Raw genomic sequence first — 68,435 nt, forward strand, 5'->3', positions numbered from 1 at the left:
TGCCTGCCGGGGATTTTCCTCGCTTGATTTCCCCCCTTCTCTCCGCTTCGTTTCCCTTGCCCCCGTTGGCATATACTTTTGCTTGCTCTGATGACTACCTACCTCCCCACTGCCACCGAACCCGAGCGAATCCCGGAACGTTTGGCGAGATGAAAATGAAACGGAAAAACAAATAACGAGTCCGCCTTTTTGCGGTGATGCGGACCGGGTGGGTGGATGGATGGGTGGAAAGGAAAGAAAATTTACCGAAGCGCAGTGGCAGAATGTATTCCCCCCTTCCTATCCCTCTATCCCTCCACCCCTCCGGTGGCTCGTCACTCGATTCGGAGGATTCGCTCGATGTTCGCCCGAACGACGACGGAATATCATCTTTTCCAACCATCAACCCGCGGCACTGGGCTGTATTTTCCATCGCTTTGTGTGTGTATGTGTGTGTTTGTGTGTCCCACTCACACTCATTTGTGTCCATGTTTTTCCTCGGTTCTCGTCAACGTCGTCAACGCGTTGGTAGTCTTCGTTTTTGCGCGTCGCAAGAAATATGAAACCCACGAGAAAAAGCGAGCCGAGCGAACAGTTTTCCCAACCGTTTCGCCTACGCAAACTTTGTGGGGAGAAAAGACGGTTGAGGCATTGGTGGAGGGAAGAACCTCTCCCACCCTAACACTCTCTACCCCGCCATCGAGGAACGTCAACGAAATTTTGACGCAACTTCGTCCCACACCGCGGGTTGGTTCTCGTCAAATTCTCGCTCTGGCTGCCGCGTTTCCACTTGACGACTTTCCACCCCCACTCGTCCTTCGGCTCACGACCACGGTATACCCTTTATGTATCCTTTCTCGAGCTTTCCACCCGATCTTTGCGCCAGTTGATGAAAGTGGAAAAAACACGACGCCGAGTGAAAGATCTCGGTCCGTTTTGCAGTGATGGGGAAAACTGTGGGAAGAAAAATACGGGGAAGGATGAATTAATAGGGCCACCGAGAGAGTGTCCCAGCTGTAAGACAAAACGCAACCGCGCGCGCCATCCGATCGGCTGTCGGCGAAAATGACGATGGCGCATGTTTGTCCCGGGGATCTGCAGGACGCTTTCCTACCACTTGCTTCCTCGGGCCTTGTCGACGGTCTGTTCCCCTGCCTTGCGAGCGTTACAAAATGTCGTTCGTTGCAGTGAAGGGTTTCGTCAAACGACTGTCACCTTTATCTCTTTCTCTTTCTGAGCCAGAGAAAATGTGCACCACAGATCGGTGAGGAGGGATTTTGAACATCACAGTTTGTTGCTAAGTATAAGTACCCCATCATGATATTGATGAATTATGTATGAATTAGCGTTAAAATTAAAATAAACAAAAATGGTTACTTTTGAAGGAATTGCTCTTGATGAGGGAATGCTTGGAAATTGGTTCCCTTTTAAACAATGATATTGAAAAGTTTCCCGGTTGACAAAAATTCAAATTTTTGTCGACCGGGCGGGTTTTATTATCTTTTTTGATGTTATTTATTATAGCCAAGAACACAATATTTCACATATTGATACCAAATATGATCAAAACGCCATTTTTTTAAAATAATGGTGGTATGTTTCCTATAATTTTATAATGGTGGTTATACAGAAAACTTGGAAAAGATTGATTATATTTCAACTTTATTTAGTTTTGATGCATACTTCAAACAGAACGGCAAAATTATTCATTTAACAAAGCCCAGTACATTAGTATCATAGAGACGAATTCGACACAAAAGTGAACGTGGTGAAAGACTTGCAAAAAGGAACGAAAGTATGTTTTGCAATTTTTAAATTCAAATTTAAACTTAGAAGGATAGCGAACTGTACAAAATTGAACAAGCATCAAAGGAGAGGCATATAAACCTGACGGACAAGCTGGCTAACTTGGAGAAATATTTCATACAAAAGATCGAGATAGTGGACTATAAGATCGAGACAAGTGTCCAGGTAATGGAAAACTTTTTGGAGAAGGTGAGAAAACTTGTATTATAGCTAGATACATTCTTGAAAAACAAGTTTATCGAAATGAAAAAGGTGTCCGAACGTACTGAATTTAATGTTTGATGTTTTGCAGAGTGTGAAAACTAATGGTGATTTGGAGACCTAAAATATTAGTTGATGACCAAGATGGAAAATATTTTGCAACAACAGAAAATTCAAGGTAAATGTCTATCTAATGATTATAAAAACTAGTTTAACAATGGCTGATGTCGACCACATTTGTAAAACAAATGTTATATGTTCGATTGTTTAAAGCATTGAATGTTTTAAATGTTTGATCAACACATACTCTTTGGTTTGCTTCATGTCTGCTAAATCATCAATCTTGCACGGTAAACGCTTATCGTTGGAAAAAATCTTCCGATAACATCCTTTGACACGTTTGAGGACGCGCCATCGCCATCTTCCTCCGGAACCGTGCTGTCCATTACCTTGAAATTTCATGTCCGCAGCCCGTTCCCTCATGGTTCGCCAGCTCCTTCACCTCGCTACCCTCTCCCTTCATCGCTGAAAACGCAGGAACTCGTCTCCCGCGTAATTACCGGCTAATGGTCCGAGAGTTGGTGTTAAATCAAATAAATTACATTTAATGATCATGCCGCTGCCAGCAGAACTAATTCTCGCAACCCTCTCGCCGTACCGTCTGTGGAGTCGGTGGAAAGCCTCTCTACAAGGCTCCACTTTTTTCGTTACCAATCCAATCCCCTTCGCACTCCCTCAAAGTCGTCAGAAAATCGGTTTGTCGTCGATGGACGCCGGCAGTTGGCAGGCGCTCGGTGTCGGAAATGACGGGATCGGAATCCGTTTGGGGGTTCGCGCGCCTGACTTTTTCCAACCGAAATGCCCATATTTTATCGGGCGTACCGTACCCCCTCCACCAAAGCACCCACAAGGCCGGCCGGCAACCCGTCCCCGTCCCCGGAAGCTGAGAGTTGGAAAACTTTCCCGTGCTTCGCGCGAAAAGCGTCCGCTCCGTGCGGTGTTCGGTCGTAAATTTTGAAGCCCCGGTGTTATCTTTTAATCAAATAAGAACACGGCCTCTTCCGGCGTTTGGCATTTCGGGGCTTCCTCCACTCTCTCTCTCCCTCCGCTCCGAGGCGTTTAGACCTGCCAATCATGTGGCCCCGTCAGATGTATCGGAAACGGGATCGAAAGTGATGTTTCGGAAGCACGAGAAGATTAATGTTCACGGCGATGGACGAAATTTCATCTTCGATCAGTGTTTTCATAACCGAGACGAGGGGGGCAGGAGGGAACAAAACGATGTTGGCACTTGTAAGGCCTCACTTAGAATTTAACATGCGACAGTTTTGAAACATCAAAATCAATAACAGTTTTTGCACCTCAATACTACGTTTTTGGAAACCAACCATACTTAAGAAATTTCATTCTTATTTTCAAATATTTGATTCACATAACCTAAATAAATGAAGCAAGGTTTGGTTGAATATTCTTATCAAAAATGAAACTGAATTTTTGAATTTATATGTTCGCAAAAATAAGCCACGCTTGTACATTATAAACTTTATCCATTAAGATAAATTTGCATTTTGAAAAAAAATTATAGATTTAGTTGGGTAAGATCATAAAAGTATAGAACATGCGTATCATCAACCAGCAAACTTAAATTTTATGTCCTTTATATTCAACGCAAACCTGAACAATTTAACAATTTTTCCTACAAAATTTTTAACTCGGATTGGTTCAATTAAAATATCTTCTCTTACGAAGTATTTCATTTATTCTATAGTTATTGTACAAATATTATAAAAATAAATTGATCTTGTTTTAAAACATCCCTTCTTTCCAAGTTTGTGAAAACGTTTTCTACCATGGAGATGAAAATTTACCAAACCTTAGTGCAAATTGGTCCCGCGTGAAGATCCTCTCGAGCGAGGCCGCAAGAAGGATGTTCGCAATTTAAGGCCCTCATGTTATTATTCAACAATTATGATCCACCCGTTCACCTCCCCCTTTCCCAACCCACCTGCCAGCGTCTATTCGACCTCGAAGAAAACACCTCGCTCGAGAGGACAGGGGAGATATTTCCCGGCCGATTCCGCCATTCGAAGATGGGCCTCCAAACCTCCAGCTGCTCGAACACTCACTCTTCGACCCTCGTCAATCTCACCGTCTTCCCCATGGCCACACTCTGCGCCCCCGCGATGCCTCCACCTTTCGGAAATCATCGACGCAGCAACAGCAGCCCGAGTTTTCCCTTCGCATTAGACATCATTTCCATCTCAGTCCCTCCGGGTTTATGCTTTTTTCCGTCTAATTTATATTCGAAATTTATGTCCGCTTACAATATCACCAGCAAACGGACTCCACGCTCCACCACCCGCGGCCGCCCCTCGTGCCATCCGACCTCGCGCCGGCCGAGGACGAAGACGAGGACTGTCGTTTTCCCTACTCATAACTTGTGCCCCTTCCCGCACCACCCTTCTGCGCGCAACCGCCTCTCCTGCGCTCCTTTTTGTTGTCCCTTTTGCTGATAAAACCCCGAAACTACGGCTCTTATCACCGCCGGTTTTCCACCGCCACCACCGTTCGGGGGGGGGGAAAACTTTGAGGGAAAAATCCCTCCCCTTTACCCGAGCGGTGCGCACATTTCTCGCTCGCAGCGAGCGAAGCTATCAAAGCAACCTGGTGGAAAGATGGCGTCTGTCGCTGCCTCAAACCCGTCAGGCGTCCATCAGACGTTCGTTTCGTTCGCCCTTTGCCGCTTTTCGCTGTGTTGTATTTTTCTTTTTGTCTTTCTCTCTCTCGTTCCCTCTCGCTTTCCGTTCACTTCACCATTTGTCCTTTACCGTTATTTTGCATTTGTCGTTGGCAAAAGGCGAGGAACAAAAGTAAAAATTACACAAACGGACAACGGCCCGGAGAGATCGTGAAACGAAGCGAATCACCTTTCGCTCGATTTCATCTGTTTGTCTTTCAGGCAGGTTCATTGTTTAACCACCCTCCCTCCCCACTTTGCTTACCGTTTGTTTACCCATTGTTTCTTCCATTTCTCACTGCCATCTTGCCGTTTTTTGACATTTTCTGTGACAGTTTTCCTCCAAAGTGCTGCGTCAAAAACAGCATGTTTCGCGGCTTCCTGTTCCGGGTGACGAAGCGTGCTAACACTGTACTGCAGCAACGTTCCTGGAATGGGGTGGAAAGGGGGGGGGGGGGGGGGAGGTACATTTAGGCAAACAGACGAAAGATCGAACAATTTACGGAGACACTTTGTGAAGCACGGGTCTGGGTAATATTTGTCAATCATTAGAACCCATTTTGCTCAAAATAGCGAGATCGATTTTTGAACACACTTTCTTTTGGTTCTCGTGCTCAAAAAGTTAACTTAAAATACTTTAGCCCTCTTCAATCCAAAAGACCGTCAATTGAATCTTGAATCAAGTATTTCAGAGTTTTGATTATTGAGTGTCATGAGTCGTCAGGATTGAATAAGAAGAAATTCAAATATAATTGAAATTATTTATCATTTCACTTTAAAACTTGTCTAACGTTGTGATGCTGTTTTGTGTTGAATTTGAATAGTTCCCTCGTCAAAGGAAAGCAGGGTGTCATCAAAGTCAAAGTAGGCATCTATCAAGCATCCTTCTTCCAGCCATCATGTCGAGATTTCACCCCCTTTTAGTGCCCATGCAAACAAACACTAAGCAAAACACATACAGCCACACTAACATACGTACACCCTCGGAAACATCCTTTTTATGAGCCATGGTAAATTTATTGCAAATAAGTTTAGCTAACGGCTCATCGGTGTGTCACAATTCACACTGTGCCTCGACCGTTGTAGGCCGATTTTCCGTTGTGGAGTTTTCCCCCTTTTGCTGCCGAAAGCAACTGCGGTTGCCGAAAAGGAGATCGGTTGATCAAGGGGAGAATGATGTGAACGTTTGGCTGGAGAAAAGATGAAGCATAAGGCATCGACTATTTCAGCGTAATAAAGTCAGTTATTGCGGCTAAGTGTAAATACTAAAAAAGCACTTGAAAAAAAGAATCAAACATGTATCTGATCGTAGGTTATTTTTGTTAGCCACATTTCTCTCAAAGGACATAAGATTGTTATCCTACTTGTAGCTTAACACGTTGCGTACCGCGTCACCCAAATATGGGTGACGGCAGTTTTAGTACAAAAAAGTTTTTGACCTATAAATAAATGAAAATGCAACATAAAAATTATTGTAATATTTTATATAAATATTTTGGGAAGCTAAGTTTTTGCTTGGCCTTCGAAAACAATCGGTTTAACAAATATTATAAACAAATTGTAATTAGAAAAATTGTACTAAAAATTGTGCTAAAACGCTTGGTACGCAACGTGTTAATCAATAAACTTATTTAACAATTTAGTACTCGATAACGATTACGTTTTAATAATGGCAGGAACAGGAAGCAGTGGTAGGAACAGGAAGCAGTGGCAGGAACAGGAACTACTAAATGTTGCTATAATCATTTATTCGATTGGTTCATGTCTAGAATACATGCATTGTATGCAATGTAACGCATCTAACGGTAACGATTCTAACACTGGAAACGCCCATGTGGCGAAAATTGAAGGTTTCGTTAAAGTTTCCGGAAATATTTACGGTTAACGAAACAATTTCCGCAGACATTAACGAACGTCACTCGTTCCGGATTATAAAGCTCATTGCTGAAAGATGTAACGCTAGTGCAGAGCTTGTGAGAAAAAGCTTTAATAGTGGTGTGTGCCCTTGATGAGCTTATGAAGGGGAAGTACTTTTGGGGGGCAACACGCGTACCACGTGTGGAATACGTGTGCGAGAGCGGCAAAAAAAAAACAGATGCTTTCTTTCTTTCTGTTCGCTTATCTGTTACGCCACTCTGCTCTTCGTGTGTGATGAGGACGACCCACCTGCCCCGCATGGCTACGCGTACCAATGCATTTAAAACCCCTCGGATCCCTACCAATTTTTTATTTGTATGTTTTGTTAATGTGTTAATTATTATACTGGAAAGATTTTAATTTTTACGTACCTTAAACTTACATGTGTATTTCATCGGCTGGTAGAATCGATGCTCGGTTTGGCATCAGGCAGAATATGTTTGTAATTACCCTCGTCTAATCCACGGTGCCACGAAGCTGGTTAGCCTTACTCCTGCTAGATTGGGTACAAAAGCGAAATTTTGCGATCATAGCCTAATTTCATCCGGACACAATATCCGCATGGTATTAGTGATTATGAATGTGCGGGCGCATCAAATAGGCAGAATCATCTCGAGTATTCAGTTTCGACACATTTGTGCGCTAGTCAACATCTCGGTCGATCAAGAAAAATTGAAGCGAAAAAATGTCAAGTGTAAATAATCAAGATATGGTGAAAAAGTTGATGGCGATTGGAGTTTTGCGCAAAGGTAAGAGAAACAGTGATATTTTGGTTGTACGTTGTTGAAAACGGTTTAATTTTTGTTTATTAATTTGTTTGTTTTTCTTTCGCTTCTAGTAAGCAAATCCAACATCCCTGTACCGGTGCCGAAGGTTCAGGAAAAAGTCCATCGAGGTAAATCCTTTTTTCCATAATGTGTTCGTCATTAAACTTAAACATTCTATATAATTTTGCAGCTGAAGCTGCCCCTGTCCGGGTAGTTTCGATCCAAAAGCCATCCCGTATTCCGACAAGTAAACCCCATCCCACAGCCATTGAAACGCCCACACCAGCGATGATACCCCGTCCAGCACCGTCCAGCCTCCCTGGAGAAGCAGCATCAGCATCAAGACCGGCGGCAGTCTCAAATGGTAACAGTTTCTTGTGCAAAGTACGTTTTATGTAACATTAATGAATAATTATCTTTTCCAATTGCAGAACACAAAAAACGTAAATTGGACCACGATCCTCCTCAACCGCGTGAGGAGCAGCTAACGGTACGCGAGATGCATTCGGAGATGAAGGAAATGTGTCAAAATTTGGAAGATAAGATGAATCTAATTATACGTAAAATGGGAAGGATGCAGGTGGCCATCGAGGAGCTGGCGGAAGCGAGCAAGCCGAGGGATGGGCTAGGTTTAAGGATAGATTTTAAGTTTTCGCCTATTAAGACGTTAGAGGAACTGCACACATTCAATGCACTCCTCAAGTCTGACGAGGCGTATAGAACTAAAGTGATATCGTGGCTGCATGCCAATATCACTCGTGCAGAGGTCAATAATAGACTGCACGATACAATCGATTTATTGTTCGAAAGAAAATTTTTCGCAACAATGAATTGGTCCGGGATATCTAGAGTAAGTGGGAAGGATAGGATAGGTTTAAGTAAGTTTAGCTTAGTTTTAGATATTTTTAAAGAAATAGGTAGTACAGATAAGTTAGTTGTAGGGAATGATTACTTGGTGAAATTTTTACAAACTAAGCTAAGGCACGCGAACGAGCGACTTAATTTAGACGAATTCAAAGTTACATCGTGCCATATACGGCGATCCGATTCTTAATGTTAATTAATGTTCCTTTCCATATTATATTTATTTAATACTAGTTTTATGTATTAGTTTAGTTTTAGTTTAGTAAGTATGAATTGAGTTAGTTTTAAGATTCAAATCTTTTTTTTTTTGAGCCTTATGGAATTGTGCATAGCATGGGGGTGAAATAAAACTATATTTTATAAATTTATCATAATTTACATTTGTTTTATTTAATATCTACATTAAACTTAAAGCGTATGAAGAAGGGGGGAAAAAATCATGGTATCGTCTCTGTCTGTGCTTATTGCTGCTAACTTACATTTTAGGTCAGGCAGCCCAATTTCTATCACGCTGTCTCTGGCACTGAGCCTCCCTTCGAGTACATGTATTACCCCGGAATCCAAAATGTTGGGCTCATTGAAAAAGGATTTGGTGTTCTTCACAACTTTCCCCTTCAGGGTCCACCTGTCGGTTCCGTCGCCCGACAAGAGGGTTGCTTCCTCAAACAAAACGATGTCATTCCCTCGTGTTAGGAAAAACCCGTTCCTTCTATTATTTGCCAGCATAAGGCCCTGGCGAATATATAATTTTGAGCTACCTCCTCTTTTGCTCAGTTTTGGGTAGCTCCGTTTTTCAGCCTTGGATCTGCAATAGCGCGAATTAAAATCGTCCTGCTCCCCAAGACGATTTATTGTCTGCTCTAATACCCTATGCGGGCTCCTCACAGTTCGCTTCAGATGTTGCAGCTTGTTTTCGAAAGGGTATGTCGAGATGGTCGATAGCGGCCCAAATCGACATACATCTTCGAAAACATGCTGCAAACTGTGTATGTTGCTGGTGATGAATCCTGGCCCGTACACGCTATCAAATTGTAGAACGTAACGGTTCAACAGTTCACCAGCATATTCCCACATATTTTTATAGGCGTCAGACGCCAACAATGTTACACCGCAAAATAGTACCCATGTGGCGAAAATTGAAGGTTTCGTTAAAGTTTCCGGAAATATTTACGGTTAACGAAACAATTTCCGCAGACATTAACGAACGTCACTCGTTCCGGATTATAAAGCTCATTGCTGAAAGATGTAACGCTAGTGCAGAGCTTGTGAGAAAAAGCTTTAATAGTGGTGTGTGCCCTTGATGAGCTTATGAAGGGGAAGTACTTTTGGGGGGCAACACGCGTACCACGTGTGGAATACGTGTGCGAGAGCGGCAAAAAAAAAACAGATGCTTTCTTTCTTTCTGTTCGCTTATCTGTTACGCCACTCTGCTCTTCGTGTGTGATGAGGACGACCCACCTGCCCCGCATGGCTACGCGTACCAATGCATTTAAAACCCCTCGGATCCCTACCAATTTTTTATTTGTATGTTTTGTTAATGTGTTAATTATTATACTGGAAAGATTTTAATTTTTACGTACCTTAAACTTACATGTGTATTTCATCGGCTGGTAGAATCGATGCTCGGTTTGGCATCAGGCAGAATATGTTTGTAATTACCCTCGTCTAATCCACGGTGCCACGAAGCTGGTTAGCCTTACTCCTGCTAGATTGGGTACAAAAGCGAAATTTTGCGATCATAGCCTAATTTCATCCGGACACAATATCCGCATGGTATTAGTGATTATGAATGTGCGGGCGCATCAAATAGGCAGAATCATCTCGAGTATTCAGTTTCGACACATTTGTGCGCTAGTCAACATCTCGGTCGATCAAGAAAAATTGAAGCGAAAAAATGTCAAGTGTAAATAATCAAGATATGGTGAAAAAGTTGATGGCGATTGGAGTTTTGCGCAAAGGTAAGAGAAACAGTGATATTTTGGTTGTACGTTGTTGAAAACGGTTTAATTTTTGTTTATTAATTTGTTTGTTTTTCTTTCGCTTCTAGTAAGCAAATCCAACATCCCTGTACCGGTGCCGAAGGTTCAGGAAAAAGTCCATCGAGGTAAATCCTTTTTTCCATAATGTGTTCGTCATTAAACTTAAACATTCTATATAATTTTGCAGCTGAAGCTGCCCCTGTCCGGGTAGTTTCGATCCAAAAGCCATCCCGTATTCCGACAAGTAAACCCCATCCCACAGCCATTGAAACGCCCACACCAGCGATGATACCCCGTCCAGCACCGTCCAGCCTCCCTGGAGAAGCAGCATCAGCATCAAGACCGGCGGCAGTCTCAAATGGTAACAGTTTCTTGTGCAAAGTACGTTTTATGTAACATTAATGAATAATTATCTTTTCCAATTGCAGAACACAAAAAACGTAAATTGGACCACGATCCTCCTCAACCGCGTGAGGAGCAGCTAACGGTACGCGAGATGCATTCGGAGATGAAGGAAATGTGTCAAAATTTGGAAGATAAGATGAATCTAATTATACGTAAAATGGGAAGGATGCAGGTGGCCATCGAGGAGCTGGCGGAAGCGAGCAAGCCGAGGGATGGGCTAGGTTTAAGGATAGATTTTAAGTTTTCGCCTATTAAGACGTTAGAGGAACTGCACACATTCAATGCACTCCTCAAGTCTGACGAGGCGTATAGAACTAAAGTGATATCGTGGCTGCATGCCAATATCACTCGTGCAGAGGTCAATAATAGACTGCACGATACAATCGATTTATTGTTCGAAAGAAAATTTTTCGCAACAATGAATTGGTCCGGGATATCTAGAGTAAGTGGGAAGGATAGGATAGGTTTAAGTAAGTTTAGCTTAGTTTTAGATATTTTTAAAGAAATAGGTAGTACAGATAAGTTAGTTGTAGGGAATGATTACTTGGTGAAATTTTTACAAACTAAGCTAAGGCACGCGAACGAGCGACTTAATTTAGACGAATTCAAAGTTACATCGTGCCATATACGGCGATCCGATTCTTAATGTTAATTAATGTTCCTTTCCATATTATATTTATTTAATACTAGTTTTATGTATTAGTTTAGTTTTAGTTTAGTAAGTATGAATTGAGTTAGTTTTAAGATTCAAATCTTTTTTTTTTTTGAGCCTTATGGAATTGTGCATAGCATGGGGGTGAAATAAAACTATATTTTATAAATTTATCATAATTTACATTTGTTTTATTTAATATCTACATTAAACTTAAAGCGTATGAAGAAGGGGGGAAAAAATCATGGTATCGTCTCTGTCTGTGCTTATTGCTGCTAACTTACATTTTAGGTCAGGCAGCCCAATTTCTATCACGCTGTCTCTGGCACTGAGCCTCCCTTCGAGTACATGTATTACCCCGGAATCCAAAATGTTGGGCTCATTGAAAAAGGATTTGGTGTTCTTCACAACTTTCCCCTTCAGGGTCCACCTGTCGGTTCCGTCGCCCGACAAGAGGGTTGCTTCCTCAAACAAAACGATGTCATTCCCTCGTGTTAGGAAAAACCCGTTCCTTCTATTATTTGCCAGCATAAGGCCCTGGCGAATATATAATTTTGAGCTACCTCCTCTTTTGCTCAGTTTTGGGTAGCTCCGTTTTTCAGCCTTGGATCTGCAATAGCGCGAATTAAAATCGTCCTGCTCCCCAAGACGATTTATTGTCTGCTCTAATACCCTATGCGGGCTCCTCACAGTTCGCTTCAGATGTTGCAGCTTGTTTTCGAAAGGGTATGTCGAGATGGTCGATAGCGGCCCAAATCGACATACATCTTCGAAAACATGCTGCAAACTGTGTATGTTGCTGGTGATGAATCCTGGCCCGTACACGCTATCAAATTGTAGAACGTAACGGTTCAACAGTTCACCAGCATATTCCCACATATTTTTATAGGCGTCAGACGCCAACAATGTTACACCGCAAAATAGTAACAAGAAGTGCTGGTACGCTTCCTTCGGCAGGTGATCTCTTAAAACTACAATAGAAATGTAATGTAGAAAAGAGGCGTACTCTGATCCCTTCCAGGAATGCGCCCAGTGCATGCCTCGAACAGTGCGGTGGATTTCGGATGGCAGTAGAATTTGGTCTAAAGCAACCGAAATCGCATCACACTGCCCTTTAGACAGCTTTACTTTGCCCAAGGACCCAGAACGCCAACCTACCAGCATACGTTTCATTATGCCTAGGTCTATGAGGTGCAGCCGGTCCGCCACAACCACGTCCTTGATCATATCAAATCCTTGCAGCTGCAAGAGAGGTGTCGGTGATTTGATATGACCAGGCTGCGTGCCGTTCCGGAAGTCCTGGTCCGTTCTCTTGGCTGCGTTTATTCCCGGGAAATTCATTCGCCTTGCTTGCTTGTCGTAAACCCCTTTAACCGTACACTTCTGGCACCCGTTGTACCCTCCGTGTCCTGTAACACCTGAGAAAAACAAAAACATTATATTTTTGAAAAAAACATTATAAGTTTAAGTAATTATTTACCTTTTATAAAAGCTCGTGCGGGGGTATCAGCAATAATTGCACGAAGCTTGATCGTTACCCTCTTTTTATTTACCATGAGGCCGTTTGCCGTTAGACAATTAAGTTCATTTACCATGGGACCCAAATATTCATCAAGATTTGTGGGTTTGGTGTCACCATGGAAAATCGCTACCGTCATAACTGGCGCTTGGGGCATTTCATGGATAGAAAATAAAATTGGCCAATACGGGGCTTTGCTATTTTTATGCAAAGGTATCCCGTCGACCGAAACGTTGAGTGATACGTTTTGCGAAGTCAGCTTAGCGTATCTAAAAAGGGGGATTGAGAATAAATAAAATATATCGCATGGCGAAAAAGTTATTGCAGTAGTAAATCTTACTGAAAATATGTAGTCAGGCTATTTCTGATACCATTGTACCAAAATTGCCCACCGTTGTCCATCTGCTTAATCTGCTTCCCGGTGTCTTTTTTAGTGCCCAGCAGTTTTCTTGCGTCAAAAGGTAAACGGACGTTTACCTTTTTAAACAAGCGCAGCACCATATCAACTGATTGCACGGTTGGTTTGTGCTTATTTGCCCAATGTCGAATTCCTTCGATGAGGGACATGGCATCAAACCTCTCGTCTACACCTTCTTCTTCATCACCACTGCCATCATCTTCACTGGTCTCTTCATCGCTATTGTATGAAGCCTCGTCTTCCTCATCTTTCTCCATCCCTGACATGTCATCTTCTGCCGACATGTCTCCTGCCAGAGGATCGGGAGCTAGACCATTTCCTTCGGAAATGTTTTCATAAGATGGGGCGCGAACTACAAATTAAGAAATAAATTGTTATGTTCACATTCACTTGCACATGATTTTCACAACATACCTGCTCTCCTTGCTGCTTTCAGCTCTTCTAACTCGGCAAACATTTCTAGTTCATGTTTCTTAACGCGCTTGTAGTAATTACTAGTGTAATTACGTTTTTTGTACATGTTTTAAAATCAAAGAATTCGTGGTTTACAAGAAAAAAGCAGTTCAAAAATCAGGAAAGCACTAAAATCAACACCAAAGATCACCCACTCACTATCAATAACCGAGATCGAACTATACTGCTAGCAAACAGTATCACGCATACGATTTTATTAATGGTGTTGGATAAGAGTAATTGAAATAAAATTTTAGTCTATTTCGGGTGGTGCGGAGGAAGGGACGACGGGGGATGCTGGGCAGAGAAATAAAGCGGTTTGCCAAATATTTAAGGAAGAAATGAGAGGCAGCATTGGGAGAAGAGAAGAGAACCATTGAAGAAGGGGAATTCGAAGCGTCACGCTGAGCTTCGTGCAAGATCGATGGACGCGGGATGGAGATGCACCGGTAGTGAAGAGAGGAAAAAAAGCTTTCTCCATACAAAAATGCTTTTATCATCCGAAAGATTCCACTTGGGCGACAGTAAACTAAATTTAGAAAAAGTATATTTTTATACTTTTAAAATAAAATATATAAAGTTTTAGTATAAATGCATTTCAGCTTTACGATATGCATTTTATTTTCTTTAAAAGAGAAAATGATCCTTCATTTAACTGAGTTCACATAATAATCCGATTAGTTTATTGTTGAATGACTGTCTTGCGAAGAGACACATATAATGTTTAGCGAATAAAATTCATTAAATATGATTTTAGAGTTACTATCTTCAACTATTGAACCCAGGCGATACGCCGTAGGAGAACGTAAACTCGCTATTCATGTCAATTGCATGTCCTCCCTTTTGATGTTTATGCCGCTTCGTTTCGGGGATAAAGTCGTCTACATCTTCCGAAATCGATTCGTACCTTTTGCGACCCCTACCGACTTCAGCGTCCTCCGCAGCTCCCCCATCGTCCTCGACTTCGTGCGCCTGATACTGCAGGTACAGCGGATCGATGCGTTTGCCTGACTTCTTCAGCATGTACGGATCGAAGGGGAAGAACGTTTCCAGACAGTCCTCCGGTAGCTGGGTGTTGTTTTTGTACACCGTGGCCAGCTTACGGCGTGCATTGCGCTCCAGGATCGTGTGGCAGTACGCGAGTTGATACGCTCGCGTAATACCGGCAAATGCCGTGGCCACCGTGGGTAGGCAAACGCGCAGCGGATTCAGCTGGCACGTTACTATCGACGACAGCTGAAGTGATTGCAGGAACGTGAGGTTCTTTGCGTCCGAGGTAAGGTGCTTGCTGCGGAACGCCACCACGTAAAAGATGGCCTGGCACACGGAGTAGAAGACGAGATGTGCCTTCAGAGATTGATTGTACTGCATGGAGTCGCACCGTTGAATGTAGCTGTGCGCCCAGTGGGACATTTCGTGAAGCATCGATTTAAGATAGCTGCAAAACAAATCGCTTGTTAACAACAACAAATGACCCCCGCTCATATAACACTTACCTCAAGGGGACAAACTTTCCTCGGGCCAACATACTTGCTATGTAACCGACCGAGGCTTGTCGCACCACCGGCGACATGCTGGGATTGCTAACGTTCTTCCACAGGGAAGTGATGAAATGCTCTGCGTACGAAAGCTTGAAACTGCAGAAGTAAAACAGAAGGAACTGTACGTGGTCCGTGTTGTGAGTGGGCAGAACGTGAGACTCGAACTGGTTCAGCATGATCTTGAACAACCGATCCCCCTGTCCGCTCTCCTTCACCGTACGGTCGATGAAGTGAAACATGAGATCCATGAAGCAATCCAGCGTTTCCGCCACCGGATGGCGCATGGTGTCACTGTCCTCCTCGTCGCCAGTGTCGGCCATCTCGAACATCTCCTCGTCGGGATACTCGGCATCTTCGATTTCGCTGCGCGGAACGTTCACGTCTATTTGGAGCAGCTGGAAGAATACGATTTCCAGCAGCTCATCACAGTAGATCGACGCGTACTCCGTCATGTGCAGAACGTTATGAAGGTATCCCACTACCTCATAGGTTGGCTTCTTATGGTAGGGGAAACTCTTGCGAAGCTGCGTAAGCACCACGTCGAAGATCATCGGGATCACATTTTTCAGTCTTGTTATTAGATCGTGCACCGATGCCATCTGTCGCTGCTCTTCCTCGTTAGGTACACCATTCTTATACCGTTGTTTACTAGCTTCGCCTGGAATAAACAGTTTCAGCAGCTTCGTAACGGTCATCGTACAAAAGTTCTTCTGCACGATCGATAGTTCGATCACGAAATCCTTGTACGACTCGATGGACTGCTCCGATCGATCCAACCAGGGGGTGGAGAGGAGATGGTCGACCAAGTTACTGAAGTGGGATTTCAGGAGAGGGACACACTTTTTTGCTTCGGTGAACATTTCTTGGAATTGATTTTCCTACAAAAAAAGAAAGAAACAATTCATTCCCACACCGGTTACGCCACACCACGAAAGTGCTTACGTACATCAAAGTCTTCATCCTTCAGCTTCAGCAGCAGCTCATCGTACAGCACTAGCCGGTTGTTTTCCAAAACATCCTGCAACGCTGACTCGATCGACAGCACGGCAAAGCGCACTTTGTTGCGAACGACGGGGCTCTTTGAATCGGCAGACTGGGTTTTGAGAATCGATGAAATTCGTCGTTTATCGGTGATTGCAGACATCTTTGCATTTCTTCGTGGCACGGTATCTCGGGCGGAAGGAAGTTGTTGTTCTTTCAAGGTTAGGTATTTACGACGCAAAACCCGTGACTGACCGGAATCAAATCGCCGAAAACACTCGTCTACTACATTTGCAATCTACACTGGACGATGAAACAGTCGTACTTTGTGTTATCTATATTCAATAAACCAACTAATCTTCGAGTATTTCACAATTTTCCATGCACCGACAACGAAGACCGAAAAAGCACGTTGCAAACTTCGCAGAATAGCATATGCAGCTGTCAGTGTGACAATCTGTTGATTTAAAAAAAATGAATAGAAAATACGTCAAATATGACAAAACGATAAGTTCTTCTGTATGGTTTACATGGTCGCGTGGAAGACCATAGGTTATTTTCAGATAATTAGAAGATTCTGCAAAAATATAAGCTTATTCTTCAGTATTTAATGCTTAACACCATTCTATTTTATTCATTTTCCATCATTTAGTAATGTCGTACCAGCGCAAGGAGATACTGAACGTTTGAAACTGCACGTTCGAAGCATTCAAGGGTTATCAGAGTTTATTTTGTCGTAAAATCAAAACAATCTACTTTCATTCGCCAACAGAGATGTCGAGATTTAGCAGCGCACTGCAACTTACAGATTTGGACGATTTCATCACTCCATCACAGGTAAATAGTGGATATTTAACAATGGAGCAATAGTACCACCCTTTGATTTTCCTAACAGGAATGTATTAAACCGGTAAAAATTGAAACGACCAAGAGCAAAACTGGTGCAAAGATAACAATCCAAGACGATGGATCATATGTTCAGGAATCATCGGTATGTACAATGACTTCAACAACCCCATTTAGCGTTCAACGTTTTCACCTCAAGTTTTCTCCAACAGAGTGGAATACAAAAGCTGGAAAAGGTGGAAATCACCTTGGCTGACTGCTTGGCCTGTTCGGGATGTATCACCTCAGCCGAGGGCGTTCTGATTTCGCAACAAAGCCAGGAGGAACTGCTGCGCGTGATGAATGCGAATAATCTTGCCAAGCTGAACAACCAGCGAGATGAAATCAAGTTCGTTGTCTTTACTGTTTCGCAACAACCAATTCTGTCGCTCGCAAGAAAGTATAATCTAAACCCAGAAGACACGTTCGAGCATATCGCGGGTAAGATAAGACAATCGTCAATGAAATCTAGCATGATAAGCTATGTGATGTACTACTATGTGCGTTTAATCCCCTGTGGCAGGTTATTTCAAGAAGTTAGGAGCGGACATGGTTGTAGATACGAAAATAGCGGATGATTTGGCACTTATTGAAAGCCGTAATGAGTTTATCGAGCGGTACAACACCAACCGGAAGACGCTCCCCATGCTGGCCTCATCCTGTCCGGGGTGGGTCTGCTACGCCGAAAAGACCCATGGCAATTTCATTCTTCCGTACATCTCAACCACTCGATCACCACAACAAATAATGGGAATGTTGATTAAAAAGTATCTCGGTCAAAAAACGGGAACGGCCAGCGATCGGATCTACCATGTGACCGTAATGCCTTGCTACGACAAAAAGTTGGAAGCTTCGCGGGAGGATTTCTTCAGCGAAGTGGAAAATAGTCGCGACGTGGATTGCGTTATAACGTCTAGTGAGTATAATAATTTCTACTTTTCTTTGTGGCATATAATAATCTGTTAAATCACTTTCCAGTTGAAATCGAACAAATGCTTGACAGTCTCGGCCTTCAAACACTCCAGCTGGTGGACAAATCTCCCATCGACTGGCCATGGCCAACCGCCCGACCGGCCACCTTCGTGTGGGGCCACGAAACGTCCGGTTCCGGGGGATACAGTGAGCACATCTTCAAGTACGCCGCTCGGAAGCTGTTCAACATTCATCTGGATGCGGTACAGTTTAAACCCTTGCGCAACAACGACATGCGGGAAGCGGTGCTGGAGCATAATGGCGAGGTGCTGCTCCGGTTTGCCGTTGCCAACGGGTTCCGAAACATTCAGAACATGGTACAGAAGCTGAAGCGCGGGAAAAGCACCTACGATTATGTGGAGATAATGGCCTGTCCTTCCGGCTGCCTGAACGGTGGTGCACAAATTCGCCCAGAGGAGGGAAAAAACGCACGCGAACTTACGGCCGAGCTGGAGTTCATGTACCGTTCGTTGCCACAGTCCAATCCGGAGAACGAGAGCGTCGAGAATCTGTATACTACCTTCTTCGACAACGATGGGGACTTGAACAAGCGCAAGACTTTGCTACACACCAGCTATCATCAGATTGAAAAAATCAACACAGCATTGAACATTAAATGGTAGGGAAGCACAAGACGCGATCGAGCGACGCTTATGTATGTTGTTATTATCGTATGGTAAAGGACACCGAAGTTCCGTGGGAAGAAGGTGTAAAAAAAAGACGAATAAACAAAACAACCGCCTCCGTTAGCGGTCCCAAGTAGCTAGACTACGAAGAAAGTCAAAACAAGCATAAACCGGTTTGGAATCTCGAGACTGGACCAATCGATGCATTTATGGAAGTGGTTGCGGTCGGCGATGCCGCCATTCTATATGCACGCAATCCGAACACACCCCACCGAACGAACACGATCCGCAAGAAACACGTTTAGTCTCGGAATCCTGGCACAAGGTTGTGTGCCTCCTGGTCTTGACATTCGACCACCATTCGGGCCGGCCTCCAAAGGCAAATAGTTACAGGTAGTCGTTGACTGGTCTGGTATTCATGTCGTCGGCGGTTTGTCGTCATTATGGAACCAGATCCAGGCGGCCCAGAACGTCACTGTCGGTGCATCCACAATGGAACTGCATCGGCCTCGGGTGCAACAGTGCAAGTGGGATGGAAAAAAATATACAAGTATTATAAATATTAATTAATACACGCGATGGGATGGGTGGCGGGTAGACGCGAACATTAAAAAAAAGGGAACATAAAAACCTGCTTGCCAGAGGTCTATGACATTTGCTCAAACAGAACGAGATTCGATTGTTTTTGCGCTTCGCTGAACATGAACGATGGTGATCGAATTTTGACTCTCTTGCGTTCGGCGATATTGATTTTGGCAAATGTACAAACAGGTTCTTGGTTGTTATTTGAGGAACGGGGAAAAAACCACACAATCTCCACGCAAATATTGCGTTTGACATTCACAGGATTTGTATTTTGTTGCACACAAATCCGGGCGTTACAAAGATACAACATGGATGGTTGAAAGTGTACCTTGAAGAGCAGTTTAAATAATCCACCGTCTCATGGGTCAGGTAAGTGCTTTCCAGTTGAATAACAAATGATGTCCAGAAAACTGAAAGAACTACATAAATATATTGTACATAACTTTACCAATTATTTTAACTTTCTACAGATAAACACCTGGCGTCTCCATAAGAGGAACATATCGAAGTAAAAACTTTAAATTTTAAAAAATGGTGCGTTCAAATTAAATCAAATAAATTATAAGAGATCGTAATATAGTTTCCTCTGAAAATATTCTGAAATAAGAGTCAATGAACCTTAGTAAGCGTTTTTTGTTCGATACGATCCACCCATATCTGACCGTATTTCACTGTAATTTGATCAGGCTCATTAATTCGGCAATATGTCCTACAGCGAATAAGCTTACGATTTTTTGTCGCCCCCCTCATCCAATCGATGTCGTAAAACGGTCGATGAGCCAAAAAACAACAAGACACGGGATTACTAACCACGTATGAACCATATGGGATTCTGCGCACACTTTCACGAGCAGATGAATGTTCCGAAAAGAATCCTTATTTGCATAAGGCAGATTAAGCTGTTTTCGATCCCGGCCATCTCGCCTTCGCAATGGACCGTTGGAAAGCAACGGTAAATTCGTCGCAAAAGAATGTTTTCCCCCCAATTCGCGCAATATCGGCTGTAGAATGTCGCCGGTGTACGTTTACTGGATGCTGTGGAGACACAGGGGGGAACCACGAAATCGAATCGTTCCGCCGCGTCCACCTACGCCGCGGCTGGATACGATGGAACCCGCGTCCAGAACCTGTTCTGGGGACCAGCTTTTCGAGCTCAATTTTGCGGCTCCGCCACCGGGCCCGGGAGTTGGCAATTTATCGGACAACATTGAATGCCATATGTATCGTGACTACCTGTAGGAAGAACTTGGTAGAAATCGTGCCCGAAGGATTCTTCCTCCCGTTTTCGTTCTGCTGTGCGGTAATATGGCGTGAAGATCAAGGGCGACCAACAGCCTTTCTAAGGGGGATTGGAATACCGGTTCGATCGGTTCCAGGCAGCATGCAACTGGAGCACTTTAATACGCGATCTGCCGAGATACGGTCCGTAGAAGAACCGGGCTGCCTGGATGCCCGTGCAGATGGACGGCTTGGTGGGCCTCCTGCAAGGGACGATGTAGAGTTATTACCTTTGGCGCGAGTTGTAGGAATCGCAGCCGCATTGGTTTGGCACTCCGGTACTAGGAACTTTGTACAATCCTTGACTAGCCGGCGATGCGTGTGTGGACTTCCAATGGTTCGCACGATTGATCGTAGATCGTACGCGCGTTTCTGGTCCAATGCCATGCAACGGACAGCTGCACGTGGATCTAATATCTTCTGCCCGTGGTTGATATTCTAGACGATGTTTTGTGCATACAAGATGACCGATATATGGAAAAAGCTATTTGTCGCTAGCTCAAGGAGAGAGCGAAGATTGACTTCCGAGCCGATTAGCATGTTGTAGGTCTGCAAGAGGTTTTTGTCGAATGATATAAAATAAGGAAATTAGTCATAGGCAAAGGATGAACGCGAACGAGTGTCATTGACCCAAGCAACACGATCACACACGATCGGTATAAGTTCACGCTCGTATGAAATCACCACGCCTTGCCTCCTTGGTGGATAGGGTGCGAGGATCTGCGATACTTCTTTATTTTTTCAAATCAAACTCCCAATCGACTAAAACAAAAAAGGGGGTAAGAAACAGTGAGAATACCATTTTGTCACAGAACAAGTTTGATCGGCCGGGTTCCGCCCGGTCTGCTCGTCCGTGCCGTCCATCGCAGTGTCCAGTATCGAAGGTATAAAAGAAGGAGTTCGGGATGAATAAGAATTAGTCGGTTCGTTGGCGTCTTCCCCGTCGGTACGGTCGGTGTAAAGGATTGTGATCGCATGTGCAAGTACCATCTCCCCCAAGGTGGAAAAAGAGTGTTCAAAGTGTGGTGAACCCGGTGCATATAAAAAGGTGCGTTTGAAGTTTATGGTCCCGATGCATTCGAGGGACGGTGCCAATATTCATGTGAAAATTATCTTCTTTTGTGCGTTCTGGATAAACCCCCCTGGATCTAGTACGATCGTACAGTGAAGTGTCGGTTTTGAATTGTGCCAACGTGTGAGAAACGTTTACCACCTCATCGAGTGCATGAAGGGCAGAAGGTGCCGCGGAGAAATTTATATTCATACAACATAATGCAAAAAGCGGCTCATACCAGCGAAACATTGCCGTTACAAGCTATGATTAGGGAATGGTTCATGAGTGAAACGGAACGAAAGACCACCAACCAACCGGTCAGTAGTGGGCAAACCGTTCGTGCCGCAACTTCGCCGATAGAATTTGCCCGGAGAAACTGGGAACAAATTGAACACGCTTCAAAAGTGTCTTGAATTATTTGAAATTCGTTCGTTGTGAATCTTTTTCGCTTGTTTTGTGAATATATTATAGTACGTGTACGGATCGCAATCGGAAGAATCGCACCTACGAAAATAGCGTTGACAATGAAGCACGAAACCGTTATGCCACTGCCCAAGTGACCTCAATATTCGATGAGGACAGAGAACTGTGAACGAAAGGAGTAATTTTATGCAACGGTTTTTTGAACTTGTGAAAAAATTTCCAGCCATTTGAAATTTGTCTTTAAGAAACCAAGGCTCTACAGTCTCTTCACATAAATCAAACAGATTTTAGATTCAGCAAAAAATCCTTAGTCAAGATCAACAAATTAATAAAGAATATTCAAATAAGTGCAATCACTTAACAATATCGTTGCGATTTAAACTATTCAAATGTGAAGTGAATACGTTTGAATTAAATTCGTGGATTATGTGTTGAATGTTGGTAATATTTTAACCACATCTTCTACAAAACTGACGAAGGGTGTTCAATGGATCGAAAATATATTTTGTAAACTACTTTTTTAAACCTTATTTTAGGATGAAGTCTTCGTCCGTGAAATGTGTTAAAAGTTAATCATTTGTAGCATTTTTTGAAAGGAAGGTCAAAATAAAACTGGCTTCAAAAACAACGTGCCTTAACAAGAAGGAGCATTTAAAAAATTGCAAATACGTTGGTGATACGTGTGTACTTGCCGAAGTAATAATTTGGTTGCAACCTTGATCGCCTCGAAAAACAAGCATACACGCCCCTCGAACTCCCTTATTTATTTGATCGCAGGCAGTACGAGGTCGGAATCGGTAATCATACTAACCTCTAACAGGGCCAAATCTAACTGCTTTGCTTACGCGAACATCACAGCCTTGTGAAGGTGGACGGGCAAGAATGGTTACTGGCTTCGATCGCTCGAACGGGGATTACCGAGAAGATCTATCGCCAGAGAATCATGTTCCGCGGTGAAGTATTTTTTTTCTGAATGAACACTCGACGAGATGCTGTTAAGGAGACGGAACGCCTTCATCTCAGCACGATCACCTCGCCCACCCAGCGGGTGCCCCATTCGTTCGGCTGACCCCACGTAAATGGAGGCCTTTGCTCCCCTAGCGGTACCGTGTGTAACCGTGGACTTGAATCATAGCATTCGTAGTAGTTTCTTATGTTTCCGCTGGTTCTTTTGCTCTCCACGAGATGTTTTGAAGTTGAATGGGCACGCGCCCCCCATGCGACGGGGAGAATGGGAACTGGTTTCTGCCGGTGACGGCAATTATCGCTTTCAGCTCCGCAGGCCTGGGTAGGCCAATGACATAGACCTTGAAACGGTTTCTGTTGGTCCCACTTCCCGCATTTTCCCTCGTTCTCGTGGTTCTAGACGTTGCATCAAAACGTTACCGACCGAGCGCCGGTAGGTCAGGGCACGACCTATTTTTTGAGGAACCAGCAGACGGCGGCACGTTGACGGATTTAGGTTTCGTTTAATTTCGCGCTCAACAAACTGACTGCGTCGCTATGGCAATGGCGATGGCTCGGGTGCGGTTGCTTGATTCGATTGTAACCGCGTTTTCCTTTTTCGTTGTCTCCTCATTTAGATTCAATGCTTCGTTGAAGTGAAAGCTTAAGAATGAGTCTGATGCCGTATAGAGCGGTAGGTATCGTCGCATACGTGATCCCCGGCCGGCCGTGAATGCACACTTGGTCATGCAGTTTTGACGTTGCACTCTCTGTTACAGCTGGCCATTGTCGGCGTGTGGTTGGCGGTGGCGGTGGCACACATAAGAATTGAACGACCGGAACCGACCAGCTTCGTCCGTAGCAGCGTGGAACAGGTACCGCCGCATGGGTTCGAGAAGCAGGTGGCGGCAGATTCGGCAAGCAATGACTACGGCAGTGAATCGCTGCCATTACGCAGCGCCGTCGAAAGTGTCCCGGCGAGTCTGTAAGAAACGCTTTGTTCTTAGTACAATGTATGTCGGTATGCTAATTCTTTCCCTATTCTTTCGGTGATTCCTCCTCCCTCTCAGTGTTGATGGACGTCTTCCGCTACGAGATTCTGTTGAGTTTCGCATCCTGGACATGGATGATGCCATTGAGGACACCGTCAGCAAGGTGAAAACCGTCGTCAGCAAGCAGCAGTTAAAGTTATCCTCCACCTCGAAGAAGGATGTGGAAAATTTTCGTGGCTACACCACGCAGGATAAATATGCGGCCTACGTGTTGCCATCCCGACCAGCCGCAGGACCCATGCCGTATCGTACCGGTTCCCCCTACCAGCAGCTGCTGAGCAGTAAGGATGTCACCATGGTTCCGAACGTCTTCAAGCAGCTCTCACCGTATCGTCAAAGTGACGACAGCGAGTACAAAGTGATCTGCCACATGACCAATTGGGGATTTTATCGTAAGGGTGACGCACAGTTCGTCCCGGAACATCTGGATCCGAGTCTTTGCACGCATATCATCTACTCGTTCGCCACGTTGGATCCCGCCACACTGACGATGAAGGAGTTCGACAGTTGGGCCGATTTGGATAACAGTAAGTCGTTTACATAAACTTCCACATTCTTGGTTCATCAACTCCACTTCTCCGTCCCCAGATATGTACTACCGGACGACATCAACCGCTGGTGAAGTGCCCGTTTTACTCGGAATGGGTGGTTGGACCGATTCTGTAGGCAATAAGTACTCGGACATGGTCAGATCAGCGACAAATAGGAGAAATTTCATCACCAACGCCATCACATTCCTCAAAAGGCATGGCTTCTCCGGGTTGCACATGGACTGGAACTACCCGGTCTGCTGGCAGAGTGATTGCTCCAAAGGATCGGACAGTGATCGATCAAACTTTAGCAAACTGATGCAAGAGCTTCGACAAGCTTTCGACGCGGAAAACCTTCTGCTGAGTACGAGCATCTCCGGGTACAAAGAGGTCCTTACGGTAGCGTACGATATTGCGGAGCTGTCACGGTACGTCGATTTCATGACCATTATGACATATGATTATCACGGCTCCTGGGAAGAGCAAACGGGTCACGTCAGTCCACTGCATGGCAGTGCCACCGATAAGTACCCACAGTACAACACCGCGTACGCCATGGAACTGTTGGTTAAGATGGGTGCCGATAAGAAGAAGCTTATCGTCGGTGTGCCGTTCTATGGACAAACGTTTACGCTGGCCCAATCTGCCCGAGCGACACCCGGCGAGGGAAGTCCTGCCATAGGGCCGGGCACTGCCGGGGACGATACCAGGCAGCCGGGAATGCTGGCTTACTATGAAATATGTCAACGTGTTCGCAAGCAGAAGTGGAACGTTGGACGGGATTCGTCGATGAAGTCTGGCCCATATGCAACCAGTGGTGATCAGTGGGTTGGATACGATGACCCCGTGTCGGTCACGTTTAAGGCGCAGTACGTGAAGAAGTCCGGGTTTGGAGGAATGTCCGCGTGGACGGTCGATTTGGATGATTATAAGAATCGCTGTTGCGAAGAGAGCTTCCCCGTGTTGCGAGCGATAAACCGAGGTCTGGGAAGGTTGGCTACACCACCGCCCTCGGCAATGGACTGTACCCGACCGTCTCAACCAGTTACACCGAAGCCGGCCGAAATGACGTTTAGTCCGGACAGTGGCATTCCGAGTACAACTTCTACTCCGGCTCATTCACACACAACCTGGCCATCATGGAACCCGGATCAAACTTCCACGACACGAAGAACCACGACTCCCACAACAACGACAACTCCAACGACTACAACGACCACTACCACTTCGACAACAACTACTCCTAGGACCACCAGGAGGACTACTCCTTCAACGACAACGACGACATACAGTCCACCAGCGACAACGGCAATCCCCGTACCCGGGTTAATTATGCCCGAGCTTAGCAACGCCGAAAGCTGCGAACCGAATCAATACAAGGCGCATCCGACGAACTGTAATTCCTACTATCGTTGCGTTCTGTCCGAGTTCAAGCAACAGTTCTGCGCCGGAGGATTACACTGGAATAATGCAGCGAAACTGTGTGATTGGCCCTCATCTGCCAAATGCGAAATGGACATGGGTACATCACCCGAAGATGAGGAACCATACACCACTACGACCACGACTACAACAGCACGTCCCACAAGGACGAGACGCACCACAACGACCACTACGGAGTCCACCACTCAAGAGGCCACCACATCGCGTCCTCCTCGGCGAACAACTGCTCCTCCTGCTCAAGCACCCAACCAGCCGAAGCCGACACGCCCTGCGAAGAAACCGGTGACGACCACCAAGAAACCTGCCGGCCGTCCTACGGAGAAGTGCAACAACGGAGAGTACTATCCGCACAAGAACTGCGACAGTTTCTACATTTGCGTCAACGATAAGAAAATCGCCCAACAGTGCGGACCAGGGCTGTACTGGAGTCAGGAAGAGAAGAACTGCGACTGGGAGGACAATGTAAATTGTGTCAGTAACGAGCAGTACTTTAGACTGCTGACGACCTTTGGCGCTCTGAAGGCCCTGTCGGAGGACGATCCTTGCGATGGAAATTCGCATGTTCCGTATCCGGGCGATTGCAATCAGTATCTCGTGTGCAACTGGGGCCGTTTGGAGGCAGCAAGCTGTGCGGATGGTCTCCACTGGAACCAACAGCTGCAGATCTGCGATTGGCCGGCCGGTGCAAAGTGTTCCCAGCAGGGTGGAGTCCCCGAGAGCACGGAGAACATTTCCGATGAGAACAATTCGTGGCAGAACTCGAACCAGGACATCGACGGTCCACAGTATGTCGTATCGACGACGGAAAAGCGAACCACCACCACAAGGACAACTACGCCCGCTCCGGTTTCCACTCCTCCACCGGTGCTGGAACCACTGTCCGGGTACTACAAGATGGTGTGCTACTTCACCAACTGGGCCTGGTACCGGAAGGGCTACGGGAAGTACACACCCGATCACATCCGAACCGACCTCTGCACACACATCGTGTACGGATTTGCTGTACTGGACTACAGCTCGCTAACGATCAAGACGCACGACTCTTGGGCGGACATTGACAACAAGTTCTACACCCGAGTGGTCGCGGCGAAGGAGAAGGGCGTAAAGGTGACGCTCGCCATCGGTGGATGGAACGATTCTATGGGAGATAAGTACAGTCGACTGGTGCGAAGTGCTTCCGCGCGGGCAAAGTTTGTCGAGCACGTGATCGGCTTCCTGGAGAAGTACGGCTTCGATGGGTTGGATCTCGATTGGGAGTACCCGGTGTGCTGGCAGGTGGACTGCAAGAAAGGATTTGCCGATGAAAAGGAAGGTTTTACGGCGCTGGTGAGGGAGCTCTCGGAAGCGTTTAAACCACGTGGCTGGCTACTGTCGGCGGCGGTTTCGCCGAGTAAAACGGTTATCGATGCCGGGTACGATGTGGCACCATTGGCAAAGTACTTCGACTGGATTGCGGTCATGACGTACGATTTCCACGGCCAGTGGGACAAACAAACCGGTCACGTTGCGCCATTGTATTACCATCCGGATGATGAAATTGATTTCTTCAATGCGGTAATTTCCTTTCCTTGAAGAATTTTTCTATATTGTCCGCCTACTGAGTTTTTCATATCTCCCTTACGCAGAACTATTCCATCAACTATTGGATTGAAAAGGGAGCACCATCGAGAAAGTTGGTCATGGGTATGCCACTGTATGGGCAATCATTCCAGTTGGCTGACATGAAGAAAAATGGTCTAAACGCCAAGGCACCGGGAGCGGGGCAAGCGGGAGAATTTACCAAAGCGGCCGGATTTTTGTCCTATTATGAGGTAAAATTATTACAACGCAAACCATCACATGTTCCATTTACAACCAATGTTGTTCTCCTTCTATTGTAGATCTGTGATCGTATACAGAACAAAGGCTGGACAGTGGTACAGGACGAGCTGCAACGGATGGGTCCGTACGCGTACAAGGGCAATCAGTGGGTTTCCTTCGACGACAAGGAGTCACTGCTAAGAAAGGTACAGTTCATACGAGCGATGGACCTGGGAGGAGGTATGGTTTGGGCACTCGATTTGGACGATTTCAAAGATCGTTGCGGACAAGGCAGTCATCCTCTGCTGACGGCAATTCGAGAAGGTCTGCGGGATGCACCTAGCGGAGCTGAAGTGTTACGTGAGTAGGAAGCGAACATAAACATTTTAGAACAAGGTGACAACGTCATTTTTCTTCTTTGCATTGCAGCTTCTATTGTGGCCGAATCGGGTGTGGAGGAAAGTAACGAGCGACCAAATGAATCAGGCAACGGAAACTTGTCCCCAGAAAAGCAACAACCTGGCATCGGCGATAGTACGGAGGAGGAAGAAAACGAGGTCGATTCCGACGAGTACAAAGTCGTCTGTTATTTCACCAACTGGGCCTGGTACAGGCAGGGTAATGGAAAGTATCTGCCGGAAGATATCGACCCGGAACTGTGCACGCACATCGTGTACGGGTTTGCAGTGCTCGATCGGGAAGCGCTAACGATTAAACCGCATGACTCGTGGGCCGACATCGACAATCGGTTCTACGAGCGTGTGGTGGAGCTGAAGAAGAAGGGCAAGAAGGTGACTGTCGCCATCGGTGGGTGGAATGATTCGGCCGGCGATAAGTACAGCCGGTTGGTTCGGAGCGAGCAGGCAAGGAAACGTTTCATCGAAAATGTGATGAAGTTCATCGCAAAGTACAACTTCGACGGTTTGGACCTCGACTGGGAGTATCCGGTGTGCTGGCAGGTGGACTGTACCAAGGGTTACGCGGACGAAAAGGAAGGATTCGCCAGTTTGGTGGTCGAACTGGCGGACGCTTTCAAACCGTTCGGGTATTTGCTTTCGTCGGCCGTATCGCCGAGTAAGAAGGTGATCGACGCTGGGTACGATGTGCGCACGCTTTCGGATTACATGGACTGGATCGCCGTTATGACGTACGACTATCATGGCCAGTGGGACAAGAAGACGGGCCATGTTGCTCCCATGTACGAACATCCGGATGATTCCGATAAAACGTTCAACGCAAACTTCACGATCCACTATTGGATTGAGCAGGGTGCGGACCCTCGGAAGCTCGTCATGGGAATGCCAATGTACGGGCAATCGTTTTCGCTTGCGGACAACAACAATAACGATTTGAATGCTATGACTTACGGTGGAGGTGAAGCTGGCGATCAAACGAGAGCGAGAGGATTTTTATCATACTATGAGGTAGGAGAAACATTTCCCATAACGCATTACTTTAAATGTACTGAGAATTATCTTCTTTTCTGTATAGATTTGTTCCAACATCTTGAACAAAAACTGGCAAGTTGTACGCGACCGCAAGGGACGCATGGGACCGTACGCCTACAAAGGAGATCAGTGGGTTTCATTCGACGATCAGTTCATGATTCGCCACAAGAGTGAGTTCGTGAAGGCGATGGGTCTCGGTGGCGCCATGATCTGGGCGTTGGATCTGGACGACTTCCGGAACACATGCGGATGTGAGGAATATCCTTTGCTGCGCACGATCAACCGTGTACTGCGAAACTATCCCGGACCGGGCCCGAAATGCATATTGGGATCGGGAAAGCCAAACGAACCACCCAAGGAACGTCCCACTACCGCCATGACTACGACCACGAGACGTACAACACCAAGAACCACGACGACGACGACGACGACGACGACGACGACGACGACGACAACTACCACACCAGCACCCACCACGACTACAAGAAGAACCACCGCACGTAGGACGACTCGTCCTACCACGACCGCTAGACCCACAACTCCTTACATTGATGACAATGATTCTGATCAATCGAAGGGTGTTTGTGACGGTCGGTTGTTTGTGCCACATGAATCCGATTGCTCCAAGTACTACATTTGCCAGCATGGACAACGCTACGAGCAAAAGTAAGTGATAAAATTAAATAATGCTTCAAAAGAATACCAAATGAATCTCCATTGTCTTCGTAGATGTCCACCAAACACGCTTTGGAACGATGGCTACTGTGATTGGGCGGAAAATTCGAAATGTAAAAACAAACAACGTCCGGTATCGTCGGCCTCTGCAACGACGGAAAGCATTCCGTCCACCAGCCGTCCCGGTACGACCACCCGCCGATCTGCCACCAGGCCTTCAAGCACCGCTGAGCCATCAACGACCGTTGCAACCACCACGTCGAGACCTTCCCGTCCTCCTTCGACCACGGTCAGTTCCGGAAACGATGACTACAAAGTAGTATGCTACTTTACCAATTGGGCCTGGTACCGGCAGGGCGATGGAAAGTACACGCCGGACGATATCGACAGCACCTTATGTACGCACATCGTGTACGGCTTTGCGGTGCTGGATCGCGAAAGTTTGACCATTAAAACGCACGACTCTTGGGCGGACATAGATAACCGATTCTACGAGCGGGTGGTGGAGCAGAAGCGCAAGGGAGCAAAGGTGACGCTTGCGTTGGGCGGGTGGAATGATTCGCTCGGCGATAAGTACAGCAAGTTGGTCCGGGATCCCTCAGCTAGGGCGAGGTTTGTTAAGCATGCCGTCGAGTTTATTGAAAAGTACGACTTTGATGGACTTGACCTTGATTGGGAGTATCCGGTGTGCTGGCAAGTGGATTGCCAAAAGGGCTATCCGGATGAAAAGGAAGGCTTTGCACTATTGGTCCAAGAACTGGCGGTTGAGTTCCGACCACGTGGCTGGCTTCTATCGGCTGCCGTGTCGCCAAGTAAGATGGTGATCGATGCCGGTTACGATGTGCCAGTGTTGGCAGAATACTTTGACTGGATCGCCGTGATGACGTACGATTTCCACGGCAACTGGGACAAACAGACCGGTCACGTGGCCCCTCTGTACTACTACCCGGGCGATACGTACGATTACTTCAACGCCAACTATACCATCCACTACTGGATCGAAAAGGGTGCACCGTCGCGAAAGCTGGTCATGGGCATGCCACTCTACGGACAATCGTTCTCACTGGCCGACGCGCGTCGAAACGGATTGAACGAAAAGTCATACGGTCCGGGTGAGGCCGGAGAGTTTACCCGTGCGGGCGGATTCTTGTCGTTCTACGAAATTTGCGAAAAGGTCAACCGACACGGATGGTCGGTTAAACGGGATCCGGAGGGTAGGATTGGCCCGTACGCGTACAATGGAAACCAATGGGTTTCGTACGACGATGTGGATGAAATCAAACGAAAATCTCAGTTTGTTAAAGAAATGAACCTGGGTGGAGGAATGGCGTGGGCGTTAGATCTGGACGATTTCCGAGGACGTTGTGGCTGCGGAGCGCATCCTTTGCTGCGTACTATGAATTTGGAGCTGGGCCGTATCAACACTCAGCCTCCGGAAAATTGTACCTAATTACGATAGCTCGGAGCTCTTGTACGATTTGTGTCATATTAATAAAAACTACTAGTTAATAAACCATTGTCGAGCTTGTGGACTTTTTACGATGACCGGTTGTATAATTCAACATTGCGGTTAGTTTGTTTAGTAATCAATGAAATACTTACATAGCAGCAGTTTTAATTTGTTTGATGTGCTAGATTTGTCTACGGACAAATGTTGGTATCACTTATTTAAAAATTTAATTTGTTTGTCGAATAGATTTACCTGGTCTAACCTTGTGCAAAACACAACTCCGCTGTCAGTCAAATAGTGATGTAAGTTGTAGCTCCGAGAGGGAATAAAATCATTCCACTCCGATGAGGCACAAGTCCTTACATTATCTACAAGGTTCCGAGAAGAATAGTTCTTCTTCTTCTTCAATTCGGCGAGGATTTACTCCAGTACGGCTATTGAATCCAGCTTCCTGGGCCTTCGCAAGCTAACCTGGAGACATAGACCTCTTTAGGTTAAGGACTGGCAACTAAAGGCCATATGTCCTGATTTTCTGTGGTTTTCGATTTTCTGTAGGCGTCGCCTTTTGACTGCCACCATGCGGCCAGGAGCACTGCTAGCCAACCACGCTAGTGCGCAGTCAAAATGCGGCTGTTCACCCGCCGTAACGAAAGGAATATTTCCTTCCGTTTGTCAGATCGCACGAAACTCGTGATCCGCTTGATTACTCAAACAGCACGAGATGTGCGTCGGCTAGGATTTCTCTGACTTGAGCTCCAGCTCGGCGACACCACGCGGCCGTGCCTAAGATAACCTTACTTTTCAGCTAACCCTTTTCAGGAACCTCGTGCACTGCTAACCATCCGCTCTGATGCGACGCCGAACTGGAACAGGAGAAGAATAGTTAAAACTACCAAATCGATAGATATTCAATTTATATTCGAGCCTGCGATGATGCACTATTCTTTCCCGAATGAAATCCTCATTCAAATCTAAATCCACTCCTGGAGCGATTGAATGTCAAAACTACACCCGCTCCCGGAGTAAGTTCCAACTTCTTATGGAACGATGAGTCGTGATCCATGCAGCTCGCATCTCTAGCGCATTGAGTGTTTTGATCTCGTTCAAGACGGTACGAGTTGTGCGTCGGTGACGAAACTCCGATACGCTTTTCCTCTGACCCGGGCTGTTGTGGGTGGAAGTTGCGTATTCTAGCGAACGAACGAGCGAACGCGAAAAGTGCACGTGCGCGACAAAGAGATCGTCGTGGAAAGCGTGTTGTTGTCCCTGTCAACGGTGGGAAAAGCGGACCAACGCTCCGACGAAGTCCATTCCTCGACGAGTTTAGTGATAACGTGCGATTCCGTGGTGCAAGACCACCCAACCCGTTCTTCGCGTTTGCATCATCAGGAACCAAGAGGCCACAACAATGAGTGCCAATGTGTCGTGTCTTGTGCGCGTAACCAGCATGATGTCACAGTGCGCGAAAGCCAACCCCTCCAGCCTGGTGTTACCGCCGCGGTTCAGTCACCGGATACGTGGGGGATCCAGTGCTGCATACTGCAGCCCGGCCACAGCGTACGTTCGTCCACATCCGTCCTCCAAGCAGGACGGCCCATGGGGTGCTTCCATCCTCGGACGTAACCGCACCACGAACCTCGTCCCGAGGCTAGAACCTTCGCGGGGATACACGCAGGCAGCATCAACGCTCACCCGGGAACAGCTGCACGATCTGGTGTACAGGTTAAACGAGGATGAAAGAGAATTGCTTATGAACACCTTGAAGCAGTTCGAGTCCAACAAAGTGAAGGCGAAGTTTGAAGGTGAAATTTAACACTTCAGCGCAACGTCCGCAGTGTCTACTCTATCCTTTCTTTTGCTGAAATATCGATGTGCCTACTACAACTACTACTCGCATTTCAAACAACTGACAGAGGGATGTACGGGAAGGCCAGAATTTCGCTTGCTTTATGGGCAGCTAGGCCAAAAATAGAACGCGTCTTTTGGTTTCGCGCAATTTGCAACCACATAACCGTCGCGGTTGAAGATGGAATGTAAACAAAAGGCGCGTTCAATTGGCACGCTCAGCGAGCTCGCGTAGGACGTGCCGAATTACTCGATTACGCCGCCAGGAAATTGGCCTACAAGCAACAAGTTCTGCCTTTCCGTCATCTACTACACCCTCCTAGCATTCGAGCGCGGTGAATTACTGCAGGCGTCGATAAATACGGGCAGCATGATGATGGTCACAAAATTTCATGACACGCTCGAACCTTAATAAGGTGCGAACGGAACCCGACCGATTCGTAGTAAATCCTCGGCCACTGCAGTACCACCGCCGGTTGAATGATGTAATCAATCTCGTACAAGATACCAACTCAATTCAATGTCAGTCAGCAACACTTCACCTGCAACATGATACGCCCCCAAAGAACAGTACAATGATCACACCCCACAGCCAATACCTACCCCACAGTACCGCAGTACCACCCGCCGGAGGGCTGCTTCACACCCGTTGCCACACGCTCTTATCAGAAACCTCCATTATCTAAACCGTAATCGTACAGTAATCGTGTCTCTGCGGCAGTTGCACGTATTTCTCGTATCCGGAGAATGTTATCTGCCAATATGTAGGATCTTCTACCACTGTCTATCTCTTATATTGCGCTCTATCAAGCACTGTCTGTCGCCTACTCTTCTAGTTTACTATCTCCTCCGCGATTGATGTGATTTTAATTTAGATGTTATCGATAATCGATCGTTTTATTTATGTTGGCAATGCTTTCTATAGCGAAATCGTATCATTAGACCATTCTTTCTTTCGAAAAGGCATCTCCTGCCTCCCGGTGTAGCCATAGAGCAGTGTAAATAAATGCCAAATCCATCGCGCTTTATCAAACAGGTTATGCAACCAGGTGTATGAAAATTATCTAATTTAGGATAATTGTAATGGTTTTGAATTGATTTATTTTTTGCACAATTGTTTTACAAAACATAACTATTTGTTGTAATGTTGTGACTAAGGCAAAGGAAAGTATATTTATACAGCTTCACAACAAATAGCTGCTATCAGCGGTTTAGGTCGACATTGATAATGTTGTATATTTAAATTACCCTTGATATAGTTAAACGTTACACTTGACGCAATAGTGTTGGCATTTCAAAAACGCTTACTCAGCAGCTCGATAGTAAACTATACGATAAAGTATGTCTGAGTAATTTGCGAAGTATAAGAAAATGTATCCCTGCTCCATCATTCTCCATGGCCAAGAGCAAAATTTGCATATCCCCTTGCCGAATTCTAATAGGGTCTAATAAAATCTCATGCATGAATCATAATCCCTTTGCCGGCCGCCAAGCAGAGCCAATCATGTCCAAGACTGCACCTTTCTGAACGGTTGGTCGGCAAAATCAGGTCTGAAACCAGGTGTAATGTTGTGATCACGTTTGGCATATTATGTGCCGCTTGCCTATCCGGCATCCGGTAGTCCGTCCCCTGGCCATCATTAGTTGCCCGGTCCCCAAACACTAATAAAGCAAGCTTCGTAACGACAGCAGGATGAGAGATGGCTGTTACTATATTCAAAATCCTACCCCTACAACATAGGGCAGTTGGCTGCAACCGTATGGCGAAGTAGATTCGGTCGTCCAGCAAAGCTAAAGCCCGTCCTGGGAGATGTAGATCCTACCGGTTCCTACTGCGCGGTGCCGGAAGATTGGCTGCAGAAAAAGTTCGGTATGCTTTGTGTATGTTATTTTTTTACTGGTTTGTGTTTGTCCTACTTTTTCCTATTTTGGTTTAGCATTCGCAGGCGTGGGAAGTGGCAGACCGTTAGTTATATGCTTTCGTTCCTAGTTGGTTTGGTTATTCGACTAATTGCTACCATTAAATAACAGCCACTAATTACTAACAGCAGGTTCGTTTCGGTAACATTTAAAAAGTTTTTCTTTATGCGTTTTTTCATTGTCGTTTTTTAATGAATTAAATTTGTTAGGATTTTTTGACGATATCGGTAGAGTAATTTTGCATTTAAAACTTTCGGCGAACAAAGAAAATTACTTCTTTTATATTCTTGCTTTGCTAGAATAGAAAACTTTTTATAAATCAAATACATTTTATTCGAAAAAAAGCATTAAGATAAGCAATGAGGGAAAAGTTTTTTAAAGAAAAAATAAGCTTGTCCAATTCTTTTCGATTTGCTTTTTGTCGCGTGAATGTGCAGTCATGAACAATTGCCATTGATAATCCCTCATTCTGCATGAAGTAAGTAGTGCAAACGGATGAAAAGTTCCGAAATATCCGATGGGCTTACTAGCTGGCTTAACGTACTACAATTCCCTAGGTTTTCTCGCTAGTGTTGCCCGGCAGTAGGAATATAGCGTAGCTTTACGAGGATAACGTTTTTCATCATTTATTTCTCCTCAAATTGTCCGAAATCGGAATTGCCTCCCGTCCTTACCATTGGCATCACGAGTTACAAATTGAAATACGTTTTCATTTTATTTTCTCTCAAGTCCGCCACGCCGTAAATTAATGCTCTTTCGTACGAAACATGTTACATATCAGAAAAGAAAATGCAGACGGCTCCGGCAAGAGCTCGGTTTGGGTAGGTTTGTGCAAGCGTGCTATGTTCGTGTGTGCGTGTTGGGGTTGTACGAAAGTGATGTAGTATGGATGTGTATGACGTTCGTAGGCATATACTTTAGCAAACACTGACCCACATCGACGTAGTTGCCGGAACTCCCTCCGGGGCCTGATTCCAGGTTGTATCCCCGTATGATTCGTGTTCGTTGTGTAAATATTGATTTTGCATTATATCGACGGTGCCTGTGCCAAATTCTCCTATCACGTGCCTGGAAGTGGCGCCCCGAGCCCCATTTTAATGGCAGCTTCGTATCCGGATTAATTATGATGAAGTAATTTCGCGCGTCGATTGTTTCATAATTGGCATTTTGTTAATATTTTAAGTACATGCGGTTTCTGTTTCTTCATAAGCTCTCCATAAGGCCTTGAAACAATTAAAGGTTCAAAAACAATATTTTCTTCGCATATTTATTTCAAGGATCAAATGCCTTGTGTTAACTGCTTTAAGAAATTGCAATATTTTTACATCAGATAGGGATCAACGTGCTAGTTTGTTGACCTTGCTCTCCTAAAACTTAATCTTTAAGATACTAAAATAAATCCCATCGTAACCGAATAGCTCGCTTACGTCCTGTCGCCCCTAATTCACTTGAATGTATCACAGACCTGCATGCCCTTACCCTCTACGGAGCTAATTAACCAATCTTCCATTAATCATCTGCGTGCAATCTGAGAAGCATCAACTTGAACCTTGTTGTACTGAAGCGGCCATAGTCGGAGCATGGGTGATTTATCCTCCGTTCACAAACGTTTCGCGTTCCGCCAGAAAAAAGGATAGAATGCCCACGAGTGCCACGAAGTCGATCCTGGCGATAGGCTTGCGCCCCAAAAAGATAGCAATACTAATTAACATTTTATGCCTTCTTGTTGTTCCTCTCCAATTATGTATTGATTGCAAGAGTTTTCTTACCACAGTCCCACAACCGTTTGCTTGTTGCTTTTTCGCCATTCGTCCTCTCGTCCGGTCCTGGGGGGGAAAGGAAAAATGGTTGTTGTTTTCGTGATAGAATGTAATTTCGACCCGACCCCGTAATGCCGCTCACTTCCCGAACACATTGCAATAATAATGGTCGCTGGAAGGATACGTTCACGGTTGTTCGACGTTTGCCCATAAACGAGGCATTGGATGGCGATCGGAAGCACGCTGAGGAACGCGAATCCCGATGATATGGCCTTTGTGCGAAACTCCAATAACGTTCCACTTCGTTTGGGCTTTCGCGTGGGCACGTAAAGTAGGGCTACTTCTGCTGCACGGGAGAACGGAATTAGAAACGGACTGTCCACTTGGAGCAGCGGCGCGCTGTATCGCTTTGGGCGCTTTGAAACGCATCGAATAACCCACCGTCTGGTCTGGAGTAATTTAATTTCATGCTTTTGTGCTATTCTATTCCTGTGTGCCACCCTGGTATTTGATGTTAAATTATGCATGGCATGAATTTAATTCTCCCTCCAACCTCTAGCTGTTTATCTCTTGCTCCGTTTCGCTCCTCCGCTAAAGGCACTTCTTCTAGCTCGTAGTGTTTGTTTCCATTTCTTCCATCTTGCTTGCTTCTTTTCCTTTCCGGATCGGATAATGTAAAATGAGAATTCCATTCCTTTTATCTGTAGGTGGATGAATGATTATCTTATTAAGTGTTGGAATGAATTTGTCTGCATGTGAACATTTGGTGGAAGGGAAAATAAATAAAATGTGTGACTCTCCGGTACCTCGTCGGTTTTGAATTAATCGCCATAATTTTCCTTTCGCAATTTACACCCCCACAGCCGAGACAGTGCCACCACCAGTAACATCGGACCTCATGAAATGTAAGTATTCACACGCGTTTGATTGGGTATAAAGTTTGTGTGCGTTTCTTTTACGATTTTTGTATTTTCCTTACGCCTCGATGGAGGCGCATGGTGCCTCACGTGCGGTGGGTAACCGAGGCAAGTGGACATGGGAGTTAATGCGGGCGTAGCAAAAATTATAACAGATGCCGAAGCGAATCGCATGACACGTTAAACTGGATACAGGAAAAAAATGTTCACGAATAATCCAGGGGAGTGGAGTGTTGGTGTCGTTCAAAATGGAAGGTTATCGCACCAGGAAATATGTTTTAACAGCCTTGAACGCAGGGCCACACCTCGAGATATACTTGAAGCTGTATTTTTATTACACATTAACGTACTTTATTGCAAATAATATTTCTCGTTACGCCATTTGTTTGATGTTGTCTTTTTTATAACTAAATTGTTGTTTTAATATCATTGTTTTATAACACGTCTATTAGCAATTTAAATTAAAAAGGTACTCGACAACATACTCTTGTGATGAATCACATTTTCCATAGTTTTTATATCAAAAAGCTACAAAACTATTAAAAAGGCACGATATAGTTAGACACTTTCAATCTTGTCGCATTCATAAAAACAAACTACAAATTTCAAGATTCAATTTTTAATAAATCACGGGCTTTGAATGCTGGATTAGATTTTCTCCGTGGTACGGGTTTCTGTACAAATTTCACTCGAGGTCACGTAGAATAAGACCAGAAGGGAACATTCATCATGTCCGTTTGGAACTGACAGCCTCCAGAACAATTGCTTCTCGATGTCACTTCTTCGCATTTCCCATTCTATAGAATTTTCCTTTCATTTGCCCGACAATATCCTTTTGGTCGAAAGGATCGTTTTTTATTGTTCTGAAGAATATCTGTTCAAGTTTAAGTTTCCATGAGGAAAAAGGAAGATATATCAAAAACACTCATGTTGAATGGAAAGGAAAGCCACCAAAAATTATATTATTATTATGTAAATCAACTTGTGAATTTTCCGTTTTCGAATAACACAGCAAATAAAGACCATAGTTCAACCATTGTGCTACCTTTATTTGCATTTGGTTTCTACCCAATCGGTTGTCACCAATTTTCTAACCGTAAAATATGTCCGCAAAAAGCGCGCTTTCCTGTCGTGACTCATGGCAAACGAAATTGAATAGAGCCTCCCACCAGGCCTCCCACGTGTGGCTTTCTGTTTTCGAAGCCTTTCTTTCATTCGTGCACAACCCGTCGAAAGGAGTTCACTTTTGTCGGATTTTTGTTTCGTTTAGTATTTTTTTTTACAGTCTCTTCCCTCGTTTCCCCAGGTTGGGGTTGGCTCATTCGAATGAGCCTTTTTTTTCCTACTCCCAGCACCCGACAGTTTATATATTTGCAGCAATTTAAGGTCGCACTGTCATGCTGGCGTGTGTCGGGGCCGTATTTGTTGAGCTACTAGGTAGGAACCACTCAAAAGGCAATCTTTTTCACCTATGCTTGGGAAGCGACACAAGTGTGTCAGTGTGTGTCCTGTGTGTGTGTGTGTGTGTGTGAGAAGGATTGGGGAGGGGGTGGGCTTTATTTTTACGAGCCTGATTCAACCGGTGAGTCTTCTCTCGGGCGCCTGTGTTCTAGAACCTAAAGCTTACGGTGAAAACCGCTTTCCACTTCAACTGCCAAGTGAGCGGAACAGAAAGGAAGGTATAAAAAAATGGTCAGAGTAAAAGCCTGTGTATGTGTGTGTGTGTGTGTGTGTGCATAAAAACTGAAATCCCTGGCGCCGTGTCATGTGGATGCAGCAGGGGAAAAAAAAAGGGAAAATGAAAAGAGTTGTTTCGCTTGACGTATTACTGGCCTCAGATGTGTGTGGCATATAGCGGCCTCACTAGAATGGATACTCTCTTTGGTACTCCCCCCATCCCCGGGGGGACTAACTGTTGGAGCATCCTGTTCGTTAGGTGAAGCGTAAAGATGGAGTAATTTTGTGAACCTAACTACCGGCCGGATGGCGGAAAGAATGACTTCCGAATGGTACCGATGGGAGATGGTAACGTAAACTTTCGTGTTAATTGAAGCGTTGATTGATGGTTAATTTAACCGTTGAACGACGGGGTTTTCCCCCTGGAGGACTTAGGAAAATCAGATCGGAATTGAATTCCGCCTGTTGTGAGTGTTGGCAAGCTTTAAAATCCTTCTTTAAACTTTTGCAAGTACTGCTGGGCTGCATGATGCCCCTTGGTCCATCACACACACAAACACAGTGTTCCATCTCCTCTAGGGAATCTTTACACTAGGAAAAACTTTGAAGAGCTCGCAAACAAATGTTTCTACCCCGTGTGTATCCAAGCCCGGCCCAGCCAGCGAGCGAGCCAGATTAAATGTAAAACTTTATCGCAAAGGAATTGCACAAGATAAATTGAGTTGGACGGTCAGTTCAGCACACAATCGATCCATCCATCCCTCTAAAGGGCGAGCGGGCACGGGCGCGTGTACCGGTTTTCCAAGAAGGAAACATTTTCCGTTCTTCGTTTTCGAGGTTTCTCCGCTCGCTCTGAACCAACAATTTATGTTGTATTTATCTTGCTTTGTTACGCGCCGGCATCTTTGGCAAAAGGGTGAACGGGTGCGGCCAGAGGTTAAACCAACTGGGCTGGGTGTCCCTTTGTTCCCGGTTCTTTTCCCGTGGCGCCTGCGGGCGAAGAAACATCTTACCGCAATCCATGGAAAACCGAGGAAACTTTCCTTTGGCGGGTTAGTTACCACCTTATTCTTTTTTTTGTCTACTGTGCCTTGTTAAAACCACCCTGTTGCTTTATCCGGAAATCAGTCGCCGACCCCAAAGGTAAAGGCCAAAGGGATCCATCTAGATTTAACGTTTTCCATTTTCACCACCCAAACCGTCCCGGGGAAGGCAATTTCCGGCCGCAAATGTTTGCATATTTGTGTTTGCACACACACACAGACAAATTTTCGGTGCCCTTTTATTACCCACCAACCACCGACAAGAAGCTGGTCAGGGAAAACCGTTTTGGATGTCTTCCTTTCTTTTTCTTCCAACCACAAGAAACACAATCCTAGCGGGGCTTTACTTTATGACTAAATGTGGGATTGAAAGGGAATATAAAATTAAGAAATATCGAGCAGTATAAGGTGTGGCGCAAGAAGACTTATGAGCAATTATCACGTTGGGATTAGGCCAACTTCTATTTGCAACGCGGGTGGAAAACGCCGATGCGCGACCGAGACCGCTCCGACCGACCTGACAACGACCTCCTCCCCCCCCCCCCCCCCCCCCCGCTTTTCTCCATGTCGGTTCGGTCGGGAAAAAGCAGGTGGGCAAAAGTTGTGTTCGTTGTCCTCCTTTCTAACGAGATCTGCTCGGAGCATTTATAAGTTTTTCCAATCTCTCGCACGAACGGTGGAAAGTGTTGGTTGAAAGTTTTTAATGACGTATATTAGCGCTTCGTGCGCCTCGTTGGATACAGATTCCTACTCGAGGCACGTAAATCAACGACATTATTTGCTAATTGATGAATTGAACCTTGGCATTTGGGATGGACATTTCCGTTTGAGGAACGTGTTGCGGAGGGACATTACGTTTCCGGGGTTCGAACAAAACCCACCCAGTTTGGTTTGGCGCTGGGCCGGAATTATGTTTTCGTTTAAATTTTTCAAGTTGGGGAGAAGTGCTTTGTGCAAAGAATCCCTCCCAACATTGACACTCGAATGAGTTTTCGTTTGTGTTTTTCACGATGGGTTGGGTTGACCGAAAATTGTCCAACAACATTTCCTCGGCATCGTCGGAATGCGATGATAAGGGTCTGCTTAGGGCAAACTTTCGCTTCAGCGGGCAAGGGACAACAAACAACTTTTTTCCTCCCCGCCCGTTGTTTTCGGGTCAATATCAGTCAACAAACCGTCGTTTGGGTTTCTGTCTCTATATTTACACACTGTGACGAATTTTCACGCACTCTCCTATCAAAACTTTAACTTCGGACGGATCTGTGACATGTTTGTGGGGGGGGGGGGGGTAAAAAAACAGACATTATTCCGCTTTCATGTACCTTTTCTTTTCCCCTTCCTCCCAGTGGGCCTAGTGAACGCGTTGCCTTTCATCGGGTTCGGTTTTCTGGACAACTTCACCATGATCATCGCGGTAAGTGGCGATAACAGCGTGCGTTATTCTTGTGCATAAACGATGTGTGTGCGGATAACTTTTCTTTTTCCATAAATAACAAACCAGCCGCAAATAAATGACCGTCCCGTCGCTTATGCTTCATGTATGCTCACGTCTAACACGCTTTCCTTTTCCACCCAGGGTGACTACATTGAGCATACGCTCGGGTTATTTATGTGCATATCGACCATGGCGGCCGCAGCGCTGGGCAACACCATCAGCGACGTAATCGGCATCGGTTCGGCGTTCTACGTGGAGAAGCTCGCGGAGATGAGCGGCGTAAAGCCACCGAAGATGTCCCCGATACAGCTCGAGATGAAGGCTAGCCGGAGGGCGGCCAATTTGGTAAGCAGTCGATTGAATATTTTCGTTTCTTTTCTGTACGTCTGCGGGTAAGATTGATGAGATTCATCCACGCTCTATTTACCTCCCGGAAATAATCCCGTGAGACGTGGGTGGTCTCTTAAAACGTCGATCCTCGAAACCTTTTTACCGTTGCCTCCAAACGCACGTTTTGCAATTCTATGACGTGTCCCCGTTCCTTAATACCTGCATAGGGGCGGAGTTGTTCAGCAACACTGTTGTGATAACAGAATAAACATTTGAGCACCGTCTCAAGAAAGCATCGCATCCCTTGCGCTAACGTCTTTCTGTTTACTTTTCTCATCATCGCACGCACGCACGCAACACGTATTCCTAGGGTCGAGTGCTTGGCATTACGATCGGCTGCCTGCTGGGAATGTGCCCTTTATTATTCATGAAGGAGGACAAGGATAAGGAGAAGAGCAAGGACAAGGCGAAGGCTAAGGATAAGGAACCGACGGATGCTGCTAATGTTGCCGAAAAATTGGTATCCCCGTGAGCGGCGGAATCCCGTACCACCGTACCATCGTAGGAGGCTGTTCCGATGCGCGCCTGTCTGTGTGTGTGTGTGGGTGTGTGGTAGCGATGCGGTTTAGGTCAATTTAGGTAGGCTCAACATAAATCCTACCGACCCGAACCGACTCGTCGAGCAAGTCAAACGAGCGACGAAATTTAAATTAGGCGGATCCTTCCTCCGAAGCGATTTATATTTTACGAGAATTGAGTGTGAACACACTGACTACAGCAGAGGCCCGGGTTGTGTAAGGAGTTGGAAGCGTTTACCTATAGCGAATGAATGATGATGATATGATATACAGAGCGACCGCACACGGTTGCTAGGTTACCATCTCGCATGGCAGAAAACGCTGTCGAAACCAAACCGACATCATCAATGCGATAACGAACGTGTTTGGAAGGAATGCGTTTTCGACTGTGTGTAAATATTATCTCCGGTCGTAGTCGATTTTCGATTTCCACCATTTCGCGGAACCATCGGATCGAATTCCGCGCTACGCTAACGAGCTGTACATTAGTTATTGATTTGCCACCGAATGTGTGCATATGCGTGTGTGTGCGCGGAAGGTGCTGCTATTTATTTCCGTTTCGCAAACGGTTGCGTCAATAGGAACGCATCCTACCTTGCGGAGAGTATCTAATACGATGGCTTCATCGAAGTGTTTTCTTTTTCTGTTAAATAATTGTTAGATTTTTCTGCGAATCTGTTATTTACGCGTGCACAAAAAACCCGCATGTTAAACGCTAATTGATCATAGTATCGTTACCTCACTTTAGAAGCGCTAGTAAAACTAGACGTTTTATGGAACACGTTCTGTTCTGTTGATATTCCTGTAGTAGCAATTCTGCTAGTTGTAGACAATGACGGCCCTTGTAGCGGGTTCCCGGGTACCGAGTATTACACTTAAATACGCTTGGTATCATGTAGCTAGTACGACCGTTCAGTCAATTCGCATAGCAATAGGAATCGTCGCAGCGGTTTAATGACACCATGAAGAATTTTCCATTCAAACGCGAGTTTTAGTTCGAGTACTTATCCTTGTAAGTTGCGCTTCCGGCAATTCCAGGCTTTGTTTGGTTGAAGATTCACTAATTGCGACACAGAAGAAGAAGACGAAGTAAAAAAAACCAGTACCATTTTGATGATCTTGAACAAGCAGAGTGGAAGGAAGTTGTAATTGGGTCCATGTTGAAAATGAGTAAGAAAAAATGCAGGAATATTTTAATCGATTAGAATTATTGAAACCATCGGTATAGCTTTCCGGGAAATCAGAGACCAATATCTCATACTTGATAGACGTAAAAGAATTTAAAAGTAATGATAAACAACAAATAAAAACTCATACGCCCCGCTGCTTCCAGTGGGATGAATTCTTCATTGTTCACCTGTTTCTAATGGAGCCAGCAGTCCTGGCGAATGCTTCTTGATATTGTGGATGATGATAACCTCATCGATATTCTCTGCCGCTTTCTTTCTTTCTTGCTTATCCTGATAACAGTAAAGTTACCCATCTCAGTCCAGAATGGGCGGTGGGTGGCGTATTGGTGTGCAGTATTAATTTACCGTTCGACATTGTTGTGTATAGCGATATTTCCATCGGATAAGGATAAACGTAATACGGCACAAGCCCTTTGTGACCGCCATCGTCTGAAGAGCGCGATAATCCGCATCCTTCCCATTGTCTTTCTGAATCGTGAACTCTTGGGACCGTGGCATATTTAACTCTTTAAAACTCTTCCATACCCTCGCCTTTCCCCCCTGGGAGCGTCAGTCGGTCGGTGTGCCGGTGGCGATGGCGTGTCTAAAGTCCCTCCATTTTAAGCACAATAATATTCTTGACCGAAATCTCTATTACTTAAACCTACCCTGGCCTTACCCAACGTAAATGGACTTGAAGAAGGATGTAAGATAGGATGGAGCTGGAAAGCTGGCCTCATCATCATCATCGTGAGGACACGGAGCACACATTAGCGAAGCGAAGAGAGAGCCAAACGAATGATGTAAAACTATTTTTCTACCAACCTTCCGACTGGTGATCAGAACCTTTAGAGTCCATGTAGTTAGCCGATTTAAGCCGCGCTTCCGCGAGAAGACAAACAAAAAACTCCAAGCAAACATTCGTAACATCGCGACAATGTCAATTTTCTAGAAAAAAAACCATACCTAGACACTGTCCTACATCGTCTTTCACGTTACTCATACTCTCAAGAATGGATATATAGATACGAAACGAATTAAACATCAAAGCAAGGTAGCATTAATGCATTAAAGTATAATATTAGCAAATTAGCGTAGTGGATTATATTGATAACACGCTGTTCATGTTGAAGACTCATCTACAAATACACTCATGCAAGATGCACATAGAATAGAACGGAATGAACAAACGCCCTAATGGCGATGAGATTAAATGGACGCATTTCGAGGCGATCGCAACGTGGAACATTGAATGCACCAACTGTGAAATGCTGAGTAGTTCTTCCACTTGATAAACCACGAGGAAAGCGCGCAATACATAAACTAATAAAAATAAAACTGCTCAAATCAAAAGGAAAAAAATACAAATAGACGTAAACAGTAAATGGGTAGACGCTTCGGATTCGGAGCGACGATCCTCATTCGCAAACTTGCGGAATAAAAATGATCAGCAATAGCCAGACATACTGACATGAAACAAATAAAAACTAATCCATTATCTTACCACAACTTGGAATGGGTTTAATTTAGGGTTTCTACAATAAATGCATCCGAAAGTTATCAACATTATTCTATTTACCTATATATCATTTCGGGTTTGTTAGGCTTGGGAAACAATGGTTTTTGTTTAACTCGACGAATGGTTTCATGTTTTAAATAGCGAATAAACAACTTTATTGAACAAATTCTTTAACTGATATGGTGGAGAAAAAAACATAAGCTCACCTAATGTTAACTTGTATAATTTTCGTTTCAAAAAAACGGGTTACTGTGTTCGGAATTGTATATAATTTAAGTTTTATCATACTTTGTATAGCTCAATGGGAAAAAAAAACTTGAAGCATGTTCGATCGAATCAAATATACTGTTTTAAGTAAGGTAATGGTTACTGTTGTGTTCCTTTAAACGAAACATTTTTAGAATGTTAGTTACACGCTAGCTACTGCAGGTAATGATGTAGGGTTTGTCTTGTTACAAAAACTTTAAAAGCGAGCTGAACATCTCGAAAGTTCTCTTGTAGTGTTTGTATATGCCATCGTAAGTCTCGTCGTCATCATCGACGCACCATTGGTTGCTGCTGCTACCAATCATAAGTGGAATGAAGCATTCGTAGGAGCAATTTTGAGATCCGGCGCCTTCTGTTGCAAGCACGTTCGATTCCTCATGCTTTGCGTTCTCATGACCGTCGCTAGGTTCGTCGTCCGAACGAAGGAAATCAACCTGCGACACAAACTTGCTGCCTCCCGTCGAATCGTAGATGAAGCGAATGTTCGGGTACCGATAGGGGGAGAAGAATTTGACCTGCCGTTGGTTTGTACCGTGCCATTTTTCGTAGACTAGCTCCCGCCGCCGCTGTCCAGGGGCGAACGCTACGTCACAGTCTTTTAGAGTTGCATTAATCGCGTGCATTTGCGGCGTGCAAATGTGCGGTCCTTCCAAGGTACAGTCTTCGGTTTGTTGTGTGAGTGCTTCACCGATAGTTCCGGCACCGTCGACCGTCGTCGAGGTGATTCCATCCGGGTGCGAAGTGTTTGATAGTGCGGTGCCACTTTGAAGGTTGCTGCTGTCGACAGGTGTTGTTCCGGTACGGTAGAGAAGGTTACCGGGCAGATGGAGATTGCTAGCTAAGAGGAAGGCTCCCGCAATGGTCATTACGCTGGCCGTGTAGCTCAGAGCAAGGACTGTGCTGTAATGTATCAACTGTTTGGCCATTGCAAAAGACGGTAAAAAGTTGATCAACTCGGTGTAAGTTAACCAGCCGCGCGTTAGACCTTGTCTTTTGGCTAGCACCTTCTCCACAGACTTCAATTTTTCAAAGAAATCATGCTTGGAAACATAAGCATTCCAATTCTAATCCAAAAAAGGGAGATAAATTAATAAAAAGCATAACGAAGCAATTAATTCCAGGATACATACCATTGCGTCTAAGAATTCCAGTTCTAATGCTTTCATTTGATCGGGTGTCATGTTTCCAGACTCTGCCCAGGCACTTAAATAAATATCCTCATCGTAACCACAGTAGAACTTCGTGGACACCATCTAAAATTGTAGAGTGAAAAGTAAGAGAAAGCGCCAGTCACGAATTGGTTTCCCATCGATGAAAGTAAGCTTCGAAACGGAAAGAGAAAATTGCGAACAACTATCTTTCTGCGCAGTGAAGCATGATCGCTCGATAACCGTAGGAAACCTACTTTCATCCGGGTTCGATTGATCGAGAGAAGAGACGGCGCTTATCAGCTACGCCACTTACACGGAAACTATGCACTTACCATCGAGACTATAAATAATTCAGACGGCGTTACACGACGAACAAAGGTCGGATCGGTAGCGTTCAAGCGATCGAGATAGATCATCGCCAGAATGAGTGAGCACGGTTGCACGGAAAGATTGCCCACAGTCGCAAAGTTCAGTCGACTGAGGGAATGACCGCGATGCGTTTCGGAAAACACATCGGCGGCGTAGTCCGCCAGCGGGCGGCTTATTTTGGTGCATCGCCCCTTGGACGAGCCGTAGTAGAGGGTTTTCTTGATACGATCAAGAAACTCTTCGTGATCTATCACCTAACGGGAAGGGAATAGTGGCACAAAACATGACCATAATTAGACAAGTCAACATGGGGTAGTCAACACGCATTGACTCATTGGTACGGAAGCCCTTACCGAGGTATCGGTGATGTTGGGTTGCTCGCATTCGATCATTTTCGTTCACTTTAACTACGCGAACACCATTGAAACGTAATTATTCTTCTGTGGAACTGTATTTATCACGATCACGGTAAATATTGTTCTGTTTTCAAAGATCACGAAAAACACGATGCGAGCTCTTCTCCTTTTGATGGAAAACTAGTGAGGGGCTCATCAAAATGAACCCGACCCAAGTTCTTGATCCAAGAATCATCACAACTCCGAACCCAGATGGAGGAGGAACCAGTTGGCTGGTGAAAAAAATATTTTTTGAAGCGTATTGACCTATGCACGCATTTCAAACAATTTAAAATAACTTGAAATATAAATTATAAGTGAAAATAAGGCCCACAGCGGATAACGAAATTTGTGTCAATATTTTACAGCTAGTGATTTTGGTCAAATTGTTCAAACAGGAACGGTACACCCATCTCTCCAAAATGTTTGTAAATGTCAAAACTTTACATAAATGTAAACGTCAAAATCGGCTGACGAAGTTGATTACGAAATTTTGTTTACATCTAGTTTGTTGCAATCGTCGCAGAGCATATTGCAAAATAAAGACAAATATGTTGAAACTAAAGTCCTTAGTCCCGATGCTGTCGAACGTGGTAAGTTATAATTGCTCGAATAATTTAGCTCTATGTTGACACGAATCTGATTCTTTGCTTTCAGCGAAATCTGCACACGACGAAGAAAACCCTCCTGAACCTAGTGCCAATCGTGGTCGAGCAAACCGGTCGCGGCGAACGAGCCTATGATATTTTTTCCCGACTGCTGAAGGAACGTATCATTTGCCTAATGGGGCCTATCCACGACGATTTGAGCTCGCTGATAGTGGCACAGCTTTTGTTTCTCCAGTCAGAAAACGGGACGAAACCGATCCATATGTACATCAACTCTCCGGGAGGTAGTGTAACCGCCGGGTTGGCAATCTACGATACCATGCAGTACGTGAAGCCTCCCGTGGCAACCTGGTGTGTGGGACAGGCGTGTTCGATGGGATCGTTACTGTTGGCCGCTGGGGCCCCAGGAATGCGTCATTCTCTACCGAACGCGCGTATTATGATCCATCAGCCTTCCGGTGGGGCACAGGGACAAGCAACAGATATCCAGATACAGGCGGAAGAGATTCTGAAGCTGAAGAAACAGTTGACGGAGATTTATGCGAAACACACAAAATCTTCCTACGATCTGTTGTACTCTAAAATGGAGCGAGATACATTCCTTAATCCAGAAGAGGCACAATCGCTTGGGCTTATAGACACTGTATTGGAGCATCCACCATCTTCCACTGAAGGAAAATCGTAAAACAGTGTTTTAAATATTTGTGAAATTGTTGTCACGTCATAGTTACTATCGTGGGATTGTAACAGTTAAGGGTAAAATAAAAATAAAATGAAAAAGTAAATAAAATATTTTTTATACAAATTGTATAGATATTTCTTCCCTTCTTCTTCGTGCTTGATGGAAAAAATCAAAACTTATTATTATTAAAAACAGAATCAACAAACTATTAAAGCCATATCTGATTGCACCTGAAATGTGATAAGTATTGATCAGATAACAACGTAAGCTTTTGATGGAGCGAATTTGCAACAAAATCTGTTTTTTGACGCGAACAAACAATTAGGACAGGTAATGAGCCTTGAAATTAAATTAGATACTCTTATAGCTTAATTGTACCGTAATCAAACCATTATCTAAATCATTACTGAATTCAGATAGTAGCGTTTAACAGCATCTGTATTTTTGCATTTGAAGTCAGTCCGCGGTCCATTTCGTTTCAGTAATGTCTGTGAATTTTGCGTTCGTATCTTTATTATTTCTGCTGCCGTTCTGTTGCCTCACAGTTAACGCATTGGGCAGGGTGAGAAAAGTAATAATTTCGATTTGAATACTTTTAATGAAATTAAGCCGTCCCATTACAGCGTAATAAAGAGCTCGTCATAGAGAAGGCAACGACGTGCAAGACCAATAAAACCGATACGTTTTTAGTTAAGTTTGCTGCCCCGCTGAACTTCACATCCAAAAACAACGTGGTTCGATTCTACGGCAACTTTACTGTTGTACAGCAGATAAGAGCGCCGTTGGAGGTGTGAACGTTAAAATTCGAGTAATATTTGAGAATATGAGTTAACTCCTTCTTCTTTCACAATCTTTCAGCTAACGCTCATTGCCTACCGTTGCACAAGCGATTTGCAAAATTGTCAACGGTACAATGCGGTTCACATTCCAAGAGTGTGTTCGTTTTTGACCGATACAAATTCTTTTTGGACCCCCTTCGTACGTAGTATTCAACCGACGGTGAAATGTCCCATACAACCGGTAAGTCCCGATCTTTCGCCAACGATTTTTGATTTCTAATGGTTGATTTTACCACTTTTTTGTTCGATCTTTATCTCACCAAGGCCTTGTACCATTTTAAGGATTCAGCATTTGATTTAACCTTTTTCACAAGCTTTCCTCTTGATGGATACAGTTGGCAAGTGACTATGAAATTGTATTCCACCGCGTACACACCAAAAAGGGAAGTTTTTTGCTTCGCCTCGCAAGCTACACTCAATAAACTTCGGAAAAACTAATAGTAAGGCCTTGATTGGTCTTGTAAAAAATAAACATATTATTTTGTACACGAATATTTCGATTTTTTCTCTTTTAAAAGTATTATTCTGTTATGAATGAAAAATTTACAAAAAAAAAGGTGAAACAGAATGTATATGTACCACATTTTAAAATACCTGTCGTATTGATCATTGCATAACGTCGTTTTGAGCTCTATCAACATCTGTTGCAAAACGAATTGGATAAAATGTATGATCTAGCTCTACTTAAAATACATTATGCGTAAAAATTGTGCAAATATTGATTTTACAATTCTGTGTAAACTAAAATATGCAATAAAATATCTAGTGAAAAAAAAACACGAAACCCAACATGAATATTCATTAAGAGAAAGGTTTAAGTTTTTCCACCCCAGTTGTAAGGCGGTTTACTGTTATAAGGTAGCTGAACTCTGGCCGAGGTGCGTGACAGGATTGCTCAATTCGGCGTCCTGAAATGCGTTTTGAGAGCATTTTTCCTAAAACGTTCACTGGTTTGCGCAAGGGAGGCAAAAAGTTGCCTTTTTCACCAAATGATGCATTAAGTATTCCACACGGAGAACGTTCTTCGTGATTCCCGGTGGGGTGGGGGTGAAACAGGGGGCAGGAGCTTGGGCAAGATTCAGTGGTGAAAAGATCCGAACGCTTCCATTGACCGGCCTCGGTGGAAAAAACTTGAAATGTGTTAATGAGCTTTTCATCCAATAATAATGATGGCTTTTCCCACCGATCCTTCAACGGAAATTCTACCGCGGCACAGGGCGGTGGCGATGGTGGCGGCGCAACGGTCGCTTTTTAAGGTTGACGAAGTGTTTGGGATTGTTTTTCGAGTGTCGGGTGGGTCGTATAAGGAGCCAGGGACAGCCTCCTGCTGTTCCTGCTGGCGGTTTGTGTTCGGGAAGGTCGAAGGGGTACGAAAAACTTCGCCCGGACAACGCACCGGTCGACCCGCTTTGGTCACGTACTCCCGGCCGGATGCGCAAGAAGTGCATCTTGGCGAAGGCATACCGAGGGCCGAGTTCACAAATTGTGCGCGTAGCGTCGGGTTCGGGTCGTTTTACACTTGTACACGCGCTGTATAAGGATGTGGGCCGGTGTGTCCGGTGGAGTTCGCAAACTCGTTGACGAAATTGGCAATTTTGGCGACGATTGAGATCCCTTCGGGTTCGGCCACGGGAGGCTCGGGTGCTTAGGGACACGACCTCGTCCGTAATTAAACGCGATACATTTATTTATTTGAGCAAAATGACACAAACCACCACCAGCAACCAGAAGGGTCGCATCTCGGACACGGACCAAATTGGCTGCCACCGGTCACCGTTGGTGCGTTCCACTCCGTTGTGGCCCACAACGCTCGCATCGCATCGGCCCAAAACCGGATGGCCAGCGCCGGCACAAGAATACGGCCCGAAAATGTACGGAATAAAAATTAAAATTTTAAATTACGAGAAAGACTTTTTTCGTCAAACGCTTGTTTCTTGGTAGAGCGGGAAATTCTTGCGTTCCCGGTCGGCACCCACCCCCCGGGTACCCGGTTCCCCCGCTCGGATGCGTCAAAAGGAAGGCCGATGATTGGGGCTCCCCGTTGGAAGAATGAAGCAACGGGCGAATGATGGCGCAAGAGGGAAACAGTGATAGAAGATGATGAACATGGTGCATCGGTTTGGAGATTACTTACCGGCTGCTGTAAAAGTATGTGCAGTTGCTTTGGCCGGCTAAATGCCGGCACTTGCTTGAGCAAGCTATGTTGAGCATGGGGGGAAAGGAGGCTAACAAGGAGATCAATTTAAAAATAACTTAAGTAATAATGCTGAGGAATGTTTTCAGCCATTTGCTGTTATAAAACAATTATGTGTGTAAAGAAAGCTGGAACAATGTTAAGTCACCTAAATTCTATTTTTGAAATCAAATAACCTTCTATACAGCAAAGCACAGAAATGAACGTATTATACTAGTTCATCAGAATTACGCATGTCAGGCTATAGGCCGGATGCTACAACATTGTCATTCAACTTTTTTTTTTACAGTTTTTAGAACGTGACTTTTATAACATTTGTTTCCTTTCTGATTTTCTTCTACAAATAGAAGCGTGTTTCAAGAGAATCGTTTATTTATCTTTATACGTTTTCTTATTTCACTTGTTTGTGAGAAAATAAAGGATACTAAAAACCGCTATCTGAGCATGGACTTCCTCCGTAGTTTGTCAGCTTCCTCGGCATACGTTCTATTGAGCCTCCTGCCTTAATTTCTGCGCCACCATTTCTGAACATGCATCAAAATGCAGCGCAATGCTGAGCATTCGCAGCTGTAGATAATTAAAATTAAATGTACGAACCGCCCGAGCGAAAACGTCGATGTGGAGAAATGACAAATGTCGGCACTTTTACGTTTTCTGTCAGAAAAACGGATGAAACGATTTGTTTATTCTTTTCTTTTTTTTCTTTCCTCATCGGAACTCATCACGGGCACATTTGAGGAAAAACGAAAGATCGCTGGACGACGGTGAAGCAGAAGATGGAGGTAAAGCCAGTACCTAAAAGTACCCATTTAATGGCCACGGTGTTGTGTCCAGTGGCTTCTCAACAAAGAACGTTCTCGAGCTAGGAACGAAATTGGGTTAGTGTTGATTGAATTTTATTGCAATCAGATGCAAAATAAAGCTTCCAAAAGTTTCCCACAGCCGGAATAATAGTGTGTGCCTTTGTGCAGCCCTGGAACATTCCCAAGGGTTGGGGCGGGTTTTCGGTCGTCGCAAGGGCGGCGTTCTTGTTTTTGTTCGAGGTTTTGTAATTAAAACGATAGACAGTGCCGTCAACGAACGCCGGTTGGCCTTGTATGAGTTCGGGAAGGCCTTTGCAACAGAGTTGCAATTAAAGAACGTCGCTGGCCTTCGAATGTTGATCGCAACGAATTACAAAACATTTTATTTTAATTGCAAGCTGTGAAACGGAGTTTGAGGAGAGTATTATGAAGACTTTCTTTCCAATTCGGTAAACAACCCGACGCTTGCTGCATGTCTCCAAATCTTGAACAGTTTCCGAAGGTGCACTGATAATGACGAACGCTTCGTACAACACGTCAGCTTATCAGTGGAGATAGTTAACTGCACGCCACCGTTGGGATTATAAAAAGCCGGTCTGGGAGAAGCGAAATGTACCAGTTGGTTTTGTGGTTTTGAGGTGAGTAAGGACGCCTCCTAGTACCTCCCGCAGAATGGACCCATTGGACACGAAAGAACAAGGCCGGGAAAAGGTGGTGCACCATCTGGAGACGTGCTTCAACACCATTAACCATATGCTGATAGGATATGTTACGTTCTACCTATCCTACTACTCGTACGCTCGGGGGTTTGGCAACCTCTTCACATGGCACATATTTCTTTGTGCCGTCGGGGTAAGCTGGAGTGTTGGAGCAACCCCCAAACCATTGGACTAATTAACCTTCGATTTTAGTATCAATTTTTCATGGCAGAATCTCTGCTCACCCTCTACTCGGCTAACGGTTGGACAGATCGTTACTCTACGGTCGCGAAGCGACGTTTACACTGGATTCTGCAAGCAATCGGTTGTGCTGGTATCTTTTCCGGCATTGTCATCGAAATCTACCTGAAGGAAGACGCCGGACGTCGACATTTCCGGTCGGATCATGCCATTACCGGTAGGTGGATTACTCCCTAGCAAACTAGGGAAGTTTTATCATGCTCAACCATCTGAACCGTGTCGTAGGGCTCGTTTCGTTGATTTTTATCGGCCTATCGTTTCTGAACGGCGTGGCCGCGCTGTACACTGTCAAGATAAAGCACATCATCAAGCCGATCTACGTGAAGATGTGCCATTATTTGACCGGCATTGTCGCGTTCGTTATCGGTGAGTATTGGAAACGGAGCTCGATGGATTGTTTGATTTCTTGTACCTTACTTACCCGGGTCGCACTTTCGGTGGTAGGAATGACATCATTGGCATTGGAGTACTCCTCCCGGATGGTGTCGCTGCAGCATAAAAATATGCTGATCGCCTTCACATCCATTACGACCGCGTTGACATTGATCGGAGTGTGCAAAACCATGTTCAATCAGTTCCGAGGAATGTGCGGTAAAAAGGGAAAACAATGAAAGGCACTGTCTATTTTATTATTAAAAACCATTTATTTGTCACGTCACATAGAGTTTGTTTTTACAATCCGTTTGTATAGAAAATATGTAACGGGGGTACTTGTGGATGTGTATCCTAGGCGTGATAAGTATTCGTTATTACATAGAGATATTATCCTGACTTTTAAAAACAATGTTCGGAATTGACATCTAAACTGTGATGTAAAAGAAATACCTAAAATTATTATTTATAAATCAATAGAGTTTTAAGAGTTGTGTTTTGCGTTGAAAGAAACTGGCGTACAATGTGCCTTTTCCGTGTGCTTGGTGAAGTTGTTGCTAGTGTCTGTCCTTTTGTAACTGCCAAACCAAATGAGAAACAAGCACAAAATCTCTTGTATTTGTCTACGTTAGTCTAGGTTAGTTTCATTTTTTTTATTTTATTACTTTAGTTTGTATCGATTCGATTGATATGCTTTTATGCATTAAAAATATATAATTAAATTTAGTTAAACATAAGAATCACAATTTCTTCGTTTAGATTTGTTCGTCCATTCGCTTGTTTGTTTGTTTGTTTGTTCGTTCGTTTGTATGTTTATTTGCGTGTTTGTTTGTCTGTTGGTTTTTTTGTTTGTGTGTTTGTTTGTTTGTTTTTTTTGTATGTTTGTTTGTTTGTTTGTTTGTTTGTTTGTTTGTTTGTTTGTTTGTTTGTTGTTTTGTTCGTTTGTTCGTTAGTTTGTTTTTGTGTTTGTTCGATTCCACCCAAACTGTCCAAATCAACTTACGTTCCATTCAACATTAACATTAAAATTTGGCCGAAAGTTTTTGCTTTGTTTGCTTTTTTGTTTTGCTTTTTGCTCGTAACGCTACAATAAAATTTTCCTTTACCTAGCTTAGTCGATGTTAGATGTAAATAAAACCGCTTTTTAAATAAATAGCTTCACGACGAAATTAAAAAAAAATAATAATAAATTTTGCGTTTGCACTTTACCTATGTTTTTTTGAATTTAAAAATCACATTTTTTGTTTTTGCTACCTTCATCAGCGCCATCAACATCAACATTTTCCAAAAGAGTACGCCTGTCGGATAACAAACTGAAAGTTGTCTAAAAGCATCATAGCATAATGCAATCATGTGAGTCCGATACAAAGCCTGTGCTTACTTAGTACTTTGTGTTGTTCGTGCCACAAGCAACGCAGTCCATTCTTGGTTGCGTACAATACAAGTTAAAAGTAGGAAATTTTGAGTCACTCGGCGTAGTTAAGAAAGAGGTCGGTTTAGAAGGGGCAATGCTTTAATTTGTAATTTGCGAAAAATGGAATGCAGCAAGTTCCCTCAATATTTATGCTTATTTTGAGAGACAGATCGGTTCGACGAGCTTGCGAAACCCAAAAGCTCCAACGAGTTTAATGTACATAAATTAATTTTGCAATCCGAAACAATCAACGCAATTGAAAGCAATCGTAACAAATCGTGTTTACGTAGCGGAATAGGTAAGAAGCATGTTTGTTCGTTTGTTTTGCTCAGAAGCTAGTACGCTTCGTTCGCATTCGAAAGGACAAGTCAACAGCAGCCAAGCCAAGCTGCACATCCCGCCCGGGACGATGCTAGTCGTAATCATAAAAATAAACAAATTCCTAACAAAAAAAATATTATAATAAAAAATAAGTTTGCTGCGTTTCAATGCGACCGGCCGGTATGCGCGGGAATCGTGGGAGAGGGAGGCTGTTCGAGCTGCGCTGGGAGAGGGGGCGCCCGTTCAACTGTTGATATTGCTGCCACCGGTGAGCTGATTGTGCGCCATTTGCAGGATGTCCTTTTTCTCCTTTGGGAACCGCAGTTCCCGTCCCGCCAAACGGGCAGTCTCTAGTTCTCTCTCGGCTATAGCCAGCTCCCGGCTGAGCAGTCCCGGATTCTCGTGCTCCCGCTCGATCCAGTCGAGCGCCATCTGCTGACGCATCTCGTCGTCCAGAGATCGGTTGGAGTAGTGCGCGACCACCTCCTGGCGGGAGCATTGCCGTTCGCGCATCGCCTTCAGGGAACCGTTCCAGTGCAGCAGCTGGAAGACGGTCATCAGCTCCTGGAACTCCAGCATGGTGCGGCCTTTGTTGGTCTCCAGCATAAATCTGTAAAGGGCGAGGGTGAGGTTAGCGAAAACGCCTATGGCTTTTGGGGACTTGATCAAGCTGTACCTAAAGGCTCCTATGCCGGTATCGGGGCCATCATCCTCCTGGTTCTGGTCACCCTTGAAGGAGGCTCGCGCTTCGGTGACAGCTTTCTCGATGAAATCATCGCTGATGCGGCGGGAAGGATGTTCGTTGAATACCGAATTCATTAAAGCTATCTTGGCGGAGCTTCGCCGAGCTTCTGCTTTCGTGGGGCAGTTCTACAAACGACGAGAAAGAGAAACAAAAACATGGCCAATGTTAGCAAAACCAAAGAAATGTTGCATTTTCAAAGAGCCCAACCGGTACCTGAAAACTTCCGAAACAGCTTCCACCGGGCAGGGTGACGTAGCACACGTACGGCTGGCTTGTAGACGGAATGGATTCGTATATCACTAGGGCACCATTCTTCAGGTCAGCACCCCGTGCAGCTTTCATTTGCCAGAACTCTTGCAGTGCTTCTACGACGTTTACTGTGAGGGAGAGAAAAATTAAACGGAGCGTGAAGAATATTTGTTAAACACTATCTCGATGGCAGTAGAATAAGAAAATTGAATCAGCATGTTGCATAAGTTGGTAACGCAAAGTAAAATTAATATTCAGCTCGATCTACGCTTACCACCATAGTCACCGTCATCGTACAGTGCTGGAATGTGAGGAATCGACCAGATAGGCTCTTCTGGGTAGACCATCATTTTTGCGGCGGATTCAGATGAGCTTCCTCTTTATCTAAACAAAGACAAACGCGATGCGCGACCGAACGAACGCAAGCTAGTCTGAAAATGACCGTTAGGAAATTGCAGAACCGAAAGGGTCAGCAAACAGCGAAACACGGAGAGTTTATGTTGCGCTTGTGGGGTGCTTTGTTGTTGTCTTCTTTCCGTTGTTTAGCACTTGAAGACGGGGTTCGCACCGCACTGTGTGCACTCCGTGTTGGGTTTAAAGCGGAGACCACTAATGTGCACTACACCAGGAAACCGCCTGGACGCACTCGGACACTGGGTTCCCGAACGTTGTCGCCCTTTCTGAATGTCTCTGCTATCCGTTCATTCAGAAGATGAACCTCTTCCGGGATCAACATCACATACAGCCAGCCAGCCAGCCAGCGAGCCAGTGCCAGAGCCAGAGCCCGATGTCGCCGTCCCGCTTGTTCGCACTGCGGATTCGGTTTGCCTGCCGAACGCCCGCCTTGTGTATCCTTCCGGCTCAGCGCAGCCCGCCCGTTTGTTCTTCTCACATAAATTAACACTTGGACTCACATGAAACGAAGAACCCCCTGCAAACCGGGCGGAGGAAGCGATAGCTCTGGGCCGATACTAGTCCGGACGCTTTAGCTCACGCGGCCGTAATTGATGGGATCTTCGTTTGCGTGCCAACGATCGGCGTAGCGAATGTAGCGTTTGCTTCGACTCCGTGCGTTTGCGCCGAGACTATGGTAGAATGGGAGCGACTATATTGGAAATAAAACGATTATCTTCATGAGAAAATTGGTTCCCCCACACCCCCCTGTCCTGCTTTATGAACAACGTTCTGCGCGGTGGCTGAAGTGTGTGAGTCTATGCTTCTTGCTTGTGCTGTGCAGCTTCCGACTGCGGGAGAAATTATTGCCCCGATGAGACTCATCTTCGGTAGGTTCGTCTTTTCGCTGCCCTCTCTGTCCCTCTTCTCTGTGTTTTTCTTGTAGTTCCCCGGCCACTAGACGAGCACTTGCGAGCTCGTGATCTAATACCGGCCCGTACGAGTGTTTTCCCTCGAAGGAAAAGAGGGATTATCATCTTGGACTTTTGAGTGGGGTGCCTAATTACGGTGCCAAGTGCTTTAAGTTTTCTGTACGATTGTGGCCGCTTCCGGTATTTACTATAAACACTTAACACGGGGCCTTCCCCTTGCCCCTTGTTCTCGACCGTGCGCGGCATCGAACCCTGCGTTATCGGGTTAAGCGATTTTCCTTGGAAACCAATCCCGAAATGAAGCTGTTAAATCAAGAGCGCCATAAAAATTCCTCCTTATAGTTAAGATATATTTTTTGTCCTTCGTCACCGGTGCCCGGTGCGGGAAAGGGAGAGCTCAGATCAAACGCAAAGTTCGTTCGTGTTACATATACCGACGGCGAATAGGACGGTGAAGAAATAAACACACCGAATGTGGTCACGAATTAAAAGCACCCATAACAGCAGCCCCAACGCTCGTGAAACGAAACAAAGCGTACGGAATCGTAGCTCAAATGCACAGATAAAAACTGTTCAATCAAGTTGGAATATTTTATTGCTTTCGAAGTTTTATTTGCTCTCCCAGGCCTCGGCCGGCAGGGCCGGGCGGTTCGCTCTCGCGGGATCAACCGGACGTCGAACTGCGGCCTACCGCTCGCCGCGGCCGCCTGCCGGCGCTGCTGGGTTTCCCTGCAGGGCGGTGGGTGAGCGGGCGGCACAAGCGACCCGACCCGCGGGCTCCTTGTGGCGGACGAAGCGGAAGAAAGAAGAGACCGGACCGAAAGACGGACGGCGAAACAGGGACAAGATGAATATTAATTTCCTTTAAAGTCGTAACAAACTCCCTGATGAAGTCAGTACGCCCGAAAACGGTACATGGAAAGCAAAAGCAGACGCGACCCGAAAACAAAAGAGAAAGGAAATAGTGTGCGGGCGAAAAACGGAGAACGCACGAGAGACCGAGGGGAGGAAATAAAAACATTAGAGGTAATTATTATTGTTTAATCAAGAGATGTGTTTTTTAGTGCGACAGAAGTTGATCAATCTTTTTATCGCGATGTGCGTTTCCCCTGCTGACTTCGGAATGAAATATTGAGGTTACGCTGCCCAACGGTCACTGTTGTTCCTTTTCTAATTTTCCAAATTGATAGGAAAATCCCGTCAATCTGTCCTGGGTGTGTGTGTGTGCGTGAGTCGGTTTTGGTACCGCCACAATTTGGGTACAATTTGTGTTAACACGCGGCTGCATGCTCGACAAGCGGTGACGGTTGTCATGGCAAACGAAACGAAAGACTTGATCGGGCCGCCGATAAGCGACGAACCTTAGTTTTTCAAGCGCTCTTTCTGTTGTATTTCTTTGCGACAAACCGTACTTGTTTGGTATGGTCTGCATCGTATTGGATAATCAAATATTTGTTGGTGTACGGTAAAATTTGATTTCAAACCACACCAGCACGGGTTCAAACTCCAGCAGAAGGGAATAGAAAAGGTGTATACTTCTCAAGCAGAAATGTTGCACTAGTCTCCGTCTCCGATGGACGACTAATTGAATTATATATATCAGCGGGTATTTACATAAATTAAATTCGCAACGAAAAAGCAAAAAAAAAAAAAACAGTTCGCCATGCCGCGGTGCCCTGCGCGCTGTTCGCGTATCTGTATTTTCTGTCCTCACTGCTTTCATATTTTTTCGTCCATTCTTTCACCATCTCTCTTGTCCGCTTTCGTTTCGACTTTGCCAACCGCGAGAATACACACATCCATTATCGTTCCCTCTCTGTCATGGGCCATTTCCCTTCTCTTACACACACCATCCCCCCATCACTCCCTCCCTCTCTCTCTAACTCTCTTTCTCGTTCTGCGTTGCTGGCTCCATGTGTCACACTGTGTACTATTTTCTTTTCTTCATTCTTCTTCGCGGGCCAACCCTTAGCCACCCCAATGTCCGCGCGCGCGCGCGATCCGGGCGCGATCGCCCCTTCGCGAAAGGGGGCCGTAGAAATGGAACGGTTAAAATGTGAATCAGCAACAACACCAACAGCTTCCAGCCAGCGCACAGAACCGCCCGCCATCCCCCTTGGACCGCTCGGTATCGTGGGGAGGTTTCGCGAAAACCGAACGGCGATCCTCTCGATGACGGGTTCGCAAGCGGAGGCCGGTTGCGCATGTGGGCGTGCGATTCGCGATCCGCGTATATGCTGCTGCTGCTGCTGCTGCCGTTGCGGCCGATGCTCGATGCTGATGCTGCGGAGCGCTGTGTGCAACGGCACCAGTGGCGCGCAAGTGTGCGTTCCAGGTGGGTTGGTGAGTGTAGAAATTTTATTTCCATGCAGATGGTCACTTTATTTTTATTGAATTCTTCTCGTCGTTCGCCTGGTTGTCCGCAAGGTTCGGGCCCGCTGCTGCTACGGCTGCCGCTGCTGGCCGTTTTATTTATTTGCAAGTATTAGCTGCTTTGCATAAGCGCTGTACATCATGGGACAAGCGCACCAAGGCCTGGCCAGGTACATGGAAGCGAAAGGGTGCAACAAGTAGTACACGGACGAACCAAAGGGAGTCCGCGGTGGTTCAACGGAGTGCGCTGGTAAACATCTTACATTATTGCTCCCTTCCGATCGGTTCGTTGTACCTTCGTTCAAGCATTGCTTTTGGCGAGGATGGAGAAATTTCGAGGAAACAAAAAAGTCAAATATGGCGAAACGATGTGCCACCGACTATCCTGACTCACTGTGGTCATTGCCTCGAAAAAGGCATAAATAAAAACACACCAGGGTAATATGGCCTAAACCAGTTGAGTAAATAAAACCAGCTGCATCGTTTACGATGGTGCATCAAACGGGCAGGAAAAAAAGGAAAGAAAAAAGCGAGCCTCCGATGATGACTAACGCGAAGAACAAACTCCCATGGCGTTATCGTGTCCTCCGGTTCCTTCTTCTCGCGTTCAGGCGTCCGTAGCTTTTATTGCTGTTTTACTTTTTGCACCAACGAGCGGAAATGAAAGTTGCCCAAACGATTCCAGTAGGCTCCCCGCAGGAAAAGGTCATTGGTGTCGGGCACGTGAGCGCTTGCGCGGATGTTTTGGGCCGCGTAGAACCACAATAAAACAACACCACGCTGAACAACAAAGGCGGCAGGTAGCGTAGCACAATAACAAACAACAATAGGAAAGTAGGTAGTGGTAGTTAAAAACAAAAGTAACCACTCGGTGGAGGAAAGTCCAGAGTCCTAGCTACACACACACACAAGCGCACACACATACACACGCGCACCCCCTGAAGAAAGTCCCGCTACCCCTTTCGGTGCGCAGGGCAGGGCCAGGAAAAGGGGGGCAGAAGGTTACTCATCACTCAAACGAGGAACGCACTCGAAAGTCCACCCGGGCGGCCCGTAGTCCTACAATGCATCACCCAAACCGCGCATAAGTAAACAAAATGAAGTGAACAACGCCACAATAAACACTAAGCCAAGCGGGATCACGCCGGAATCGCGACGATCTTACACGTCAATGCTCCAACGATATAGTTAAAAGACTAAAGAACCTAAAAAGTGGAGAAACATAAAAGCATACGCTCCTGCTGCTGCTCCGGCCTGCCGCTGGCGGAGAGCGAGCGCTTTCGGTTCGGCTCAGTTCTTGCTGGTGTGAATGCTGTCCGGACACAACAGGGCCACCACCACCAGCGACTCCGCCACCACCGTTCTTCGCAGCCTCCTCCAGCAAGCGATGGTGCCGTCTCATTTCATCCCTGGAAGGAGGCTAGAAGACAGACCCACCGAGCCCTCCAACCCGCCCTCCCTCCGGGTTCGGCCCTGGCGCTGTCCATTTTCTTCTGGCTGCTTCTTCGCGATCGCACCGCGTTTTTCCTTCGCTCGCGCTCGCGGGTTGCGCCGAGATATTGTCGCCACCAGCGGACACCGACACCGAGAGTCCCTCGGCGAGCAACCGGTGTAATCTGCGCCCTCTGTGTGTTTTTTTTTTTCTTCTCCCCCTTCTAAGGAGGGTCGGGGTTAAGGTACCGGGGGCGGACGGGAGCTTATGCGCACACCCATACAGAAAGGAAATTGAAATCTCCGTTCGATCATGTTTCCCGTGCGCTGCCTTCCCTAGTGCCCGTGGGTCTCGTCGCTTCCTGCGGGGCCACCTGAACGCACATTTAGGAGCGCAACGGTTCACGTCCGTCTTGGCTCGCGTCCGCTGGTGTGCGTGGCCGAGTCTATTTGCGGCCGGGATGCGAGAGACGACGAACCTCGAGACGATTCCGCCGAATCGCGTCTCGCGTGAGAAACACGAGAAGATCATCGAGCGGCCTACACGTTTTGGGGAACGACGTCGGCGACGATCCGATTCCTCCTGGGAGAGCAGCGCGACTGCACACACAACAAAAGCCCGGAGAGGAAGTGAGTGAGAAAAAAACAGGATCCTAAGATCGACGGACCGGGCGAGGGAAAAGGCGCAAAAATGAGCGTCTTCGTCGGGGCGAACGAGAAGGAAAGCGGGCTCGCATACATGCCCCCGACACCCGGGGGAACCGGGCGACCAGCGAGAACAGCATAAAACGGTTTCGATGTTTCGGGGCGTCTTGGCAGAGGCGCACGACGATGATAAGCCGTATTAGGGCCAACGAACGGATGAGCGGATGAGCGGACGAGCCGATGAAAGGAGTCCACAAAGTGGTGTAGAGAAATTTCGGTTCGCCCCGCCGCCTAATGCTGCCTGCTGGCGCTGCCGCTGCTGCTGCACCGCCACCGGAGACTTGAAGGGTCAGTAGGGAGAATGATTTAAGCGACGAACCTCTCGAATTGGGCTGCCGGCGGTGGTGATTTATTCCTCTTGGCACTTCATCCTCCGGACGGGGTGGACAGGGTGAATGAGGGCGCCGGTAGTGGTGGTGGTGGTGAATGATTAGAGTGCCCTGCGTACCGGGAGGAACGGGAATCGCTCGAAGCAGAGGGACAATGGACAACGGTCCAAGAACCGGGATAACAACCAGAAAAGGGGGGGAGAGAGAGAGGGCTCTGGATGAAACATAATGGGCGATCGTTTGGGAAAGGCGTCCTCGGTAGTAGCTAGGAAATTAGCTACCGGAACAAATATGAGTTCTTAACGATGCAATTGCGTTACACGGGAGGAACGTCGTTTGAGCTACGATGCAGCTATGAGCGCGTCATGTTATTTTAATGTCATCGTTATAATGATATTTAGATTAGGGTGTTGGAGCAAAATGTGAGGAACAGGCCATTGCTTAAGCAATGTTATTGTAATGAATGAAGATTACAGGTAATTGGAAATAGAACGGTCGTATGTGTTTTCGAAAGGGAAAGTATAAAAAAGTGAATAATTGACTCGTTTTATTAAAAAAATTGAGACCTGCAGTAGTTTCAAATAATCTCGATTTTATAAAATTTCAGTATACATTGAAACTGATAAAAGTTATTGAAATCCTCAATAGTATGCATATAAGTTTTATCTGATTTTTTTGTATTTTATACGTTATTAGTTTTTCGCGAATATTGATATTTTTTTTCTATTTTCTAGATTTTTCTGAATAAATTTAAGCTGCCTTTTATTTCTTGATCAAAAGATAAACTTTAGGGAAAAAACAAGAAAAAGTTTCGTTTCATAAGTGGCATTTTTTGCACGCTAGTCACGCACTCATTCGTTCGATTTTCAGGAATTTATGCTCCTCTAACTTTCCGCTTTTTGACCATATGTTTTGAAACCTGCCTCAAAAACTGCCCACACCGAGAAAGACCTTCTGAAGACGGCTCGCATCCGCAAGATAAAGGCATTTATATTCTAAAAACTGCCCATAGTCTTTGCCGTCCATTTTTTCTCCCCGTGCGTTTGTTGTGAATCGGAGCGCGTCCCGAGAACGAGGAAAGGCAGCGAGTTGAACCGTCCGGTGGGGGGGCGGGAAGAGAAAAATCCATAATAATCAAATCCAACGACGGCGACAGGGCAGGGCGGTTGAAGTACCGAACGAACAGGCCAAAGGAGACAAAATCACCGAACGTTAACGTCACACTATCGTCTTAAAGCAGCCCGATTCGATCGATTGATGTGCGGCTACCAATTTGAAAGTTTGTCAGCGTATACTCCGCCCGGTCCGCTCCGCCCGCGACCCACTCCCCCGGCGACGCCGACGACAACCGCAACGACAACCTCCGCCTCCACGCCGCTTTCCCTCTTTCCCGCGGACGTGAGTCCTTCGCGGCGAATTCCACCAGGGCCGCGTCCCGAGCAAAGACATTCCCATTTAATCGTCGCTAATAGTACTGGTTATCGATGATATTTTGCACGTCTGCATACACTCGTTCACGTTCTCTCCGTCCCGATCGGTGGAACCTTTTTTCCTCTCTCTCTCGCTCTCTCACTCTCTTTATCGCTCCTTCCCGGCAATCCTTTTCCCCCTCTCACTCGTTCCAATGTTTCCTTCTCTTTCTGCGTATGGCTCGAGATGTGGGCTCGGGTCGCTTTCTTGTGTCCCCCTCGCGTGGTTCACATACTGACCAGGCCTTCTCGAATATGCATTTTAGGTGCGCTTCCACCAACCACACGACACCCCCATGCAGCCCAATTTTCCACCCCTTCCATGGACGACCACGACGATTTCGCTCTTTCGCCCGATCTATCTCGGCCCGGCTTCAATTTCCATCTCCTGCTCCACCGGTTCTGGAAGATGAATATTTCATCAGAACGGCAATCGTCTCCCGTTTCCCGTGTGCGTTTCTGTGTGCGTTTGTCGCGCTTCTTCTTGCGCGCAAAATCCCCTCCCTTCCCCCCGTTACCTTCTTCGGCCTCGCGAGCACCGATGATTGCACCGCAAATCAGATGGAGATCCGCTTCTTCGCGTCCACACGATCTTAGAGGGGTTGGGGGGGGGGGAGGGAACGAAGTGGAGAGGGGGTGTCTTTGGAATACATGGTGAAAAAAATTGATATGAATAAGGGTGAGAGCTTACCTTAGCGAAAGAGACCGAAGAGAGAGTGAGAGAGTGAGGAATAAAGGACGAAAAATGCGACGAGAGAAATCCACCGGCCAAGGATAAGGCGAGCGAGACGGAAAACAAACGACATCATAAGGTTGGGCGATTGCACCAGCAGTGCGCTTCCATTAATCTTGCTACGGGGCCAACCGCGGCCGGGGTTCGTCGAACCATCGCCGGGAGGGACCGTATCCAGCGGACTTTCATCACTTTCAAACCGTCTTCACGCCACGGCGCTGGGTCGCAAGGGAGGGGGGAGGGGAAGGGAGGTGGGAGGATCAGCGTCGCGCGTCGAAAGCAGTGCTGTGCCGGTGGTCGGGACCGGGGACACACTGTCAAAATGCGCTCCGAGAGCAACTGCATTTTCCTCTGCACGGTATTTTTAATACGGTGCAATTTACCTACGGTCGCTGGGCACAACACGCGCCTAACCTGCCTTCTGCCAAAGGGATGCTGGAGGGGCGGGTGGGGAGAGGGGAGGGGAGGGGAGGAGAACAATCGCCGCTGAATTGAAACCCATTTACGCTCCCGCTGCGATGGGCTTTGGGCTCAAAATTGCCCAAAATGAAAAGGAGACAACAGTGTAATTATTGAAATCATTTCTGGCGTGTTTTCCTTTGTTTAAGATTTTTTGCTTCTGATGTTGCCCACTTGCTGGTGGTGGTTGGTGTTGGGTTGGACCATGTTGAACTTAACCAGAGGATAGCAGGATGCAGTGACGAAGAAGGGTGACACTCTGTGGTAACTGCCCGATCATCGTCGAGCAAGAGGTGTTTTACGCCGCGAGGTGATGTTAGCGTAGGGTAAGCGTAACAGCGATTACTAGCGTACACGAAAGAAAATAAAACGATGGTGTTCCTTGGTGTGAGAGCAAAAGCAGGAGGATGTATTACCTTATGAAATTATTATAAGAGCACTAAGTGCCCAAATCCTGTCCGGTGAATGCGAACACGGAGAGGGAAAATGATGATGAAATCACCCGGTCGAACCGAAGCTTATATGAAATCATGATAACATAAACCGCCATGAAAGGTAATAAACTGATAGGCGCAAGCTACCACCAATTTAGGTCTTTTAACACTTACAAATTTTAAAAATAAGTGAAAATTCTTAGCAGCAAAAATTAAAAATCAATCTTGAAACTCAAAGCAGGAATTAATAAATTGTTTTCCTAAAATGCAAATGTATAATACACTATTTAAGATTTATATTTAACTCCTTTACTCACAGTATTTCTCTCCCAATCCTTATCAGTTAACCACAAATCGTCAGTAAAACCAACCCTTAAATAGAACTTGCCTTCGGGTTATTTTATGAACTGCATTAGAATAGAGTAACCCTGTAAGATTACCTGCTCTGCTTTGGAAAGAAAATTCCTGGAAAGAGATTCCTTTTTAGCTTGCCGCTTTCTGACGTTACACCGAACCGTGTGGTTCTAGCAGTATGCACAAACACTTGGACCCACTTACCGAGCAGGCGGCTCGCATTTCCCATTTGCCCGAAAAGTTTCGTGGGCTTTTGTTTGGTTGCTGTGATTTATTTGTTTATTCGATATTATTTCCCATGCGATCGCGTCCGAAAAACGAACTGGTCGCCGCCCCATGGCCGTACGAAAGGTCCTGCGGGCTCGCACTGTGCCGTGTTGGCATATTGCTTGTTTTTCTAATTATTGGTAGTATGTTAATGACGCCGAACGATGTGTGTGGGGGCCTTTCCCGAGGGATAATTTATTTGTCCCGAGCCTCCGTGAGCATTTTCCTGGAACGCGCGGGCTCGACAGCCGAGTGAAACACGGTGGACCCTACAAGACGTTTGTAAACATGGACACTCATTCTTGGGGCGTCTGTATTGCTTCGCTTCTCCGTATCCGTCCGTCCGTTCGCTCGGCTCGCGGTTCGCGGAACAAAGAACCTGCTCGAGTGTGGGACGCTGGACGGCTGGAGAAACAAACATCACCACCGTCGCCGTTACGGGTGTGAGCTAATTGATTGAGTCATCGTTAGATCGGTCTCAGTGAGGTATATTTAAGCAAATACGCTGTGTTCGACTTGTTGGTGCCGGGTGGATTTCATTTTTTGTTCTGCTCCATACGGCACCGTTAGAACAGAATCGAATACATTTAAGCATAGGTTTTTAAATGAGCTTGTTTTGTGTTTGAACTAAGGCATTGTGTACTGCAAGCATAACCACCGTATAAGGGTTTTGTTCAAGTATTAGTTTTTTCTGTTCTAAATCAATATTTTTTCGTTTAAAAATAAAAATAGTAATAATTTCCATGATTTTCTGTAGCTCCATCCGGTTTTTTTTAAGTAACTGGACTTTGTAAAGCCAACATGAAAAACAAATAATAAAAAAATAATAATAATAACAATAGTAATAATAATAATAATTATAACAATAATAATAATAATAATAAGAAAAAAACGAAGGTGTACACATTTTAATAACGACACAATTGTGAGCGCAATAAACCGTTACCCCCTCATGTTCACTTAAAAAGCCCAGTAAGTGAAAGTTTCTGTTCGTTCTGGTAAGCTTATCGTTTGCGATATCCTATTTTGGGTGCTTCGCGCAACAGGTTCGTCGAAACATTGGCACAAAAACTGTCCAGTACGAATGCGCCACTTCCGTGCTCGCACGGTGGTGCTACTTCTAGGTGGAAGAATCAAACAGAAACTCAACGCAGCAAAAGAAAGAGAAAAATAATCTTCCCCGCAAACGATCGAAGTGGACTGCGAAGGTGCTGAAAATATTGACCAAACATTCCGAGGCAGGAAATAAACTGACCAAAGATTACCGACCCCAAGCAAATTGTTTACTTTCAAATCAGTCGAATCCGGAAACGGTGCCTGCCGCGCCGTGGGAGCGAACCGGGCTGGACACTGGCGGCCCTGGCGGCCGGCCAGTGTTGCCAACCAACGAACCAGCGTCCCACAGTGCCACCACCACCACCACCACCACCAGCATCTTGCCGCGATTCATTAATGATATCAATGGCGTGTGTTACAGCGGGTAAATTTTAATAGCCCCGCTTTGGCATAGAGACCGACAGCGAAAAACCGGGCACCGGACCCAGTCCGTCAGCCTTTCGGTCGCATTTCTGCCATCAAACAGCAACATCAGCAGCAACACAAAAAAAAAA

The 68,435-nt window shown here is 45.5% G+C and overlaps 9 protein-coding genes across 9 annotated transcripts; 6 read left to right on the forward strand and 3 right to left on the reverse strand.

The window, feature by feature from the left end:
* Window positions 1–14,408: 14,408 nt before the first annotated feature.
* Window positions 14,409–16,633, reverse strand: LOC131284149 (RNA polymerase I-specific transcription initiation factor RRN3). The gene is made up of 3 exons (XM_058313007.1): window positions 16,185–16,633; window positions 15,194–16,116; window positions 14,409–15,135 (listed from the first exon to the last, which is right to left on the reverse strand). Exons 1-3 carry the CDS (start codon window positions 16,380–16,382, stop codon window positions 14,466–14,468), a joined length of 1,791 nt encoding a protein of 596 aa, XP_058168990.1. The 5' UTR covers window positions 16,383–16,633; the 3' UTR covers window positions 14,409–14,465.
* A 360-nt stretch (window positions 16,634–16,993) lies between these two features.
* On the forward strand, window positions 16,994–18,855 carry LOC131287034 (probable cytosolic Fe-S cluster assembly factor AGAP009023). Its single transcript, XM_058316051.1, has 5 exons — window positions 16,994–17,056; window positions 17,115–17,210; window positions 17,278–17,545; window positions 17,628–18,020; window positions 18,083–18,855. Exons 1-5 carry the CDS (start codon window positions 16,994–16,996, stop codon window positions 18,697–18,699), a joined length of 1,437 nt encoding a protein of 478 aa, XP_058172034.1. The 3' UTR covers window positions 18,700–18,855.
* Window positions 18,856–23,551: 4,696 nt separating this feature from the next.
* LOC131292971 (probable chitinase 10) lies at window positions 23,552–31,385 on the forward strand. Its single transcript, XM_058321051.1, is given in 10 exon segments — window positions 23,552–23,643; window positions 23,645–23,681; window positions 23,767–23,972; window positions 24,058–24,566; window positions 24,628–27,566; window positions 27,638–27,823; window positions 27,893–28,172; window positions 28,242–29,236; window positions 29,304–29,926; window positions 29,990–31,385. Coding segments are annotated over 10 exon segments (7,263 nt in total).
* Window positions 31,386–32,517: 1,132 nt separating this feature from the next.
* LOC131286526 (transmembrane protein 65) lies at window positions 32,518–43,552 on the forward strand. Its single transcript, XM_058315492.1, has 6 exons — window positions 32,518–33,187; window positions 34,972–35,100; window positions 37,774–37,815; window positions 41,894–41,961; window positions 42,124–42,327; window positions 42,683–43,552. The coding sequence occupies exons 1-6, from the start codon at window positions 32,794–32,796 to the stop codon at window positions 42,842–42,844; spliced, it is 999 nt and encodes a 332-aa protein (XP_058171475.1). The 5' UTR covers window positions 32,518–32,793; the 3' UTR covers window positions 42,845–43,552.
* Window positions 43,553–45,772: 2,220 nt separating this feature from the next.
* On the reverse strand, window positions 45,773–47,881 carry LOC131288385 (uncharacterized). The gene is made up of 4 exons (XM_058317519.1): window positions 47,719–47,881; window positions 47,329–47,619; window positions 46,976–47,098; window positions 45,773–46,909 (listed from the first exon to the last, which is right to left on the reverse strand). Exons 1-4 carry the CDS (start codon window positions 47,755–47,757, stop codon window positions 46,031–46,033), a joined length of 1,332 nt encoding a protein of 443 aa, XP_058173502.1. The 5' UTR covers window positions 47,758–47,881; the 3' UTR covers window positions 45,773–46,030.
* Window positions 47,882–48,236: 355 nt separating this feature from the next.
* LOC131294504 (ATP-dependent Clp protease proteolytic subunit, mitochondrial) lies at window positions 48,237–49,152 on the forward strand. The gene is made up of 2 exons (XM_058322550.1): window positions 48,237–48,353; window positions 48,418–49,152. The coding sequence occupies exons 1-2, from the start codon at window positions 48,312–48,314 to the stop codon at window positions 49,051–49,053; spliced, it is 678 nt and encodes a 225-aa protein (XP_058178533.1). The 5' UTR covers window positions 48,237–48,311; the 3' UTR covers window positions 49,054–49,152.
* Window positions 49,153–49,534: 382 nt separating this feature from the next.
* On the forward strand, window positions 49,535–50,327 carry LOC131292972 (uncharacterized). Its single transcript, XM_058321052.1, has 4 exons — window positions 49,535–49,612; window positions 49,674–49,838; window positions 49,909–50,070; window positions 50,154–50,327. Exons 1-4 carry the CDS (start codon window positions 49,535–49,537, stop codon window positions 50,325–50,327), a joined length of 579 nt encoding a protein of 192 aa, XP_058177035.1.
* Window positions 50,328–53,558: 3,231 nt separating this feature from the next.
* Window positions 53,559–54,456, forward strand: LOC131292973 (uncharacterized). The gene is made up of 4 exons (XM_058321053.1): window positions 53,559–53,738; window positions 53,798–54,002; window positions 54,071–54,211; window positions 54,290–54,456. The coding sequence occupies exons 1-4, from the start codon at window positions 53,559–53,561 to the stop codon at window positions 54,454–54,456; spliced, it is 693 nt and encodes a 230-aa protein (XP_058177036.1).
* Window positions 54,457–56,195: 1,739 nt separating this feature from the next.
* Window positions 56,196–57,293, reverse strand: LOC131281099 (protein limb expression 1 homolog). The gene is made up of 4 exons (XM_058310352.1): window positions 57,221–57,293; window positions 56,911–57,074; window positions 56,629–56,822; window positions 56,196–56,562 (listed from the first exon to the last, which is right to left on the reverse strand). Exons 1-4 carry the CDS (start codon window positions 57,291–57,293, stop codon window positions 56,196–56,198), a joined length of 798 nt encoding a protein of 265 aa, XP_058166335.1.
* Window positions 57,294–68,435: the final 11,142 nt, after the last annotated feature.

Source organism: Anopheles ziemanni, chromosome 2 (assembly GCF_943734765.1).
Source record: "Anopheles ziemanni chromosome 2, idAnoZiCoDA_A2_x.2, whole genome shotgun sequence".
Taxonomy (NCBI): domain Eukaryota; kingdom Metazoa; phylum Arthropoda; class Insecta; order Diptera; family Culicidae; genus Anopheles; species Anopheles ziemanni.

What these genes read in the sequence shown, in the direction of transcription:
- LOC131284149 (XM_058313007.1), bottom strand. Translation starts at nt 16,382, where the DNA reads ATGTCTGCAATCACCGATAAACGACGAATTTCATCGATTCTCAAAACC. An exon ending in TGAAGGATGAAGACTTTGAT is followed by an intron (nt 16,117 to 16,184) that starts GTACGTAAGCAC and finishes CTTTTTTTGTAG; the next exon opens with GAAAATCAATTCCAAGAAAT. An exon ending in GGAAAGTTTGTCCCCTTGAG is followed by an intron (nt 15,136 to 15,193) that starts GTAAGTGTTATA and finishes TTTGTTTTGCAG; the next exon opens with CTATCTTAAATCGATGCTTC.
- LOC131287034 (XM_058316051.1), top strand. Translation starts at nt 16,994, where the DNA reads ATGTCGAGATTTAGCAGCGCACTGCAACTTACAGATTTGGACGATTTC. An exon ending in ATTTCATCACTCCATCACAG is followed by an intron (nt 17,057 to 17,114) that starts GTAAATAGTGGA and finishes TTTTCCTAACAG; the next exon opens with GAATGTATTAAACCGGTAAA. An exon ending in CACGTTCGAGCATATCGCGG is followed by an intron (nt 17,546 to 17,627) that starts GTAAGATAAGAC and finishes CCCCTGTGGCAG; the next exon opens with GTTATTTCAAGAAGTTAGGA.
- LOC131286526 (XM_058315492.1), top strand. Translation starts at nt 32,794, where the DNA reads ATGAGTGCCAATGTGTCGTGTCTTGTGCGCGTAACCAGCATGATGTCA. An exon ending in AGTGAAGGCGAAGTTTGAAG is followed by an intron (nt 33,188 to 34,971) that starts GTGAAATTTAAC and finishes CCTACAACATAG; the next exon opens with GGCAGTTGGCTGCAACCGTA. An exon ending in GCCGGAGGGCGGCCAATTTG is followed by an intron (nt 42,328 to 42,682) that starts GTAAGCAGTCGA and finishes ACGTATTCCTAG; the next exon opens with GGTCGAGTGCTTGGCATTAC.
- LOC131288385 (XM_058317519.1), bottom strand. Translation starts at nt 47,757, where the DNA reads ATGATCGAATGCGAGCAACCCAACATCACCGATACCTCG. An exon ending in CCAACATCACCGATACCTCG is followed by an intron (nt 47,620 to 47,718) that starts GTAAGGGCTTCC and finishes CCTTCCCGTTAG; the next exon opens with GTGATAGATCACGAAGAGTT. An exon ending in TGGAATTCTTAGACGCAATG is followed by an intron (nt 46,910 to 46,975) that starts GTATGTATCCTG and finishes TTTTTGGATTAG; the next exon opens with AATTGGAATGCTTATGTTTC.
- LOC131294504 (XM_058322550.1), top strand. Translation starts at nt 48,312, where the DNA reads ATGTTGAAACTAAAGTCCTTAGTCCCGATGCTGTCGAACGTG. An exon ending in TCCCGATGCTGTCGAACGTG is followed by an intron (nt 48,354 to 48,417) that starts GTAAGTTATAAT and finishes CTTTGCTTTCAG; the next exon opens with CGAAATCTGCACACGACGAA.
- LOC131292972 (XM_058321052.1), top strand. Translation starts at nt 49,535, where the DNA reads ATGTCTGTGAATTTTGCGTTCGTATCTTTATTATTTCTGCTGCCGTTC. An exon ending in CAGTTAACGCATTGGGCAGG is followed by an intron (nt 49,613 to 49,673) that starts GTGAGAAAAGTA and finishes GTCCCATTACAG; the next exon opens with CGTAATAAAGAGCTCGTCAT. An exon ending in AGATAAGAGCGCCGTTGGAG is followed by an intron (nt 49,839 to 49,908) that starts GTGTGAACGTTA and finishes ACAATCTTTCAG; the next exon opens with CTAACGCTCATTGCCTACCG.
- LOC131292973 (XM_058321053.1), top strand. Translation starts at nt 53,559, where the DNA reads ATGGACCCATTGGACACGAAAGAACAAGGCCGGGAAAAGGTGGTGCAC. An exon ending in TATTTCTTTGTGCCGTCGGG is followed by an intron (nt 53,739 to 53,797) that starts GTAAGCTGGAGT and finishes CTTCGATTTTAG; the next exon opens with TATCAATTTTTCATGGCAGA. An exon ending in GTCGGATCATGCCATTACCG is followed by an intron (nt 54,003 to 54,070) that starts GTAGGTGGATTA and finishes ACCGTGTCGTAG; the next exon opens with GGCTCGTTTCGTTGATTTTT.
- LOC131281099 (XM_058310352.1), bottom strand. Translation starts at nt 57,293, where the DNA reads ATGGTCTACCCAGAAGAGCCTATCTGGTCGATTCCTCACATTCCAGCA. An exon ending in GCTGTTTCGGAAGTTTTCAG is followed by an intron (nt 56,823 to 56,910) that starts GTACCGGTTGGG and finishes CGTCGTTTGTAG; the next exon opens with AACTGCCCCACGAAAGCAGA. An exon ending in ACCGGCATAGGAGCCTTTAG is followed by an intron (nt 56,563 to 56,628) that starts GTACAGCTTGAT and finishes CGCCCTTTACAG; the next exon opens with ATTTATGCTGGAGACCAACA.